At 39.5% G+C, this 60,948-nt stretch overlaps 4 protein-coding genes across 4 annotated transcripts; 1 reads left to right on the top strand and 3 right to left on the bottom strand.

Annotated features, from left to right (window-relative positions):
- Positions 1 to 201: 201 nt before the first annotated feature.
- Positions 202 to 15,773, bottom strand: si:ch211-1i11.3 (mitogen-activated protein kinase kinase kinase 5). The gene is made up of 28 exons (XM_056381712.1): positions 15,287 to 15,773; positions 15,040 to 15,179; positions 14,001 to 14,188; positions 13,640 to 13,808; positions 13,144 to 13,250; positions 12,764 to 12,934; positions 12,399 to 12,511; positions 11,315 to 11,474; positions 10,944 to 11,094; positions 10,601 to 10,705; positions 10,210 to 10,259; positions 9,495 to 9,590; positions 8,904 to 8,988; positions 8,464 to 8,597; positions 7,753 to 7,880; positions 6,088 to 6,224; positions 5,866 to 5,971; positions 5,603 to 5,760; positions 4,702 to 4,900; positions 4,248 to 4,410; positions 3,535 to 3,700; positions 2,928 to 3,113; positions 2,724 to 2,829; positions 2,253 to 2,499; positions 1,834 to 1,946; positions 1,152 to 1,249; positions 954 to 1,030; positions 202 to 785 (listed from the first exon to the last, which is right to left on the bottom strand). The coding sequence occupies exons 1-28, from the start codon at positions 15,621 to 15,623 to the stop codon at positions 689 to 691; spliced, it is 3,987 nt and encodes a 1,328-aa protein (XP_056237687.1). The 5' UTR covers positions 15,624 to 15,773; the 3' UTR covers positions 202 to 688.
- A 224-nt stretch (positions 15,774 to 15,997) lies between these two features.
- Positions 15,998 to 19,034, bottom strand: snip1 (Smad nuclear interacting protein). The gene is made up of 4 exons (XM_056380971.1): positions 18,718 to 19,034; positions 18,376 to 18,505; positions 17,120 to 17,661; positions 15,998 to 16,931 (listed from the first exon to the last, which is right to left on the bottom strand). The coding sequence occupies exons 1-4, from the start codon at positions 18,876 to 18,878 to the stop codon at positions 16,673 to 16,675; spliced, it is 1,092 nt and encodes a 363-aa protein (XP_056236946.1). The 5' UTR covers positions 18,879 to 19,034; the 3' UTR covers positions 15,998 to 16,672.
- A 276-nt stretch (positions 19,035 to 19,310) lies between these two features.
- On the top strand, positions 19,311 to 21,941 carry dnali1 (dynein, axonemal, light intermediate chain 1). Its single transcript, XM_056380972.1, has 6 exons — positions 19,311 to 19,594; positions 20,486 to 20,622; positions 20,703 to 20,872; positions 21,068 to 21,246; positions 21,527 to 21,691; positions 21,802 to 21,941. The coding sequence occupies exons 1-6, from the start codon at positions 19,514 to 19,516 to the stop codon at positions 21,835 to 21,837; spliced, it is 768 nt and encodes a 255-aa protein (XP_056236947.1). The 5' UTR covers positions 19,311 to 19,513; the 3' UTR covers positions 21,838 to 21,941.
- On the bottom strand, positions 21,929 to 31,357 carry gnl2 (guanine nucleotide binding protein-like 2 (nucleolar)). Its single transcript, XM_056380969.1, has 16 exons — positions 31,155 to 31,357; positions 30,372 to 30,456; positions 30,158 to 30,252; positions 29,565 to 29,704; positions 27,768 to 27,952; positions 27,610 to 27,676; positions 27,344 to 27,502; positions 27,115 to 27,228; positions 25,754 to 25,882; positions 24,594 to 24,698; positions 24,012 to 24,170; positions 23,788 to 23,895; positions 23,187 to 23,674; positions 22,813 to 22,895; positions 22,611 to 22,690; positions 21,929 to 22,433 (listed from the first exon to the last, which is right to left on the bottom strand). The coding sequence occupies exons 1-16, from the start codon at positions 31,216 to 31,218 to the stop codon at positions 22,290 to 22,292; spliced, it is 2,205 nt and encodes a 734-aa protein (XP_056236944.1). The 5' UTR covers positions 31,219 to 31,357; the 3' UTR covers positions 21,929 to 22,289.
- Positions 31,358 to 60,948: the final 29,591 nt, after the last annotated feature.

Genomic DNA, 60,948 nt, shown 5'->3' with positions numbered 1-60,948 from the left:
CGCATACAGCACACAGAGACACCAACACACACTGAGTCCTATTGCTGTTCCTAAGGAGATGTCAACATTGTGAAAACAAGATGAGGAAACACATGTGGAATTTAAAAACTGTTCACCACTTCATAGCTTCTTCCATTCTACGTCACTCCCTCAAACCCTTCCCCTGCCTGTTACATGCAGATAACAAGACATTTGGAGAGATTCAGTGTTCTTGTTTATTATTTGAATGCATTTTAATAGGTTATATAGTACAAATCAGTCTCCTAAGAATGCAGAGACATTCAGTTTAAATATAGTATACCCCAAATAACTTAGGTCCTGCTAAGTTTTCTGTAAAACAGTGTCATCAGAAGACAGCATTAAAATAACAGTAACAACTTTGTTTGCAGATAAATCAATACTTTTAGTCCCATTTGCAAAAGCCCTGAGAAAATGTAAAAAAAAAAACGCTGGCAAGGTCTAGCTTCGAAGTGAAGATTTTTGCATACAATAACTGGAAGAAGGATACTGGTTCAGTATCTTTACAAAAAAAAACACATTCACAGCTCAACAAGGTTCAAAATCTATTCTGCTTTACATCAATTCCCTGCAAGTCAGCTATGTTCACCAGCACTGCCTCTCTTCCTCCAGATAGCGCAGGACCAGCCTGTCGATAAATCTGTTCTCTGATGTACAACATCAGCAGCCACTACAGAGAAGTGTCCTCACTGTCCTCATTTTGCGTGCTGAGCTGGGACTTCCTGCGAACTGTGATGGCCGCCCAGATTCGACACAGCATGCCGCCTCTGAAACGACAATATTAGACAGATTAAAGGAGATTTACAGTAAATACGGTCTCAAAATCTCAAAAACCAACTTAAACTAATGAGGCAGACTGCATCTTTTCTCTACCACCACCTCAGAGGTCATGCCTTTCTACATCCTGTGAGGGTGATGCTTGGAGGAAGCCTCACCTTATTCCACAATATATCAAATCATCCCTGGAGGCCATGTAGAGGAGACAGTCCAAGGTGAACTCATGAGAGAGCAACTGCAAAACAGGATCGCACATGTGTGGATTAACAGTGGGTGGATGGTTAATACCGACCAGCCTCAGGAATTAAAAAAACAAACAAACGTAAAAAAACAATGCTGGGTTTCATTGAATTTACCTTTTCAATGGTGTCTTGATCTACATGGATAGACTTGAGCCAGCGCACCAAAGCCATCACCTCCGGATTAGAGCTTTTCTGTGAGGCCAACTCACCATCTATGATGTAAAGAGATTAAAACCATTCAGGCTGTCTGTTCTGAGATTTAATGCAAATTACGATGTTAATGTTACACACAACTGGAAGACTTATTGTGTTTCCGCAGGCAGACTGTATAATCATTATCTCAAGTAATGAGTCAAGTTTGAGCACATTGGAGAAGGTCTACGCCTCCGTCAGAAACCAGTCAGGCTGAAATCCAGAGCCTGAAGCTGAGGTGTGGTAGGGATTGACTGGTACAAGTGTTAAGAAACAGTAATGAGAATCACTGAGTGCATTGATAAATCTGACAGGGCTTGGTCCCGTGACGTACTGCTGCTCATGTTGCAGCTTGTGTGGCTAATTATTGGACTATAGGCTGAGAAACAACTTGCATGAAATAACAATATTAGTTATCAACGTGTGTTTAATACCCTTATTTCAATTCGGTATATTTTCTTACCCAAATATTACAATTAGTCATGCTACAGTAACCCAGACAGTAACTCTCTACCCATGTGAATATTGTACAGAGATAAACTTTAACAATCTATCTAAAACTAAAGTATGTGAACTGAACTGTGGTTAAAAAAGCAAACATTACCCTCAGTGACGGCTGCTTTTCTCAGTCTATCGATCTGTTCCTGTTTCCTCTGGACAGTGGTCTTCAGCAGCTCCTGGTACTCTCTCTCCTTCTCACTCAGCTGACTCAGCAGTCTGAAACACAAACAGCCATCATCACTCAGCAGAAAGCAGTGCAACTAAAAATCCTTATTAATTACTGTGCACTGCCCGATGGAGATGCCACTGTTATGCTTAGTCACACTTTTTTCTTTTTTTTTTTCCAGCATGAATGTTGTATTTAAATTCCAAATGTCAGATTATGTCGCCTTGAAATGAAATTTTATTTTAGTAGAACTAATAAGTATCTGTAGTTTGTTCAATGCATATTAAAACCATCAAAAATGTAGCTCAACAAAAATAAACATGATGGGGGGAAAAAAAAAGACAGCTGAACGCTACCGTCTGGTCTCTAGTCGTAGATCTCTCAGATTCTCGCTGAGGGGACAGCTGGTATTGAAAACAAGGTCTGTAGGAGAGTGGGGGTCAGCTGCCGGCATGATATCACGTATGGGTGCTGTCTGCTGCAGGTCTGCTAGCGCCCCCAGCTGGTCCGGCACAGGAACTATTGGAGTGTCTGGGTCAGGAGAGAGCTCCTCAGGAATGCTGTCCTCAATCTCAAATGAGGACTGCAGCTGGATTTTCAGCTCTGAGAGGCAGAGAGGGGGGTGGAAGGGGTGACGAGAGGAGTGGGGGTGAATGGAGGAAACAATGACACTGAATAAATAACCAACAGAAATCCCTAGAAAGTAAACAACTAAATATATAAATTAAAAAATGTACACACTGGATACACACGGGGAGAAAAATATAAAGTACAATTACAACAAATCTCAAATTAATGGACTTAAATAGAGAAAGATGACGCTCTACCTGGTAGGAGCACGGTGATGGCATCCTGTACTGCTTGTCTCAGCAGGTTGTCCAGAGCAAACATCCAATGAGGTTTCACTTGTTGTTGCTTCAACACCTTCTTCACCTGCAGTCACAGCAGTTAGTTGAACATGATTGTGAGAGTAAGCTGACGGCTGGATGATCATCAGGAACATCTGTGAGTTGTCTCAGAAACAAACTTACTGCATCTTGGAAGCTGAAGAGCACCGCCTGCAGGCTGTTCAGAGGTACTGAGGCGGCAAGCAGCGATGCTCTGAGGTCCAGCAGGCCAACGGTCAGCTGCTTCCTGTCCGGGGAGCGGATGTTGTCTCGCAAGCAACCAATGAGCTTGGTGATGTGGTCTGCGGTGAGCGATGATCCTTTGCCATACTTTTAACGGGGAAAAATAAATAAATAAATAAATTAAAAATAAAAAGACTGGAAAATGGCTGACGTATTTGTTCTGGGGAAAAATGTTGCCATGCATAAGACATAAAACGCTTTTAAGTGGAAAACAAATTCCAATCTCCAAGTGTAAAATAAGACGGCAACTGCAGACAGTCATGCCAAGATCATGATTTTCAATGTCCAACATGTCTGGGCAATCTGAGTGATATCAAACTAAGATGGGATCCAGACATCCAGAGCTCAGTCTTTGCTTAGACTTAACTGACACTGATAAACAGCATTTGTGAAATATAATAACTGGCTAATAATAATCAGTTTGACTCGAGGACTTTTTGAGAAAATATAACGAGTAAAGTGTAACACAATATTTTGACCTGCGTTGTTGTGACTTTTCTTCACTCACCTGAGGCACGGACTCCTGTATATTACAGATGACAAAACCGATATAGTCAGTGAGAACTCGGTGCAGTGTGTCTCTCCTCTCACTATCCTTTCTCAGCATAAAAAGACCAATATTCTCCTCTGTTGAGGCTGGACTGCTCATGTCTGATGCAGAGTCCTCTGGTATTCTGGACAGCAGGGGGCAATAAAGAGATAAATCACACTAGATCAAACGATTCTTTTTGAAAAAGCATGTGGTTTATATGCTGAAATTAATATCAAACGAAAATGACAAAGGGAGATATGGTTATCAATAATTAAAGTGTGATTCACAGGTGTATGTTTTTACCAGTGTCTTTTAATTTAACTGATTTGCACCAAACTTGGTGTAGGGGTGGATCATAGGCCAGGGAAGAACACATTAAATTCTGGGGCAGATAATTTCCTATTAATTTGAATTTTTTCTCAGAAGTCTGGTGTATGTTGTTTGACATTGGCCTTGGTGGAGGTCTGCGCTCTTCGAGTGCTTGTCTAGTTTCATAAGCAATACTTGGTTAACTGCAGGGTTTGACACACTGGCATTATGCCCTTTTTATACCTACATAGCATGCAGGCTCAGCGGAATATCTGACTGCAACCTCATTGTGGTTTGCCAATGATGTAAGATCCCGTAACTATGTTCCATTACAGAATTTATAAGGCTTTTATCTTCAGTTGAGCAATAATCTAACTCACAGCAGGAAGCTGCTCGTGGTGGGTGGGCTCTCTTCACTTGGTCTGAGGGTGGAGTGGTGCCTTCTGAAGTCCAGGGAACAGGACAGGTCAATTGAATCCGAGTATGAATCAGTGTCCTCCACAAGGATGGATATAGGTACCGACAGGCTGCGTTGATAGTCAGCTGCAAAATCCAGCAAGATTGTGGTTAGATACTGTATGCCACCGTTCAAAATCTCTGACATTTACCAGATTTCATAACAACACTTACCGCACAGGTGTCATTACAGGTGCAGTAACAACAGTGTATTAGAAGAAAAAGACAGCAGAGGAAGAAAGAATACAAGAGAAACAGAAATGTGACTCAAAGAAATGTGATAATGATGCAAAGGAGAAAGATAAGATGGTTTAGATAAACTTGCTGATGAAAACAGGTAACATATGAGATAGAAGAGCACTATGTAAATTTGACTACCAGAAAGGGCGTCTGTAGATTCTGATTCCTGCAGAGCCTTGGCCCTTTTCCTGGGGGACGACCTGAGGAAGGCGTCCATGAGCAGCTCTGCAGCTGTGGCTCTGTCGTCTGGGTTTGGCTCGAAGCAGTTCATGATGAAACCCTTTGCCTCGTCTGACATGCACTCTGGGACTTTGGGGTGGATCTTAAACATGCCCACCTTAACGGGATTGTTTAAATGTTACTGACATAGTTTGGACAAGATTGCATCTTTTAGCATTAAAAGGAAAATGTTCATGTTCATTAAAATGACTTTCAGATTGTCTTACTTTTAGATTGTGCATTTTAAAAGAGAAAAGGTGGTAGTTGCTCATATTTATTAAACATACCTGCACATGCTACATGCTAGTGGCTCTGTGAGGCTGCACAGCAGTACTTTGTGCTAAATGCTAATATCACCATGCTAACAAGCTCACAGAACAACTCTAACATGTTGATGTTGGTCATCTTAGCATGCCAACATTTGCAAATATAGTGCTAAACACAAGATACAGCTTAATCTGATGAGAATGTTGTTCGTTTTGCAGATATTTGGTTAAAAAAAAAAAAAAGGAAAAGGGATGACGGAGTCAAGACAATTGAATGGTTGAACCAAACTGATTGGCAATCAATCCAATACTTGTCGAGACATTTCACTTATAACCACAAATGTCAACCTCATAGTGGAACGCAAGGAAAAATTGGGGTATCACCAAGTCACTAGGATTCATCATCTGGGGATCAGGAATGTCTGCAACATTTTGCAGTCCATCCAGTATTTAAATATTTCAGTCCAAACCCATAAAGAGTAACTTTTATGATTTTATCTCAAAGCCCCACAAATATCCACTGTCTATATAAAATACAACTTTCTCTTCCTTACCTTGAACATGGCTGCCTGAGGACTTCCCAGCTCATGGAAGGGTGTTTTGCCTGTTGCCATTTCTATAATAGTGCACCCCAGGGACCAGATATCAGCTGCCTTCCCATAACCCCGAGGTCCTTGGTCTATAATCTCTGGGGCCATATACTGAAGAGTTCCTGTTGGAAAATCATCATAAATTGTTGAAAATGCAGCTACACTAATAGTCAACTTTGCATATGGGCATCACAATATACTCATATACACCATACACAGCATCTTACCAGTAAATGTCTCCGTACAAGGGTTGATCCCTGCTAATCGTTTGGAGGTTCCAAAGTCAGAGATCTTCAGTACGCCACTATATGTGTTGATCAATACATTGTCACCCTGCAGTAAAACATATATACCCCAATTAAGATGTTTCACAAATACTGCTATCTAATCCCACAAAGCTATTTTACAAATTTTTCTTCAAAATAAAAGTCCCAGGGTGATCTGCTCACCTTAATGTCTCTGTGGACTATCTGATTGTCATGAAGGTATTTGAGCCCCTCTAGGATCTGTTTGGTGTAGAAGATGATGGTGGCTTCATTGTCTTTCAGAGGACCCCATTTGGAGCGCAGGAGAGATGACAAACTGCCTATAAGCAAGAATGTAAAATTTAATAAGACAAGTTACTTTAAGCAACAGAATCTTGCGGTAGAAATATTTTTTTCTCATGTTCATGAAGGCAGAGGATAACTTCTACTTTTAGTGTCACACAGAAAATGCTGGTTATTTCTCAACAGTTTCTTAAGAAAGCTATGGACTGTTAGCTTCACTGCACTGGCTCCCTGCAAAATCCAGAATAGAATTTAAAAACCTTCTCCTCACCTACAAAGCCCATAGTACTCCCCCACTAGAACACTGTGCTCCCAGAATGCAGGCTTAATGTTGTTCCTAGAGTCCCCACCAGTAGAATGGGAGCTGTCAGGCTCCTCCACTGTGGAAACTTCTTGCAGTTTGGGTCAGACAACCTCTCCATGTTTAAGGCTCAGGCTTGCCTAAACTATCCCCTAGTTATGCTGCTATATGCCTTGACTGCCTTACTTCCTATGATGCAACATGCTCTTCCTCCTTCCTCTTTCCTCCTCTCTCATATCCCATACTAACTCAGCTTCTTCTCTCTCCTGTAGTTTTGTGCTTTCGCTTCTCCCTCCTCCTGTTACTTTCTGTAGTTTCTGTCTCCAGAGCTTCAGAGTCTGGATCTGTGTTTGCAAACTATCTACTGTCCCCATGATCCTGCTCAACACTCACTGCTACAATTCTCTTTCCCCTTAGTCTCTCTCTCTCTCTCTCTCTCTCTCTCTCTCTCTCTCTCTCTCTCTCTCTCTCTCTCTCTCACTCTCTTTCTCAACCCAAACGGTCAAGGAAGAAGGCCGCCCACAATGAGTCAAGTTCTTCCAGTTAAATGGGCGTTTTTTCTCACCACTTTCGCCAAGTGTTTGCTCATGGGGGACTCTTGTGTCTCTGTTAATAACATTATAACAGTCTAGACAGTCTAGTACTGTCTACACCTGCACTATATTAAAAGTGCTGTGAGATAACTTCTGTCATGATTCGGTGGTATATAGATGAAACTAACTCGACTTGACTTGTTCACATTATGCAAATAATGTCAGTATTTATTCTCCAACGAGCAGGATGTCTTTGGAACCACCCACTTCCCTAAAACTGGCTTCCAGTATATGTTATGCAATCACACATGCACTTACAAATCAAAACACATAAGACAGGCCCAAACTTCCTTGAGACTTAATATAGGCATCACCTGTAAAAACAAAAGCCACGCAATAACTAACAGGGGCAGCGCTTCCTTGTCTTTTGTAACTTCCAATGGAGCAATGCAATGTGGCTGTAGTCTGTTTCTATTCTGGTGAAAATGTTGAGAATATTACTTATCTAATCTTAAGACTCAATATTTTAAGTGGAAACAGAGTCATGTATTAGTCAAGCTCCGTAAAAGTTAAACGTCATTAGCATTCGCAGAAGCAGATGAATGGATAAGAATAAAACTAAACAGAAAGAAACAATTACATTACAATAAAAACTCTTTCCTCAAACTTTCTTATTCATTATAGCCAATAACTAACTTAAAGCATTAGAAATTTAAATCTTGGGATGTCTACCTCCTGGTACTTCCTCCATTAAGATCTTAATGAAACCATCCTCACTGACAGAGCCCAGGTACTGGACAATATTCCTGTGTTTTAGCCTCTTGTGCAGAGCTATCTCCTCATGAAGGGGCTGGGAGTACCTGGAAGACACACAAAAAATACAAGTTTGAGGTTTTCTTAAAAATAAACTCAGCTCTCCTACTGTGAAGAACTTGAAAAACCTATATGCATTATATCACATAACATCTGCTATTGCACAACACTGAAAGCTGCTTTTTTTTTTCTCTTCTTTCTCACTTCAGTTAACAGGATCTTTACTATTTTTTTGTCTAGCCAGATAATTACAACATCAGAATAGTGACATATGATAAACACTCTGCTGCATTCTGGACTCAGAGAGGTTTGGCAAATGCTTATAAAGTGATTTAAATATCACATTTCCTTCCACTGAATCCATCATTATTTCCATACGACACTGCAGTCTGGGCCAAAACTCTTTGTGCAGATTATGGAATATTAAAGAAAGAATAAAAAAAGTCTAAACACTCATCCATCTCCCCCAAGATTCCTCAAGAGCCGGAGCAAGCCAGTGAGTGTGCAGTCTGCCAAATCCTTTCCCATTAAGGGCATTACGGAAAAAAACATTCATGTGAGAGACACTGCAGCCTCATCTCTCCCAGCGAGAGATGAGTCTGAATGAAAAATGGTGTGTGTTTCCCATACGTGCTGTCCTTCTCCGGGATCTCTTTGATGGCGATGCGTACTTGGTTGCTCAGGTCCCTCCCGGCGTAGACCACACCGTACGTGCCTTTACCCAGAACCACCTTGTCGCCATTCTCATTGGTCTCATAGATGTACTGCGCATTGAGAGGAAGATGGCAAGAATGAGAATTCAGAAGTGTTAGCAGAATTGTGAGGAATTTCACATGCAAACACACAAGTAACGAAAGAGAGAAATGTTAAGTGTGCGAGAAACGATGATTCATTCAGGCACTTCTGACATGAAAATACTGTACGAGCTTGTCATTATGTTAAGGGAATGGTTCTGTTCTTGAGAATTAGACTTTAGCCAGTAATTGTAATCATTTTTCTACTTGTTGTGGCAAGTGAGACCTAAATATGAAGCACACTCTGTGTCAGAAGTATGAAGGCCTTTGACCAACCTCTAGTATTCCTTCAGTCAGATGGTCCAGGTCCTGAGCAGAGTCTTCAGCCTGCTGCAGCAGAGAGTTCACCAGCTCGCAGAAACTAGAACAACATGAAAAGACATCAATGTAGATGAGAATATACTCTTAGTGAAGCATGTGGTTACAGTTTCTTTCAGTTAATATAAAGCACCCAATGACATAATAGGCGCCTGTAGACTTCTGAATTTACCCATAACAGGCCAGTGTGTGGAAGAAAAATTCTCTTAAAAGTTCACCTAAAGGCACCTTGTGGAGTTTTGTAGTATATATATAGTTTTTTTATAGTACAGTTTTTTGTGATTTGGGTCAAGTGATGTGAGAGGGGGAAAAAAACCTGCCCTATGGGGGCGATAAAGGAAATATGACTCATACAGTGTAATTACATCACACTTGCTTTCACCAGGGCACCAACCATACAGTCTGCAAAGCTAGCTTGCCTGTTGTCCTGTCGACCTCTGCAACGATCTGTTTTATCTTTTACCTAGCCAGTCATTTGCACTGCCTCACACACGCAAAAATACACACACTCTGCCTTGCCGTATCTTTGCAAATTTAGTAGCCGCTCACCCTTTACAGTGAAGCTCAGAGGGGAAGCAGATCTGGAAGTCATCTGAGTTGTAGTGGACGTACAGGAAACAGCTCCGCTCGTCAATCTTTGAAGCACTTTAGATGGAAAGAAGCAAGATTTTAACTATTCAAACAGTCATAATACCTAATTTAAATGTTGAGAATGTACATGGCTGTGTCAAAAACTGTATGTAAATTATAAAGATCCTGACACCGATTAAATCCCTGTCAACCCCTTTTCTGCTCGAGTGAAGCAATGGCTAATGTTTGAATTTCAGTATCAGCTTTAGGTAAACAAATGGGGGCGGGGGATTGATTAATTCAGTAAATGCTGATGAAGAACAAGGCCCTGCTCTAACAAAAACAGTTTCTCTCTTCTCCCAATGATACGACAATCTAATAAAGTTGTTTGTTTGCCTTTTTTTCAAAATTCCCAGCAGCTGACTGTTTTCGGTGAAAATTACCCAAGTGGCAAATCAGCAGACAAGACGAGGCTAAAGTACACAGTGACACTGATGAGTAACCAGTATGGAATTAACAAAAAGCCCGCAAACAACAGCCTGAAATCATACTGACAGAGCAAAAATTTGACCGACAGCCAAAGTCTCCCAGACAACCCGCATGTTTTGGGTCCTCTAGCTTTGCTGCTTGGACAAGCCCAGAAAAGAGAGGTAGATATTTTAAACATATTAGCACATGCTGTACTCCACTTTACCTCACTCCACGGATTGCAGAGGCTGGGAAAGTCCACTGGTGTAAGCCTTTCTGCAAAAGCAAAGATGACATTAAAGCAAAGGATGAAGACAGTTTAACTGTAAATACACAGAGCGCTGCACATGCACAGGTTTCAACAGGTTTCATATACACATGCAAGAGAAAGAAAGTAAACAGCCCTGAGGTATGAGGTCATTTTTTCACATCCAGCGAACACACCTACATACTACCTAGATTAAACATTCACTAGACCATAAATGAGTGGAAGAAAAATGACTTCTTCCTCCTGTTATGCAATCTATTCTGCATTCTGTGTGAATGGCAGGTACTCAGAAACATCATCAGATAAGAGGGTGGCTCTGGCGGTTGGTGGGGACAGAGGGTCTACGTACCTTTAAGGGTGTGACGTGTTTCAACTGGACAGTGCGACTTTCGTCCTCTTCACTCACACACACAATAGCTGGTTGAAGGACTTTACTGGGCTCCAGAATAAGCACCTGAAAAGCAGCAATGCAAAAATTCTATTTCCAAAATTTTATAATACAGACATGACTTTCATTTATTTCTAATTATTTCTAATCATCTGTCTAGTTTTCTCCATTATTTCCTGACCATATTGTAACAGCATTACAGTAATGTGTGTTAACCTTAAGATCATAGTGGGTCCACTGAACAGACACCAACTTTCAAAGAGGATTCAAGTTCAACTGTTTCGTTGTAATTCTGTTATCTTACTGGGCAGCGGTCTGTGGAGTCGGTGGGTTTACAGGACTGCAATAGCAGCTCCATCCATAACTCCATGGTTTCCTGTTTAGGAGATGCCACCTCGGACAACTTGGCAAACTGTCGGTACAGGATGTATGTCTCCATAATAGATGCAACATACCTGAAAGAAAGACGCTGAAGTCATGAATCCACAGAAAATGAATTTGGAAAAAAGGCAGGATCCCTCTAAATGCTTTCTAATGCACAGAGATTTTTTTTCTTTTTTAATCAAAGCAATGAAATTAGAATAACATGCTCCAATAACTGAGTACCGATGATGATTAAGCACCTTGATCTGCATGATTATTACTATTAATCAAGAACTGGTGGTGAAGCCTCACCAGATAGGAGCCTTGAGCCTGTAGAGTTTCTCCGAGGCCTCGATGACTTTCCGGTGCTCGTTAGCTAAAATGTTTGCGCCGAGGTAGAAGCCGACATCCCAGTAATCCCTCATCTTCTCCAAGCTACCCTTCCTACCGAGAAGGCTGCTTAAGGTCACACCTAAATAGCAACATATCAACACAGCACAAAACAATTCATGGACCAAATTAATTTTAAAAATGTATTTATACATTTTCAAATGAAAACCTGCATTAACATATGATGAACCTGTGCACAGCTATCAGCTCATTCGAGTTGCAGGGTGTTAATACATAGTATGAACAATGCAGCAATATGAAGCTATTATTATGTGTATACATACTGTGTGTCAGCCATTAGAAATGTAACACTACATTGATTCTAATTGAAGAACCAATGCTAAAGACTATTACATATCTGCATCAATCGAAGGAACATATCATGATGTGTATTGTTAAATGCATATGGAGAAATACACTGCGTGTGACTTGCGTGTTGGAAGAAGTATTCAGATCCTTTACCCAAGTAAAAGTGCCACACAATAACACAAACAAACTAACCGATCGAGGCAGCGGTACGCCAGAAACTCCTGAGGTAAAATGACTGTTTTTGTCAATGGAGTCTTGTGGCTTTGAACAGAGCGGTAAATTGGCTGTTTCCAGTTAAACAAAAAGGATTGTACTCTTTTAACACAAAAGTATATGTCTGTAGGCGTCCTATCCAAAATGTTGTCAGACACTTACAATAACAATGTGAACCTGTGGGTGGCAAAAACATGCATTTTTAGAGGACGGACTTTGACGCGGACAGATGCACCATGTGATTACACTGCAGTAGATGCTTTAACGGTTCCAGGTATATGGTTCTTGCTCAATGGTAAACCAAGGGAAAATAAGGACTGGGTTAAAAAAAAAAAACTGAGTTATCCTTTAAGTATAATAAACTTTATGACTATATCTATATAACAAATCTGCAGACTATAAAGCTGTATTGCCTCCAGATCATCAAAGCAATGTTATTTGTCATCAAGTCTCTCTAATAAACGAAGCAGGAAACATAAAGCACCTATTTTGCGCAGCTCAATAGAAGTGTCGAATTCATGTCCGGCTGCCATCAGGAGGACCACGTTGTTGATACCCGAGTGAAGCGTTGGCTCTGTCTCAAAAGCTTTTCCATACCTAAGAAATAATAAAACGATGACACTTATAGTATATACCACAGCACTGTCAGACGGGACAAAATTAACAACAGAATAATGATGCAACGTATAATCAACAATCACATAGTAGGCAGCTATTAAACAGGTATGTAGTGACATCGTACTGTAATACAAAAGAGTCAAAATCTTCCTTTCTCATTAGGGGGGGAATACTTTGCATGAGCAGTACTAAACACACACGCACACGCACACACACACACACTGGTCGTACCAGTAGCAGGCCTGATCTCTGCTGCCCTGATCAGTGAACCCAGAGCTCATGAACATGTCTTTGTAGATGCGTCCACACAGGCAGTACACATCAGATGCCACCATGCCCCCCGACTCCACGATAGGCAAAATGGCCTTCAAAGCCTTAGCACGATCTCCAGGGTGATTCCTCCTGGCATGGTAAAAATGCGATAATATCAGCAATATTGCAGCTTTAGCAACTACCTTTTATATCCTTGTATACACACAAGATGAATAAAGGCTACAGGATGATAATGGCACAAAAACACTAAGCTGAAACCAGATAGGAGGAGATTTCAATCGTTTAATTATGTTTACTTATAAAACAAAATGCGGATTCAAAAGGAGCCATGTGGGTACCTGTTCAGAGCAAATATATAGTGGAACTGAATATTCTGATGTCTTGCTACCACACACATGGGCAAGTGGTTCAGAGTCTCCACCAGTTTGATTATGGAGTCATAGTCCTGAGAAAAGAGGGTGTAGAATTACAAAGTGCTCACATTTCATGACATGTTAGTTTACTTTACAGTATTACAACATTTAGTACTAGTGTTGTTTAGTTGATCTAACATATAATCAACAATTGATCTGAGTAATTTACCAAATAAGAATGCATTTGTAGGTTCCAGCTTCTCAAATGTTTTTGCTTTTTTTTTTCTCTACCTCAGATCATTATAAACTTTCTGTTTAAATAAAAACCTACAATTTCACAACATTAGAAAAAATAATTGAAAGATTAATTAATAAAGACAGAATCGATGTTTGCAGCCCTGGGCCTATTGCACACTCCTTGCAGGTTATATTTACTCCTAGCCACACAGATGCATGCACACATAGATATCCACATACACACCTGAATGTCCCTGTAGGACAACAGCAGGTTCATAACTATATCAGGGGTGAGCAGCTCCACGCTGTCGAGGCGTTTCTGGATGTGGCTCAGCTCTTCACTCAGGGCTTGTCCGCTGAACCGCTCCCGTGCCATACGAATCTCGTGCCTGATCGACTCCCGGAAGTACTCGCTGTCAGCATAAAGAGCAGAGGGGTTCATGACATCCCACACTTTCACGATCTTCAGCAAATCAGCCAAGTGAACTCAAACATAATACTGTGAGTTACAGCATAGGCAAATGCACGTGTAATCTGAGATGATAATGTTATTTTTGTGCAAAAAGCACATGGTGGTGAACAGAGCCCTGCAGTTTGTGCCTGACCTGGACTGAATGTGTACATTGTTCAGCAGATTCACCAGCCTCTCCACCAGCGGGGTGAGCAGGGGCTCCAGCTGGAAACTAGGCTGCATCAACTCTTTGATCCCAGTCATTATTGAGGCATCGCAGGCAAACACTTTACCTTGCGGTGACACGACATAAGGGATGAACGTGTAACTTCCACACTGCTCCTGAAGGAAGACAACGCATGCATCATAACAAATTCACACTCAGTAGGGCTGAAGCATCTGATATTTTTTTGCTTTTAATACTTCATGTTTCATTTCAGTTAAATTCTTGGATAAATATATGTGATTTGCTCTTGATTTCAATTATTTCCTTCATCATTGACATACCTTCTTCATGAAATCTCTCTTAAATAGGACCTTTGATCAACTTTTTAATAAAGGATTTAAATCATTTAAAGCAAAAATGTCAAACAGTTGTGAAGATTTGCTTTCCTCTGTTTTACATTATTGTAAATTTGAAAATATATTTAGATTTTGCTCTGATGGTCAGACAAAACAAAGATCTGAAATGTCACCTTTGGGTCTGAGAAAAAGCGATGGGTATTATTCAGTATTTTCTGATATTTTGTGGACTTAACAATTAACTGATTAGTGGAAAAAAAAGATCATATTAATCAATAATGAAAACTGTTATTTGCGGCTATGCCCACATTGACATGCCAGGAGCGCCCTGGGCCAGAAATAAACTGTGTGCCAATATTACCTCCCACTTCCATTAAGTACAGCGCACACAATAGAATACATTTGAAGCCCAGAGGACAACCACAACCCCCTATGTACATGCATTGTAGAGGGCCCAAAATGCAGGGGCCTGCTGCAAAATAGGCCCCTCAGGTAAATTAATAATGCAGGACAAGCCTTGGGTAATTTTCCTTACAGTTCACATTGTACTTGAGAAGTGTGCATTCTGAAACAAATGTGAAAATATTCAAAATCTCTCATGAACTGTTATCCATTCATAATTCAGACCCTGTTTACATATAACAATAAACAACGGGTTGTTGCTGTGTTACCTTCACCGCCTGTAGATCACTGTCTTGCTTGTAACAGTACAGGATAATGTTATTGGTCATACTGAAACTTTCTCTCACACCAAGGTGATAGAAGAGGGAAGGCTGGCAGAAAGTGTCACTCATCTCAACCACTGCTACATCTGTTGGGTACATTGTAAAGAAAAACTGGGTCAGTTTGACTAACTGACAATGTCTCGCGTGTAATGTGTCATCCAAATTACCCTTCAGTCAGCATGCCTGAACTTGCCTGCATTGTAGAAATGATCCAGGATGTCAGTGGTCCCCAGTGATATTCTCTCAAATGAAATGGTTTTGAACACGGCGTGTACGTCCGCGCAGGCTTCCTTCAGACACTTCAGTGACAAGTTCTCCTCCGTCTGCGGCACCGACGCGTCCTCGTTCACAATATATGCCACGGATACTGCCCTGGTCCGGCTCCGAGGAGAAACGATCTGTTTACCCGAGCTGCTGGCGCTCAGCTCCATGGCCAGAGTGTCCTGCCACAAACTCCCAGCAGACACCCACACTGGATCTTTCCTCCTCAGCTCGTGCAGGCTCATTCGCCTGCGCTCTGTAGTGTACATTTTCTGCTTTGATCCGCAGCTGAAACTCAGCGCATGTCCTCGGTCAGGACAACTTCCATTAAAAATGCAACAGCTCGGTTACTTGTTCTGGTAATTCCCCAGGTGCGTCGCTCGCACCACGCATTCACTGACATTCCCGGCACTCCTCTCCACTCGATACGCCCTCGTCTCCTGCCCCGCCCGCTGACACTCAACTATAAACTGTACGCCACACAGCCCCGAACTCTCGCGTGACCTCTGCTGCAGGATCACATTTCTGAGGAACACTGACGATGTGGATGTACAAATGCACTTAACAAATAGCCTGATAATCTGCGAATCAGACAAAATACACACATCTCACGTGGTGTCCACATTAAAACAAGACACAAACAGAAATTTTCTTCTTTATTTACAGTACAAAAATGGAAATTTACTATGAATGCTGTGGGCCTGTGACCAGACAAAAATAAAAAGGGGAGTCTTTACTTACACACAACAGCATCAACTATTTCCCTGCACTACAAAGCAAAAAAGGCAATATCATTAAAAGTTGTATGTATGTATGTTTACTCTGACAATAAGCAATGCTTATTAAACATGAATCTAAAGTTCACATTCCACATTATCATGTACATTAACATATGCAGCCTGGACTTAGACAAGAAATTAAGTTTTCAGGTATACTTTGTACTCAGTGCTGTGATCCAAAAATATAAAATGAACTATTGTATTTAGCAAGATATCTTTATCTGGCACTGAGCACTTCTTTTTTATTTATTGTGAGCACTGTCAGTTGAGAGATCAGTCATGCATCACACAGACATTGCACAAACAACCTGAGAATAGGAAGTCTTCCTTGAGACAGTTGTGGCAGGTTTAAGCAATAGTTCAGTAATTACAAAATACACAAACCAGCCCTGCTCCATTATTCTAATAAAGTTCCACATTTACCAGTTAACCAGTATTTAATTGTTCCATTCACTGCAGAAACCGCTATTTATTGAAAACTGGTGATGATGGTATGTAACCTGAATGAACTTTAGGCAATACAGTTCATGGGAACAATTTTACTCATCAAGGCCCTCATCATCATCTTCCTCTTCCTGCTTGGCGTCCACCTCACTTGTGTCTGAGAACTCGTGCAGGAGGACGTACTCGCGGCTGCTGAAGCCAAACTTTAGTACGTCTTTTTCTTTGAGCTCATAATAGCGCTGGGCATCGATGCGCTGGTTGTTCAGGTAGGTGCCATTGCCAGAACCCAGATCAATGATGTAAGGCCTCACCCTGCGGCCAGTGGTGCCATCTGCACGCCTAAACTCCACCAGTCTGGAAAAATGCAGAGATAATGGTAGACATGTTTATTTACACAGCAAGAAACTAAGTATAATGCAACACAATGTTCAAAGATTACTATAGGTTGAATCTACTTTGTCTAAATTATGCTGATTGAAGTTATCAATATTTCTAGACCATACCAAAGTAAAAACACCTCAGCTGATGATTGTTATTCTTACCTATATTGGAATACCGCATGTTGCTTGGAGCAGGATGGATGGTCAATGGGGATATCAGCAATTTTTCTCTGCCTCCCCAACAAATAGGCACTCTGTCTGTGAATGTACATGACTGGAAGAGGTTCATCATTCTTGAAAGGGTACAGTCGCCATCTGCGCTTGGGAATGCGAGCCTCAGGTGGCTCGTTGTACTTGATCACAACCCCTCGGAATGTGTTGGTATCTTCTGTGAGCGCCCCTGACAGTTCAAAGTTGGGTTTCTCTTTCTCAACGGGAGCAGCATTTGGGTCACTGCTGCCTCCTTCAGACTCTCCAAAAGCATCTTCTTGGTTTTCTTCGCGCCGCTGGTGGTTTTCCCTGCGCCGCTCATTGTGCTGCTGACGCTCAGCTTGTTGGGAAGCAAATGCGCCTCGTTCTCTGTGTCTGTCTCCGCCACGGTCTCTCTCCCGTGGTCTGTCTGATTCCCACCTGCTCCGTCTCTCCTCTGGCTGGTCATTTCTTCTCCTCCGCTCATCACCACCAGCCCGATGCTCATCTCGCTCCTGTGAGATATGGCAGTTAAAAGAAATAAAGTTTATTAGCCCAAGATACATTTGCATAGTTAGTTTTATGCAACCATTACAGATTGTATTGTATTGTATTACATTCAACTGGACTGATAAGACTGAAAAGTGGCAGTTTTTATGCCATTGATGTATCTAGCATATGACACTGCTGACTATGCCGCTGCTGTTCAACGTGGCAAGAACAACAGCTATAATGTTCTGTGGGATTATCATTTAAATTGATAATCATCAGATTATGATACTTGTAGATACGTGTGTCTTCTGTGTAAGAAAATATCTTGGTGGCAGGAAATATTGAGTCTGCAGACAACGAGCATAGTGTGTGGGTTTCAGATCAAGTTTGACTGACAAAACAATTAAATTGTTTTGTGTGTATTTGTTGATTGGCACTTAATGGTACTAACAATTTTATTGCACAACATTCCACTTGTTTGAGCATTAGATACCAACAACCACTATAATACCTGTGCCCAAGTGGGTTTATGCCAGTGAGCAGTGGTATCTGTCAGTGAAACACAAGTAGCATACTTAAATAAAATACCACATGTCAGTGCAGCAACAGTGACAGCAGCAAAGAGAGGTAACAATTACGAATAATGTGAAATGCCTATGAACTGGTCTACACTTTTTAGGTGACACACCAAAAAAGTCTCATCAAGACCTGTTGTACATGACTGAAAACCTAATCACCCGCTTTATTTTGACATCAGCACCGCGATGGGGACTGCGACTTCTCCTGTTTCTGGGGGATCTGCTGCCTCGTCTGGCGGGAGATGTCTCTTTTCTGCCCGGTGAGCGGTCCTTTGTCCTGGCAGGGGACCTACATAAAACAAATTAAGACCCCTTACATAACGCCCATCTTCAAAACAAAAACTGATTCCGTTAAAATGCCAATAGTCCTAGCTGTAGCCTTGTATGTCAAAAGGCTAACGGACGAAACAACTATGGTCGCTAATATTGACTCACTTGTGAACATCCGACAAGTTAAATAGCACAAAACACGTGGCAATAGCGACCGTATCGTGTATATACCTGCTTGTTCTTCTCCTATGTGGACTTGAGTTGCCGCTGGATCTCGACCTGGAGCGGCGTGATGTCTGTGGCCTAACAGGGCTAAGCTTCTCCTGCTTTATCTTAACTTTAGACTCCCGCTCGGGAGATTCCCTTCTCCTGTGTCGCTTTTCTTTGGCCATTCCAAAATAATTACGCAAAGTCAACGATTAATGTGACTAAACACACATCGCCGACCTCACAAAAGTATGTAACAACAGAGCAAAAGTCAAACTGTAGCGATAACAAACTTCGACTATTGTAATCAGTCACGCACTTCCGCTTCGTGCGGTACGCCGAGAATTTATGTCGGATGGTCGCTGTACACTTTTCATATTGGTTCCGTCATGATTCTGTCTCATCTTTAAAAATATCCACGTTGTTTAACGAGAAGAAGAGATGGGAAGGATAATAAAAAATTATAGAACGAATATGTGCATTAAAACACACAAAGCACTTTGTGAGATGCACGTAAAATTACGTAAAAATTAAAATTACAGCAAGTACAAACCCAACAGTGCTACAACTGTCTCCTTATGTCGTTCCAATTAAATATATACGATTAATATGTATATTTGACAAAGGATATGATTAACCGAATCGCGGATTCCACTCGGGCAAACTAAAGTGGAGCGCCGGGGAACTGTTGCCATGAGAACGCAAACAGCGCTAACTTTTTGTCAACAACAGCACCAATATTTCTCCAACTGAAGCCCATACCTGGAAGCTTCTGATTTTAGTCAACAGCTTTATCATTATTATTTAATGGTAAAACACAATGCTTCCACCGACCGAATCTCTCCTGAAATACAACACTCCAGTTTTGGTCAGCAAAAGCACAGACAGGAAATCACCAAAGGTGAGTTTGCCAGCAACGCCAGCCAAGTTTAGTGAACGTTACCTGGGTACCGTCGGATGGAGGATTGAAGTAGTTCCAGGCAGAGGCGTAGAAAAACAGATAATGGGTACAAATGAGGAAAGAATATATTATTTACAAGCTAGATGTATGCTGATGTGTGCCATGTATGCCAGGAAAGAACAGCTTGACATGTGTATCTTTATTTTTTTATTTTTTTTATTTTTTTTTATCGCTGTCGTGTGTGTGTGTTTTTCAAATATATACAGTCCTGCGCAAAAGGTTTAGGCACTGGTGAAAAAATGCTGTGTGCAATCACAGTTTTTCAAGATACTTAGCAGGCAGGTAACTTGCCAGAGTTCTTCTGTTGATTTAGACTGTCTCAGTATCTTCTGTCTCATCATGTAATCCCAGACTGACTTTAGAGATCAAGGGTCTGTGAGGGCCAGATCATCTAGTTCTTCATGACTCTTTTTGGGGTCTTGCTGCACAATGGTCACAACTGGTAGACATGAGTCCCAGGCAGGTTTTACTTCAATTTAAGGGGTGGCAAGCCAGAAAGGTTGTATTCATTTGTATTATTAACACCTGCCTGAAAATTTTTAATGTTAGACCTGAATCAATGATATTCATTAAATGAAATATATTCATTTAGAAAACCTTCCCCTTGGTGTTTTACAGCACCAAATATCAAAGTGTAAAATGTAAACTCTTGAAATGCTTATACAAAAACAATGGCAGCTCTAAAAAGAAAAAAAAACTAACACTTTGACTGCAAATGGTTCAAGCATTGAAATTGCAGCTAATTAAAGGTATCAGCTATTTTAGAAGTATAAAATTAGGATAGGTTACATAAAGTACACACCATGTCTCACATTAAACACTTCACTACAGGGGCGCCCTTTGAGAGTGAGCCCTCAGCAGCCTGTTGACTCAGGCCCTGTTCCACCACCTCCTAAACCCAAATCCGCCTCCACTGAGGCCACCAAGCAGGAAAATGAGGAGGTCCTGAATGCCATCCTTCCACCCAGGTATAGTTTCCCACATCAACAGTATATTGCTCAGCAGGTTTAACCCACTTTGTCATCTATCTCAATTTCTGCTGTTGCAGAGAATGGACGGAGGGGAACCAACTGTGGGTGCAGCAAGTGTCCAGTGCACCTTGTACAAGAACAGATGTTGTTCATCTTGAGGAACTCTTAGACATGAAGCTGCAGCAAAGACAGGCCAGAGAAACAGGAATCTGTCCTGTCCGCAGGGAGCTCTATTCCCAGTGCTTTGGTAAAGAGGAGTCTGAGATGCTGGTGATCACTGAGGTCACTGTAGCTACAATAATGGAAGAGACATAAATAGCTAAATAGCATGGATTATAGCTAGTGTTGAGATGCCAATGTCTAGATTTTTTTCTTTGTTAGGCACATTTTCACCCACGACAACAGAAACTCAACTCTTATCCTCTTTCTCTATTACTTGAAGATGAGCTGATCCGACAGGTGACCATTAACTGTGCTGAGAGGGGTCTGTTGCTGTTGCGGGTTAGAGACGAGATTCAAATGACTATTGCTGCCTACCAGACACTGTATGAAAGCAGCGTGGCGTTTGGCATGAGGAAGGCGCTGCAGGCTGAGCTGGGAAAGGCTGACATGGAAGAAAGAGTAAGGGCATTGAGTTTTTTATGTTATTTGTTATGGATTACAAATACAGAGGAACGATAACCTGAAAAGCCAACACTGACATTTATAGTTAATTGAGAGATTTAATTTGCCAGTCCTTTAAAACTATGGGAGTACAAGTGTACAGTTGTTTTTCAGTTGGGTGTCCAGCAGAGAGCACCATTTCTCTATTAGAGTAAAGTAAGGATGGTGGCAGTACACTTTGCACAATTGATCCTTCCTTGTGTCTAACTAATTTACAAGTGTTTTATTACATATCTAGATTTCTGATCTGGAGACTGAGAAACAAGCCCTGAAGGACCAACTGAACGAACAGAAAGCTAAATGCGATGCAATTGAAAAGAGAGAAAATGAAAGGCGACAGCTGGAGGAAAAGAAGCACGCAGAGGAGGTACAGGCCCTTAAGAAAAGCTATCAGCAACTCAAGGTGAGGTTTCATAGTTATATGCGTAAGAAAAATGTCCTCTTAAGATCAAGCATCAATAGTAACTGTGTCTGTCCCAAGATTTGTATGAGCGTATTTGTCTTTCTTTTCAGACCCAACTGGAAGGAATCATTGCACCAAAGAAATAAGTGGAACAAGCAAAAACTGAGTTGCCATTTCCAAGTACAAAATGTTACTTTGTCCTTCGTTTGTCAATGAAATCAATTCATGTAAACTTCACTGTGTGTAATTAGCAAATATTTAATTTTTCTTTAACAGTGTGACATGACAAGTACAATTCAAACAATTAATGTACATTTCTCTTGAACGTCAAGAGAGCATTACATTAGTAAATGTTGAATGAAATGTCACAAAAAAAGAAAGGGGCTGAAGGGAAAAGAAAGTTGAAAAGGCAAGATAGTCACTTTCCTGAGGGACAGTTAAGGTCACGATAAGGCATCAAGTGGCCACTTAACAAGGACCATTTAACACTCAGTTAGCATTCCACCTTTTATCAACTCTGCATTTTCAATAAAAACATGGCTTTTTTGGCCAATTTAAACAAAGATTTATTACATGTGTTGTGTTTTATAACGAGAGTCTACTGCTTTGATCTTTTGGCCTTTTGGCCCTCTGTGGCTGATGCTGGGGCCTTTCTGTTCTTGTTCTTGTTTTTCACATTGTGTGTTTCGTAATAGCGCACGCCAACTTTCTTCGTCCTGTTAGCACGATCCATTGCTCTTCTCTGTAGAGACAAACAAAGAGAAACAGAGGGGGAGAAAACAATGAATTTTTCTGCTGCAAAACACCAGGGCTTTGATCTTCATTTATGTTACATCAGTAAAAAGGATTAGACATTCATATAATGTATCTACTACTAAGACTGGCCTGTTTGACATCAGAGAGAACAAACATTGCATACCTGTTTAGAGGTCAATCTGTGCGGCTTGGTGGAGTCATCGTCCTCCTCGGCTTTCCTCTTCTTGCTCCTCTGGTTTGCAGCTGAATTCAAACAAAGATTAACAAAGTTGATGCTTGTGTCTCTTACCAAATCTGATACATCTTCTAAAATAATTTCTGCATTCAGCACCAAATAAAGTCATGATGAACATGTTGATGACTACCTTTCTTTTGTGCTTGCTCAGCTGCTGCCGCTTGTTTAGTCTTGATGTCTGTGAACGCTTTGTCAGACAGTGCCTTAGGTATCCTGTCCAAAGAGAAGAATAAAGTAAATCAATACCCAACAAGGCAAAAAGGTCACTCTTGTTAGGAGCTGCTGAAATGAACAGTAATTAAAATAATCTCACTGTAGCTATACAACTGTCATTTGACTGCAAAAGTTATAGAAACAGGACACTTATCAGAAAGTCAAACTGATCACTGCTAGTTCTCAGGAGATACAAGGCTGGTTAGCATGGACCTTCATTTTACTTCACTGGATAAAAGACATGAGGGCAAAGAAAATAAGTAAGTGAGGTTTGGTTGAGGGCAGACTGACCGGATCGCAGAAAAGCGTTTGGATTTGGCCCGGTCCAGGAACTGCTTGTATTTAGTGATCTTCTCATCCAGCTCACGGATTACCTCGCGTGAACTCTTGTTGCTGTTTTCTGCTTTGCCAGTCTGAACCGTAGTGGGTTCGGAGTCCTCAGTTCCTCCATCAGCTGGCCCAACACTGGTCCTGTCTTCCTCTCCATCCTCTTCTTCCTCACTATCTTTCTCGTCATCAGAGCCGGAGAAGTCAGACATGTCCAGGTCAGGCATCTCCACGGGAACCAAGTCTTCCTCGCTGAACTCAGGTGCCACATTAATCTTGCCAAAGTTCTGTCGCACATTAGCCAGAATCTTCTGGACTTGCTCTTTCTGTCTCTGCTGCTGCTGCTGCTGCTGGTGTTCCTCATGTTCCTCTGACATGGCGCCCGGATTGTCTGGCTGTTCCTCCTGCACATTCTCAGTTACCTTTGAGGGTCCTTCAACTGGCAATAGCTCCTTGTATTAAAAAATAACAATAAAAAACTGGTTGACGCATAGGGCACAGGTTGGTGTAGAAAAAAAAGTAATTTACTGAACAAACACAGGTGGAAAATACAGTAAATTATCACCTCTTGATCCCCCTCAGGTCCAGGGGGTTTCACAAAGAAGGGGATACGTCCTCTCTGCCAATCGTTCAACACCATTTTGGAGACCGTAGAGAGATCTGGCTCACCACCCTGCACAATACCGGGAATAAGATTTAAAACTAGTGGTCCACATACACTTTGCTATTTAACTGAAAGCCGTCAAAGCCGTATTGCTGGTTAAGGTCCTGGTTAAGGACCATTCAGACCTTTAAAAGTTTCCCAGACCGAAATGCCAGCTTCTCAAGAAAGTCTTCAGCAGTGTCCCAACTAGGGATACGGTAGGTCTTCTGAATGTATTCTGGTTTGGCCCGCTCCAGTACTGCCCCAATGTGCTCCTCTGGGTTCCTGATCTTCTCCACTTGAACCTATGTTAGGAAAGGGAAGAAAAAAGCGTGCAATTGAAGATATGAACCTGCAACCTTTCAGTTACGGAGACTGCATGGCCTACATGTTAAATCTATGATCCGGAAAAAGGATCTTGAGGATCAGAATTGGAGCTGATCAAGGCATTGTTTTAACAGCTGGGCATTAGCACTATGAAGACCAATCCACTTTAAAGTCTTTGTTCATTACTCTCCAGTTACTCAGGAGCTGTCAAAAATGCCACATTAGCAGTTGGTGGATTAATTGGAAGTAACTGGAACAGTGTTTCTGCAAAGAACCACTGCTGGTAATTTTTCCAGATGCTACTGTTTTTCATTGCTATGAGGAGCAAAAGTTGTATTGGTATGGAGGCAGATACCACAAAACCTCAACAGATAACGGGAAAAAGTGATACAGAGACTTACCACTCCTTTCAAGACAATATCAGATTCACTGTCTTCTGAAGGGTACACAACACCGGGGCAGTCAATGAGGAAGATGCGCCTCATTAAAGTGATGTACTGCCACACCTAAAATGGAAAAAGACAAATGTTAAGTGAATGTTTCACACAACGTGAAATCTATTTCAACTTGTTGCTATTTACTGACATGAAAAGATGAGCCAAATACGATGAGCCAGCCAGCAAAATGTACAACAAATTTAACTTTGGGAGAAGAAAATACTATATTCACAATCTCAGTTTCTTTTCTCTCTCCTTATGAAAAAACTTAAATGACTGGTTCATCAGGTAGAAGGATTTTAAAGTAACTATTCACATAAACACAAATGCACATCCAGTCTACAAAAAATAGAGGAATGAGAGTAACAGCAGTGCTGCGGATCATGAGCTTGTTTGGCTGTCAGTAAACAGCGTCAAATGTGTGGTGAGAATCAAAGACAAGGTGGGAAATAAAAAGTGTGCTGGCCACAGGCCCATCAGATTCACTGGTTAGGTGTGCATATAAATCTCCTTTCTGTTGTGGTCCAAGTTCACAACTTTCGCAAGCATGGAAAAGTAAAATATATTTTCCCCCTTCTTTCCCCTTGACCCTTCTTTTGACATTTGGGTTTTCAGACCCTTGTTCGTTTCCAAACAGGATAAGCAGCCCAAGAGAGAGGAAATTAAGGATAAAAATGGTTGTTGTTCTTTCTCTTGGCCTTGTCTCCACTTAGATTTTCAGCTATATAGTTAAGAACACGGAGCAGACTACTTCTGTTGTTGCAGCTATCAACAATTACTGAGTTTAGAAAGGTAACATGTATCTTTTGACCTCCCGACCCCTCCCACTGAATCAAACCTCCTTTTGGCTTCATATATGATTCAAACACCAGAGAGCTTATGTACTATTGCTCTGATCATTTATTTCAGTATTCTACTGTTTTGGCATTGGAGCTACATCAGACAAATGTCCATTATGTTGTGATGGACTGCACAGTTTTTCATCTGAATGTACTGCCAGACGTCTTCAGTGTTAATATAAACCACAATGTATGCAAACCTGTAGAGCTGACATTAATAATCATTGTAGTGTGCTATACAGGACTGCCTCCTGCAGCGTGGCTGAGATGATGCATCGATGTTACCTTTGTTTCTCCAGCGAGTGGTGCCACATTGCAGACCTTCTTAGACCGCAGTGTGTTGATGACTGAGCTCTTTCCCACATTAGGGTAGCCAATGAAACCCACGCTTATCTGTTTCTTGTCTGTGTGGAGCTGTGGGAGACGAAAAATAAAGTCAGAGTGTTGTGTTTCGTAAACAACGGTCTCAGTCTGTCTTCGGTTCATGGAGGTAATTTTAGATGGGGCTCTGTTGCCATTAGCAATAAAATAAGTGGACTTGTCATTGCTCCAGAACTATGTTCGTTCAAAACACATACCAAAGAATATCTTAAAAAAGGATTTTTTTATGTAAACAAGAGAATCACGAAGGTCTAAAACCTTTTAAAAACAAGAGGTAAATTCTGAAGACTGTTTTGGAAAAGGTTTTCTGCCTTGTTATCTCCTGACTTTTTGGAGAATATGGTCCAACAGAGAGAAACTTTTACAGGGAAAGGAACACACAAGTTTTTCTGTGTCTTTCCCATAAAAGCCTCTTTAAATCACAATATTAAATCTAACGAGAACATTCCATTTGAACATCAAACCCTTTCGATTTCTTGACCTTTTAGGTCTTCCCACGCTTTCATAAACACGCTTCATTCCATAGCCACTACGCCACATTGCATGACCAGGTAGGTGCAGACAAAACCTTTTATATCAGTGAATGTAAAATTAGGTCTGGTTAGAAATGTATGTTATCATGTAGTAAATGTTTTGGAAATGTGTTTAAGGAACTATTCTTAAATTAAAAAATACTACAGGAATGTCTTTTGAGTAATCCAGTGAATAAAATATGTAAAAAAAAAAAAAAAAAAAAAAAAAAAAAAAAATCAAGCTACTTTATCCTCACATTGATGTATATATTTAATGACGTCAGTGATTCTAATGTTACCACATAGCAAGTGATAGCAAAGTTCTACCAACTGTCCTCTTCATAATTTCACACAGTCATATTTCTCAACTCTTCTGTTTATACATAAAAGAAAAAAGTTAGTGATATAAAAGTGATATAACCATGTCTTTTAATGAGGAGATGCGATGGCTCTTATCTTGCAAATTTTACAAAGTATATTAAACAAATGAATTGTGATAATAGTGAAATAGGAATAATGAATTATACTGTGTAAACCATTAGTTCATAGCTTCGATGACAATAAGAAGAAAGTACATCTTTTACAAGTGTAAACAGATACACTCAAAAACCACAGAGATGCCATAAACCAAAAACTATTGAAATGGCAGATGTGATGGTTCCACACATTGGTTTGTTATTGGATCAGGAAATGATTTAGGCTTGTGACAGATTAAACATATTTTGCCATTATGAATTGCGGACTTGTGCTTACCTTTCCAAACTGCCTGAGCAGCTGGATGAGGGAGCCTTTACCAAATGAATTGGTGAGGCTGGCATGGAAAGCCAGAGTGGGGTACTCTTGGGACAAAACAGCGACCCACCGTTTCTGGTCCAAAGTTGAGGGAAGGAAAAAAATACAATCATGTGATTTAGTACCATGAAAGACAGACCTCTCAGTCAAACAGGGGAAACAAAAGACAAATATGTTGTAAATATCTTACCGTGACCCAGGTGGGGATGAGATCACACTTGTTTAGCACAAAGATCAGATGTTTCCAGGGTTTCTCCTTCTTCAGATATGTCTCTATGCTTTTGGAGCGTGTTCCCATGGGATCACGGGCATCCAGCACTTGGATGATGACATCAGATGAGTCAATCACCTATTACAATAAAACAGTTAGAGATGAAGAATGTCCCATCAACTCTTTGGTGTACTAACTCTACATTAACATAATGCATGGTACTGAGGGAGGGAGGGAAACAATACCTTGTAAAGTTCTCCCCAGATCCTCTTGGACTGACCCTTCTTGAAGATTTCCTCACGTGCTTCCTCCCTGTTGCAAATTGAAAATTTAAAAAACAATATATTCCTACCTTACCTTTTAATGTCATATGTATTGATATAGTATCTACTGAGAGTCTTACCGGACTCCTGTATCCTCAGTCACCAGGTCTTTGTCCTTGTCTGCACTGTAGCTCAGGGCTGAGGCCTCAGCCTGCTCTACAAGGTCTTTCACATCCCCCACCATGAGACTGGGCCTTTTCCTCTGAGACTTAGGTCCAAATGTGGTCTCAAAACCCTCCGTGTCTAGAATGTGCACCTTGGAGTTCTGCAGTTGTAGAAAAAGAGAAAATGATCAGATCAAACCTGTGTTACAGCTCTGACCAGAGATATTTTATTCTGCTTGAGACAAATGTAATGTGTAATTTTTAAGTTATTTGTCATCATTTAATACAAAGTATGTGACAATACTGAGTTTGAATCTATTACAGGCGTTTTTTTATTTACTACACCTTCATTGTGCATATTTAGCAAGAATCATATATAGGGAATACAACCTTATGTAATATAGTGTTCATTAGTGTTTTTTATATTATTTGTTGATAGATGGTTGTGTGGATCTGTTCCATGAAGGTTTGGACAAACTTTCTTAAAAAGTAGACCAATACGGGACAGTACAGTACAGTAATGTTGTATTGAAACAGATGAGGCAAGAGGAGGAAAAGTTTTTGTCAGTGTTCGATGAGGTCAAAGTGATGCGGTTCCCTGAGCAGTGTCAGACAGAATCACACAAAAAATGCATACAGTCAGCAGAACACCCAAGTATGCAACAACCAAGCCAATGAAACAGCCAAGTCTGCGTTCATGCTGTGTTCCAATTATCTTAAAACACAAGCCATACGCTGTTGCAACACTGCCATGAGGGGTGGGGGACAATCAGTTCACAGCTTTGTCACAACCAATGCTGTTAAAGGCTTCAGGTTGCCTTGACTATCTGCCAACATCTTCTACAGGGCCTCCTGGGTCTTTGAAAGAAAAAAAAAAAAACATTTCCTCTACTGAACCACAAACTGGTTTAATCCACCTTCCTTTTTGGAACAAGATCATTCCACTGGTCAATCAACGGTCAGATGTCTGAATTGAGGATTCACAAGTGTTTAACTAAAACCATCAAATGTCAGGACTTGGTTGTGAGACTGTTAGCAAATAAAAATGTATTCACTAAGACAGGAGAAACAATACTGTACATATGCATGAATCCACTGACCTGACAGACTGATCACATATACTCATGATTTCAATGAACTGAGCATAACAAGAAATGAAAGAAAACAAATATACCACAACACGTACTTTTCTCTCATATTGTCAATAATTAATTAGCCATAAAAGTAACAGAAAACATTATTATCTTGTTACACTTCAAGCTATATGCCTAAGTTCAATGAGGGACTACAGTATATTTAAAACTGAAAGAGGACTGAAAGAGACCCAATGATATGTTGGAAGAGAACAAAAAGAAGTGGATGTTATTTGGAATCATGTTGGTTTTTCGGATGGAAAAGTTACAGCCTGGCAGAAGGCAACTTTTTGATGCCAAACACAGTGAAAATACACTCAAGGTCACAGTAGGGCAGTGAGAATTGAATAAAGATTAAAGGGATGACTGGTGTTCATCTCACCTCATAAAATATCTTGAAACAAGCTACTGAGGAAACAGAGGTATGATTCTCAGCGCTCGATATAAGCCAGGTAAAAATGTCAATACTTTTATAAGCCTGTGCGATAAAAATTTATAGGTGTAAATTTGGATTAACAATGTTCATCCCCTGTAGAGGGCCTTCCTAGAGCCATGAGAACCATCATAGAGACTGCACAGGACAAAAAATTATTCTTCCCTTCAAGAACAGTAAAAAGTGGTTTATACCCTTTATACTCACATGGGCTTTGACTCTATCATGCAAAAGGGACATGGGGAGTTTGCTTTGTCTCATCACCACACGATATGGATCCTTCTGTACTGCTCCCATCTCTTCCTGGAACTTCTGGAGAGACGACTGTTTGATCACTCGGGTATTTGCTGAAATACAGTCGATGGAGATGCATGTGATGTTGTGAATTCAGATATCCCATCTTTGATCATATTTATAAACCTTTGTTTTATTGATTTCACATTTTTTCCTCTGACTCACTGATGAGTTAAATCAAGGGTACTCAAACTTGTTAATTAAATTAGAATTTAAATTTATCTAACAGCAGCAACTGGCACTCACGTGTAGTACATTGCTCTCCAGATAGATTATAAAACTGCCATAATGATCAGATTTTGTTAAGGGCAGCAAGGTAAATATAAACAGGCAACAAGTGTTCAGTGTTGCCTTGTTTAAACAAACATGAAAACATATAAGCGTAATGCATTCTGAGGTGTAGTAGCCACAGACACAGACAGAGAAAACATAATATGCTGACAACTACCAAAGAAAACACTGTGAGAAGATAAACAACATATACAACAGTAAGGAGGTGCACCTACTAAACCATTTGATGTTCGGTTCAACTCTGGCTACAGTCCCTGGAGCCACTGTGGACTGGTACTGCAAAGGTTTGATGACTTTTCCACGGTTATTACTGGAAACACAGGTTCAGAGTCAGTTTGAAGATAACACTTACCGTCATATTTAACTTCCACTTAGACAATCTGCCAATCAGCAGTTCACGAAAATAATCATCAATTTATCATCAATTACCATCTCTGCTTTTGTCTGTACATATTCAGACGCTTGATAGTTGATCGGTCCCTCATGTTGTTCCCACCAGCACCTTTGACTCGATCTGAGAAATACACACACGGTTACTTTAATGTTTTTGTCTGTTAAAATAAATTCTACCTGTAGATAGGTTATATGTTTATTCTTTAGTTGAAATTATTTTAGAGAAGTATTGATTGGATTTTATGGTCATTTTTGAGTCTGTAATGTGTGGTGCTGTTTAGTTGTATTGCTTTACACTGAGAAGTGTTTCCACCATTTTGTCTCTGAAACAGTTTCTATAAATACATGACGTTATAACCTATATGAAGGTTTCATCTATTGTAGGACATTTACATTTGACTATACCAGTTACAGCTATGTGAAACTGACAACTGAGTTTATGTTCACTTTTCAAGGAGCATCGAAGCTGCTTTAGGGGACACCTTACGATCAGTTTGTAATAGCAGTTGTCTCCAGACTTTGGGAACAATTAGTCTCAACACTTTCTCTCAAAGTAGAATGCTTCAGTGTCAAATTTAAAAGGCCTAACGCTAACGCTACAGCGTGTGTTGTAGCAGTAGCTAAAGTTAACCTTTTATTTAAGACACCCCGGGTTGTGTGATTCATTTTGACACATGTCATGTATAATATTAATGACTAGTTTAACTTAACGAAGGAAAATGAGCCACACATGTATATTCCAGAGCACAGTATCGCCCGGTTAGCAAAAATTAGCATTAGCTGTAAACAAACGGTGTGGCTAATGGGGGGTTAGCTCACCAGGGTTGCTGCTGGACGATGAGGGGTTTATCGAGCTTTTCCCCTTAAAGCGAGGCTTCACCATTTTGACCGCTTAGTCGGCAAAGCCTTGTACAGAGAAAAAAAAACGGTAGACACAACTTAGAGTGTCTGAAAGTGTTGTTATCGCTGTTATTCCCTTCAGTTGGAAACTGTACACTGTACACGTGTTGGTACGGGGAAGCAGGAAGGACGTCATCGAGGAAACAACAACGACAAGAACCAATCAGAAAGCTCCTGTGACTACAACCGTGCACAGGACGTCGGTATGTTGCAATAATTGTATGTGTTTGAAATTGCTTTGGGCTCTTAACATTGATTAATTTAAAATGAAAGCATGTAAAACTCTGAGAGGTGAACTTAACATTTATCCTGAAATAATTAAAAACATTGCCTTCCGAGGTAGATTAATTAAAAAAAGAAAAAAACAGCAAATCAAGCATCTGTTACTTTGAAAAACTAGTTGCAAAAAAATTCAACAGAATCTAGACCTCAATAACAGTCTTACTCTTAACTTTATGTAAATGTTGAATTGCTATGCTCTTTTTATCCCAGAAGGGGGTGCAACACAGTTTCCATTAGGAAGCTGTCATATGCCAACATGTCCTGCTGAATATCCATGGTCTGCTATGCTTACTTCAGTCCATCATTACCTGAGGAGGCTGCTGTTTGCAATTTGAAGTGAATAATGAGGGTCACAGGAGACACGAGACTTGAAAGGAAAATAAGTTTTGCTTGATAAAAGAGGTGTGGTAGTAGAATAAATGTGTTTAGGCTAAAATAGGGTTTAAAAAAAAGCATCCACGAACAGGGCTGTGGCAGGGAGTTTTGATATACTGATGTTATGAGCGTCCCTGGTTTACCAAAAAAGTTTCAAGAAAGTTTTTTAATTGTTGAATTATATGTTTTGCCCAATATGAGGTTCTAGCTGCTGATTCGAAGCCTGTGCCACACTACAAGGTATACAATTGGTGGGGAATTACTGAATACTTTTATTTTTTGTTGTCCCAAAAGTACCAAGAACATGGCCTCAGTGTCCTCAGTGGTGGCTATGGCATTGCTTATGAAATGCAAAAATAATTAGATCAAATATACAAATTCACATTGAACAAGTATAATTATACTATTAATGTTGTTTCTCTATATTCATTTAAGTAATTTTTAAGGATTCACCCTGACTGAGAGGAAAAAAACAAAACAAAAAAAAAACAATACTCCCAGGACAATATTATACTTCTCTTACCCAGGCCAATGATTCTCATTAACGCAGAACTAACGCAAGCCTTCAGTCGGCCTATTTCACACCAGAATGTATGAAAGCCCAAATTTGTCTGGTTGTGATGATGCTGCCTTCACAGTGTGTATGATATGTTACACAAGTGTGGCCTGGTGCCAAGGTAGGCAAGTTTGTAGAGACTCCGGTCTGGAGAGGCGCCATCCAGTATTCAGTTTATACAGCAGGGAGACCAAGGAATGTTCTCTGTTCATTTTCATACACATGAAATTGGAACTGACTGCATCAGCAATCCAATGCAATAAATGATTTTTTAAATCAGAAAGTAGCATTTTTTGTTTCCTTTTTAGGCTGAAACCCATGCAGAAGAAAATCCAAGCAGAAGAAACAAAAAGAATCTGTTTAGGTTCAATCCAAACACTTCTTCCTTTTTAAAATCCACATTTACAATATAGAAATCCTCCATACAAAGCATATTTATGCAGACAGGAGAGAAACAAACATTGTTAAATCCCTATAATTTTAAGCCAACTTTATTTAAACTCAAATGGTTTAAAGTTATAGTTACAGACAGAGGTTGTTTCTCTTGCAGTTTCCTACAATTTTTACCTTTAAATGTGACCATTTTCAGTCTTATGCCTAAACACAACCTTCTCGTTTGGCCCAATTACAGCACTTAAGTGATAAGATCCATTGAGGAGTGCTGACTTAAAATACACACCCATTTCTGCATGTTGTAGTTGCCTTTTTGCATCTGATAGACCTTAGTGAATGTCTTTAGGAATAACTAAATTATCATCATTGTATGTAGTGTCTTCAAGTCCAACACAGCTTAATGAGAGTCCGTTTGAAACCCTTATTCTTCGGACTGGTTGAAACACTTTGTAGCAAAAGACTGAAATGAATATGATTTTTTTTGTTAGTCTGGGGAAATTTAGTTTCCTTCCATAAAAAGCCACCACTAGTTAACCTCCTCAATTAGAAGAGGCACTAAACACAGTTTACAGTATGTAGTCTCAGTCATTCTGTCATCAGAATGAATGCAGGGTATATTTTGTCTGTCTTCACATCCGTATTCAGCGGTTGTGCATTTTACAGCTGCTGAACCAACAGGTTGGCTGAACTTCACGTGACCTTGATTTGCATGAAAGTGTGTATTTAGGCACAATGCTGACACAACTGAGAAAACTAAATGATTGTGCAAGCATCAATCAGAATGCAACGGGACAAGGATTGACCATCCATCTACCATCTGTGACAGACTGACCACAATTTATGATTGATGCCCCTCAGCAGCAGGAAGAAAACCAGACTTATGCAAGGCTTATAAACAATTTTAAACCAATAAATCTTATGATAGGGCACATATGGTGCATAAACAAGAGGGAAAAACGAACTAATGTGTTCACCTGGAAGTAGAAAATCCAGTAATTTTAGTAACATTATATTGCACGCCTGAACAATATTCTGTACCAAGCAGGCATCAGCAGTTGCTCTGTTCTTGTTTCATATAAACATAAAAACACATAAATAGCAACCATAAATTAAACAACTACAATAAATAGCAGATTTGGGGAGCAGTTTTATATTACAACACACAATTCTGTTGTACACTATATTTTATAGACCCATATAACTGGAAAAAAAAGTTAGAACAGAGGAGCTCCATGTTCTCTGGCCTCCCATAAGGGTGCTGGAGTGAGAACACTTGACAGATGATGTGAGAATTTCCCCTGTTTGCGCTCTACTCTTTGGTCTCCTGGCTTTGGTGCATGGCAGGTATAGCTTGTTTATTTTCTGTCTAACTATTTGGAGTGCCACCTCCTGAGGTGACAGCACCCTTCACTTAGGCAGATATCCATTCAACCCATCAGTCTCAATGGTTTGTGACTGACTGCTCAGGAGTTATAAGGAGTGGGGCATCAGCACTAGAACACCTGTGTTTAATAAGGTTACAGCACAACTTTGCACAGACTGATACCTTAGTCCCTCCATGTGTTTTACAGATTTCATATATTCCGCTAAAGTGGTTCATTCCAAAATGAAATAAATGATGAGATGTCTACTGTTTGAAAAATAAAAAAATTCAAAAGGAAAAATATTTACACATTCTTTTAAAGTGATTAATGGTATAAAAAGCATCAAAAAGAGATATGTTTTAACTTCGACAAAGGCGCTAGACCTGGAAAACACCTGCTTGAACAGCATGTCATTAAAAAAACATTTTAGATTTACTGAATGATTTTCCTGACAAACACAACTTTGATCCGGTTCAGATGAAATAAAACAATTATTGCAGAAGGTTCAGTAAGAATTAGGAGAAGAGAGTAAAATACAAAAAAAAACAATAAACTGTTTTTAAAACGGGATTTGTTTAATGGAAAACAGTGAAAATCTAACAAGCTTACACCAGTAACAAATTTACAGTGGGTCGTAAAACCACAACACCCAAAAGTACAGAGTTTCATCATAAAAACAATACCATTAAGCTATTACTTCCTCACTGTTGCTCAGCGAGGCTATAATATGCTGTGGCAGGAATTATAAACATTTGCTTTAAAAACTTTTGCACCCCCACATCTCCCGTTCATTTGGTGAGAAATACCAGATGCAGAGGATTTCAGTGGGCAAAGGTACTCAAGGTTTTTGAAATCTACAATACACAGTAAGATGGGAATAAGTTAAATGGGGTTAGTGTGACAGATGCTGCTTCACAACTCAGTAGTAGTGCATTGAAGCTGCTCATAACCGTTCATGTGAATGTGTGCATTTGTGGATAATATTTCAGCCTGGCTCACTCGCTGAGTGTCTGCTTTGAGTCAAAATTGGAAGACGGGCTAGATGACGGAGCGCAGCCTCCGGTGGGCCTGACTAAACAAAAAGAGAAAAATTATCGAAGGCCTGAAAGTCGCTCCTCCTTATGGCCTCACTGGAGAGAGGGTTAGCACTAGAAAGCCTACATTTGTGCTGAGAGTGCTTCCTAGCTTAACTGGAGGGGTACTGATATGCTAAAGGCTGTTGTCAAGGCTAGTCACTGTTGTGTCATGACTCATTTGATCAAGTTCTTCTGTATTTAGACAGAATAAACTGCATTAAGGGTGTGATAATGCAGAGACACATTGCAGCCTAAGTTTAGGTGGAAAAAGACAGTGTCTCTAGCTTATCTGAGAGGCTGTACTTTGGCACAGCAATGATTTAAGCTACATGCTAACATGCTGATGCTGAGCAGGTTTGCCGCTGATGAAAATGTCATTAGTTATATAGTCATAAACCAAGGTATTGGACGAACTGAATTTTTGACTAGCTGTACGCTAGATGTAATCATTGCAATTTATTCTGAGATGGACATAAATGTCCATACCAAATTTCATGGCAATCCATCCAACAGTCATCAAAACATCTTGCTAAAACCCAAAAATGTCACCATAGTCAGGATTCATTCTGTGGTGACCATGAAAGTTTGTACAAAATGTTATGGCAATCCATCTCATAGTTGTTTAGATATTTCGGCCTGAAGCAAGACCAACACTGCCAACCGCAGAGATTAGGGGCTTTTAGCGACTAAAAATCAAATCATGGCAAACGCTATCTAGTAGATGCTATAAATTATTAAGTTGACATAAAGGTTTGATGTCAAGGCTTACCAGTATTACTTCCCAGACGTTAAATGCATACGTTTTTAAATTTAGGTAGTGAAGACATTTAGAAATATTAAGATCTTGATTACAAATTGTGGACTCTTATATCCATTACACCACTTTCTCCCATCTCAAAGTGCTGAAGAGAGCAAAGCACTTCAGGCAGGAGCTCCTGTCTTCAGATAGCATGCACACCTCATTTGTATATAGAGATACAATTGACAGTTTCAAGAGGGGATTAGACAGATTTCACATTACATAGAGGCAAGAGAAGGAATAATGTGAAGTGAGAACCATGAATCATGAAACAAATGAAAAACCAATGTTGGAAAAACCCAGCTGGAGATGAAGTGATGGAATATGATGTTTTTCACTAATGCGTAATATCCACTGTGTTTATTTTCACCAAACCTAAATCTTCCACTTATTTAGTTCACGGCTTGTCGCGACCACAAGTTTCACACCACATAAATCATAGCATAATCTGTTGGCAAGGACCTTTGGGAGGCGTTCTCAGAGCCCTCTAATGAATGGTGTTTATGAGTGCTAATCTGTGGCATGTAAACCACCATTTTTGGTTGAGATAAGCCACAATAAGGTGAAAATTTTTTTCTCAGTGTGTTTAGTGCAGGCTGTACACTCACTGAACTTGGCTCACAGGTGAGTTTCCACTTGTATAATCAGTGACCTTAAATCTGAAGTGTAATATAAATGTGAAGCCAAGATATTTACTATTTACTGATGTCACGGAGAACCTCGACATAAAAATAAGTCAGAATACATTTACAAATTTTAACATGGACATTTCTTACTCGGTGGAAATTCATGCATAATCACTTCTCAGTCATTGACACGCAACTCTGAACCACTTCTGATGTTAGTAAAGAGAAAAAAATGCCTTGGTTATCACACTGCCAGGCCTCCAGGTGAAGTTAATAACTGAACGTGGTTTATGGAAATATCTGGGTTTACAAGAAGTTGTTTGGTTACCTGAAACAATTTTTTTTTTAACTTTTGGTTAGTATTTTTCCTGATAAGATTGATATCTCTTAAGAAACATGTGGGAACTATTACAGGAAAATAGTCCTAAAAGCTCTAAATAACCACGATTTGAAGGGATTTTAATGGAACTATGTTAAGGGCTTCTATAATGGTAAACCACAGTGCATGACTGACCTAACAGAGACAGGCTTGTGTCGAACAGTTTCCATGGCAACAGAGCATCAACGAAGAGCTCTCCCACACTTGCACTAAAGAAGAGAGAAAAGAAAAGTTGAAGCCTGTCTTTCTTCCTGGTGCCTAAAACAATCTTGTCTTTTTGTTGTGGCCTGAAATGTCAAATAAAATGTACCAAGAAAGGCAGGAATGCAAGTTATCCCATGTGTTTAACGGAACAATAAAATAATTACGTTCTGATAAGAAAAATGTGTGTGTCAAGAGTTTCTCAGAAACATAATACTAATATTAAGTGAAATGCAAGATCGCTCCCCCACCCCCAATCTTGAGGTACCAAACCCATTCGGTTTCTGCCTGAGCACTTGCTCAAAGAAGCTGGCAGCAGGTCTGTCTCTAGCTCATCCAAGACAAACACACTCCTCTCGCTCCAAAGTCCAAAGATGAGCTGCCATGGAGTTCAGGCCTTTTTTTTTTCTTTTTTTTCTTTTTTTGCACCATGCCGGTGCATCTGGTCCGCAGCACCAGCTTGACCTTGCCAGTGCACGGTGTTTGTGCAAATATGGTTTGGACCGTCAGAACACTTTGAGTGTCAGTAACTGGACTGTGGTACAGCCATGATGTAAACTTAAAGGGTCAGCTAAAAATAAGCCATGCATGGCAAGTTTTAGGTGGGCCGCGAGCCATGATGCTTCTTGCCAACAATTTTCTCCACTTGAATCGAAACAGTGTTCACCGGAGGTGGGCACCACCACCCCTCTCTCCTCTCTCTGCTTGTTTTTCTGTGGCTCACCAAGACAGCTTGTCTCTAATGTTTATCTGCTGCCCTTTCAGTTAGATAGGGACAACAGAGAAGCCTATTTGGACAGAGGTCTGTGTCACCTCAAGACTATGGTTGCCACTACTGAGGTCATGCCATGAAAGGGAAATGGAGAACTACTGTTTCCCCTGAGTGCTCTGAAACACAAGTGATTACACTGACTGATCTGTCCAAGGGTCCCTGGTTGGTGTGGATCAAAGGAAGCCTGGAGACCACCTGGAACTTCCCTTGGCAGTAGACTTGGCCTGTAGAGGCATGAGGGGCTCTGGGAAAAGGAGCAGAAGTGCTGTGCCTCTAGTTCCCATCCTGATCTTCGTGAGAACACAGGCTCTTTGAGAGAGGAACCTCCTTTGCTTCCAATGTGATTTTTCTAAGCATTCAGTGTCACATTCAAATATATGAAGATGAGTGATTGGGGAGAAGAGGCTACAGTTCAAAGACAAATTTTGAGAGCTCAGCATGGAAAGCTTGGCTCCACTGATCCATAGCCTTACTCTGGCACAAGCTAAGTAGACTGGGGTTGAATGGGGTGGATTGCCATAGTTAAACAATTGACCTCTTTGGCCTGATCATCCTGTTAGGTCTTCCTGGACCCCCATGAAAGCTGGATTAATTAGTTAGGACCTGGCACAGAAAGTGCGCAAGAACCCACATATCCTGCCCAAGCTTCAAAGCTCACAAATGTCTAATATAATAATTATAATAATATTAGAAATTGTTTTTTCACACTTTACAGTCATATTTCTTTCTTTTTCTTTTTTTTGTTGTATTTTCAACATTAGGCAATGCTACTTTCAGTACATAGTCATTACACAGATATCAAGATTATTACAAAGTTAGATATTTATAATCGCATTTCTGCAGTCCTCAGTAAAAGCTATTTCACCTAAGTGCATTAAATGCTGTGAAAGTGAGGAAATATGGAAAAATACTGCAAATCACAGAGGGATGTAACTAGAGTAAGTAAAATGTTGGACCATTTAGCTCCTAAATTCCTATCTATGGGCCAGTAGTGTGGTTTGGCGGACACATTACCCCTCTTTCTACCCTATGACAAACATACCCAAATGTGTACTCAGTGCAAGAGAAAAGACAGGATACATTTGGTGCTGAATCGTTGGGTGGGACTGTGTAACTGGCCGAGGTCAACTCTTTACATAGAAGTAGATTGTAAAAAAAAAAAAAAAAAAGATCGAGAGGAAATGGATACAAATGTGTTCCCTGTGGTCTGAAAATGTATCCACACACAAATTGATATTGCATGCATGCAGGCGATATTTTGTACATATGGCAGCAGTATACATAGATTTAACATGACCATGAAAAATCAATTTTGTGTGCTTTGTGAAGGCCGTACAAAACTGTTAAACAACATATCGATTGCATCTTATTGTTTGACGCTTTCTTGGTCTGTGGCTATGCGTACGGGACAACTGTGCTCTGAATTTTCTGAGCAAAGACAATAAAAGAGTTGAAGAAAGTTCATTAATCTAAAAGTGTTACAACCTTGCATCCAGGAAAAAGTCAGTCTACACAAACTCTCTATAAAAGTGAGATTGCTCAGACCTAATGGTTTTGTTTGTTTCTGTTTCCATTGCGTTCATCCATGACACTGTGGTAGATAGCGAACTAGGTTTGTGTTACTGAACACCACTGGAAGTAAATGCTTAATATCCTCACAAGCTACCAATGGAAACAGACATGGGGATGTTTGTTTCCACCAGCTAAGGTCTTTAATGATCTGTGTCCCACATTGTTGCTAGATGTGATTGTTTCCCAACCATGTGTCCTTGGCAAGCAATACAATGTCACTATGGTTCAAATGTTACCTTTAAAGGCGAGAGCAGCTTAGAATGAGTTTCCACCCTACCTCTCCATTATCTAACCTGCAGGAACCGAACAAGACGAGAAAAAGCTACGAGATTTTAATGGTGCATAAAAAACAAAATCATCCACTCAACCTACACCATCTTCTTTCTATGATGCCACCGAAGTGACCCTTTCTATAGTGGCTTTTCTTTTAGCTGATCAAATAACAAAAAATCACTGCAGAGGGATTTATTCACTCTCCAGCACTGTGCGAATGTACTCAGTACTCTTTGATGGTCTGCTGGGGCCACAGATCTGTTGAGCACGTACCACTTTATGGGAGGCTGAATAACAAATAGAGGACCAAATATGGGCTAAGTCTAAAAGATAGAGAGACACTGAGGACTATCATTGAGCAATGTCCTCTGCGCATACAGTGAAGTTGGTCCAGAGGAAAAGACGAATGAGTTTGCCTTTCGGTGCTATCAACAAGTCATGGTGTTGCATGTTGGCTGAGGAAATGATGACAAGGCTTTTTAAGCAGAGAGATGGGCTAAGTCAGTGTTCTGCTTTCTGAATCAACTGAGAATGACTACTGTCAAAGGAATCTTTGTTGTGAATTAAATTTATACTTTGCCATTGTGGAATTTGTCAGTATGACTCCTAAATGACGTTAGAGCTGCAAGTTTATTTTTTGGGACCAGTTTTCAGGGGCCACAACTGCTCTGTTCTTCACAAAATAAGTCAGGAATGGCATGCAATCTAAAAACATCATAAACAATTTCTAGACACGCTTGGCTGGAGCTGAGTATTGTCCACAAATATGCAAAAAATGATAAAGCCAAGGCTTCCGAACCAGAGGCCAGAAAGAACTTTTTGGCACCCAGACAGGTTAACAAATGAGTCCTTAAGAGAAGCTCCTTAGGGGTAGATTAATTCTCGCTTTATATATGCCGAGAAAACTTCACTTGAATTAATTGACTACTTTGGTCACCGTGCTGAACTCCTTACAATAGTGGTCTAAAATTGTTCTGAAAATGATAAGCAGTTAGTCTGCCGGCCCCCTGCCATGAGCTATATGAGATCTGAAATATTGGCTTCGACAGGGGAGTTAGGATAAAGAGCCAACCTGCGTCTGTCTCCAGGAGGAACTAAACCTGAGTCTGAAGGAATGTTCCAGACCATAGAGAGTTTCTGTGGTGCAGATCGGAACCCAGACGCGCAGACCATTGTGAAGGGATTATTAGTTCCCATGTAGTCCTTATGCCCTCCAGCCCCCCTTTTTCCTTCTCCACACTCGTCTTTGTGCTTGACTCTACTCCCTGGGTCCCCTGAGCTGAGAAAATTAGGTTCTGCTCTTTAAAGATTCACGTCCATTAACTACATGACTCAACATCTGTAAAGTTGGTTTGATGTGTCAGTCGGATGTAAAAAAAAAAAAAAAAAAAAAAAAAAACCTGTTTCCATGACGTTGGCCTACAGATGCTTATTAGTGCCATATTTCTCAAGAACACTTTTGACCTCGGTTATTTTACTGCCTTGCCCTTCCTCTCTAATGGATTCAGTTTGACCTGACCTGACGAGAAAGGAACAATTTGCCATTGGCTGCGGTTTTGGCGCTGAGGCATCCCCAGCCAACCACAACACTCTCTCCATGGTGGGCCTGAGGACCTGTAAATTAGACGAGCTCCCCCAAATCCCCTATTTTTTGATTAATTGACTGAAGCAATCTAATGGTGTTTTCTATCTGGGCAGGCAAAAACGGCCGATTTGGCATCAATCTGACTGTCTTGCTGTGCAGAGTCCCATAAATTTTGCGCTGAGTTTTGGTGTTACTGAGGTCGATCTGCCTTTCCCCTCACTCTGTCTGTCTGGAGGATGAGGAGAGATGAAGACACTCAGCTTGCTCCTGTGTTGTTTTGCACTCGGGTAATGTTGCATTGAACCTCTCCCAAATCCTGGGCCTGGTAGCCTATTTATGGGCTCTTTCATGCCTCACCTACTTTCAAAAACAGTCCATCATTTGTGCGCCATTAAGTTTGGTGTAGATGGATGTGAGATTCCTTAGATCACTCTTTCCAGTCTCCCAATCTTGGATACAATTTTGACACGTTTGTGACTGCATTTCTTCTTTGTGGTCATACAATATATTAGCAGGCAAACATTAAGATTAACAAAAACTGTTGTGAAGACATTTATAGGCCGTATCTGCTCAATATAGCTGTCCATCTACAGCATGTACAGCACATATTGGGGAATACAAGGACAAAGATGATGGTGTTAAAGGAAGGAGGATATAGTCACATAAATATCATATACTCCTCCGCATCATCCTTTCCAAGTATCTGTGACTTGTCTTCTTCATGCATTCGCTTACTCTAAATCTACCTTGTCTTGTTTCAACATGTTAATAAATTTGCACCCACTAACTAATCATGCTGTGCAGTGACACCCAAGCCCCTAAATTAGCTTTACGTACACAGTTCATGAAACACATTCCTCCTGCTCAACATTTGGCCATTTCTGACGTAAAGAAACACCTACACTGGCAGACTATCGCTGTTACACTATCATCATTATGGTTAAAGTTCCTATGGGGATTTTAATGACCATGTTGTTAGTTTGTTTAAGCCCATTCTTACAAATTACACTTAACAAACACTTACCTCTAATAAGCCAAAAGCGCTTTTAAAATGTTATTTGATTTGATTTTTTTTTTTTTTTTTTCCTACCTTCCATCCAGAGCGGCTCTAATTTTAAGTCAGTGCACTCAGTACAAAACAAGTATCAACATATATATAGAGACACTTAACATTGGTCTTGCTAATGTTGCATGGTAATGCATTTGCAAGAAGCCTGATTCTGTTTTGAAACCTCCTCTTGCTTTGGTGTGTTCAGTGAATCCTTTATTACAGCTGAGTCTGCGAGGCTGCTGAAAAGCAAACATGAAAATTAAGAAAAGGATCATGTGAAGTTGCATCTAAAATTTTGCTTATAATCTATTTGACTGTTTGTTTTAAGCAGATTTTACATTGTCACATAAGAATGAATCATATTTGACCAGATCTGAAACTGCCTAAATATTTACTGGGATGAATTACAAATATCAGTTGATTTTCATACTGCACTGAAATAACCTCAAACTAGTAGCCGGGGTAACCAGTCTCAATATTTAGTATATACAGTAAATGCAGTTAGCAGTTAATGGGATAAAAGAAAAATGATGTGTATAACATGATAATATGCCAGATTATTATTAGGAGAAACTGGTTTTGGTTGTCACTCCAAGCAAAACCGGGAGCAGAAACATATTTTTTTGCGAGCGAGGACATTTCCCTGTGTTTGTGACTCTGTGGCCATGAGCTCCTCTACAATGTTTTGGCGTGATCGTCCCACTATTCATCTGTTCCAGGGCCATTTGAAACAAAAATGTTTTTGAACCTTGCAGCAAATGAGCCCCGAGGTTTTTCTGTGATTGATCAAGATATGGCATGTCTACATTCATCGTGACAGTGACTGGCCCAGCGGCAGATTTTGTGGGCAGTCGATTGCGGTGGGGATCAATTTCCCTCCTCCATTTTTGTGAATTTTTTTTTAAAACCCACAGAATTTGAGGGAAAAGTTGGACATGAATCCCATACCCTTGCTTGTGTGTGTGTGTGTGTGTCCTTTGTGTGTTTAATATATCTTTCTGAACAGACATGGAGAGACAATGAAAGAGGTTGAAGGAAAGCGTTTTTTTATATGAAATTGATGAGCTTTGTGCGTGTGCGTGTGCGTGTGTGTGTGTGTGTGTGTGTGTGTGTGTGTGTCCCCACATATGTGTATATAGGACGGAGTGTCTTTGCCCCTGCTTACTCACTCACCTCCCACGTGAACTACATCTGGAAGGGATCAGCTGGAAGGGCTGGAGACCGTGAAAAATTAAGAAGCACTTAAAACACAGAAAAATATTTAAATTGAGCGAGCAGATAGGATGTGTGAACTACACCTCCTTGCACTGCAGGAATGTGGAACTGGAGAATCTGTGGAACATGGCATCCCTTGTTTCCTCCCTCTCCGCTGTTTATATTCCTTTATGGTTTTGTTCTAATATGGAGACTTGATGTTACATCTTTTTTAAAAGTCCCATAAAATAATGTTAAAAGTTCCCTTTACATATTCATTTGTGTCCCCAGGTTTGATCTCCTGCTTTTATTATGAAATGTTAAAGATTATTATTTTTATATCAAAACCTCACTCATTTCTTTTCCTGTAAAGGGTCAAGTTTAATGCCTCCTATTATTTAAAGCCTTAAAAAACAAACAGCATATTTAGACATTTTACAAAGAAAAACATTAAATAATATTAGAAATATGACATTAGGTGTATGCTTGATTCTTAGAGAATCGGAATCTTTTTATTTATGCTGAATTTTATCATTTCATTTTATATTATAGAAAATATGAATATGGCAAGTTGAGCAACATCAAAATCAAACACATAATTTAGGGTTCCTATTTGGAGGTAAAGAGGCAGAAAAAGAGAAAATCTATTCCACCTCATTCCTTAACTCCCCAGCCCAGCATACACATTTCAAATGATTTTTTTCCCACATTGGAAATTTAACAATCACAAGGTGTCCATCCCAAGTGATTCAATAAGAAAACTCAAGTTTAACAGCTGTCCAAAACTCTCTTTTTTCCAGAGAGGAGGAGACTTTAGCGACCAAAGTAAAAAGTGGAAATTTACTGACCCATGCTGACCACCCGACAGATAACATCAGACCACATGTATGCTAAAGGAAGCACAGGGTCAAAGGTCTGCATATGTGACATGTAAGAATGCTTTTGCAGTCTATCAAACCCACATTACAGGATATTAAATGTTGTCTTTAGCAGCAAAATAGTGGTTCCATTTGAGACAGCTGGGATAAATTTTGGAGAAACCAAGCTCAGTGTCCTGTTTGTTGTTGTTCTTTTGTGTGCAAGTCTGGGATTTCATTCATGTCCCAGTCTCTTTGTGTTCCCATTTACTCTGTTTCTCCACTGATTAGATCTGTTAAGTCATATTTGCAAAACAAAAAGTCCTCTATAGACAATTCTTATGTCTCCAAAATATATCTGGGCTTGTTGCTTTTTTAAGAACTGCTTTTAGTCCTTATTTGATAAAATCATTGCATTCTTTAAACACTTTTTATAATCTGTACAGCATGTTGCAAAGTTCAATCCCTGAGCAATATTCTGATGTTAACACCACTTGCTAAAATCATAATGTAGTCATTTTAGTCCCATTTACAATGGCTTCAATTCCCCCCAGATTACTGCTACACACGTCTCATCATGATGCCCTCACTGTATCTCTGTATGTACTATATTTCAGACAATAAGGCAATTGTCCAAAGAAGCAAGAACCGAGGTGAATACTGGCATTGACCAGTCTGTGCTCGTTCGCGTTCTACAGAAGTTGTGCAACTGAATGTGCAACCACAGCGATGGCATCCTTCCTGCATATTTCCCTCAAACTTTCATCTCAAACACACAAGATTTGATTTAGAGGAATTCCCAGTCTGTGCCATATCTTTTGGTTCCTCAACAAATCTTCACTGGCAACGTCGCTCTCTCTTCCTAAGTAATCAGTTATTCGATCCTCCATAGGGTCTGTCTCTTACTGCAGCACTTGAGCTCAGTTATTGGGCTGTGAGCAATTTGTAGACAGTTTAACTGACTTTCAAGCCCTCTGGGTGAAACCAAATCTTGTCAGAGATTTTTTTTTTCCTCTTTTCTTTTCCTTCCCTGTACTTACAAACTCACATACAAATCCAATCAAAGTCATTCTATGAGGGTCAATTAGGAGTCGTAAGGACAAATGTAGCGTGTTTATTAAAGCGGCATTGGGGGTGCATATGTCTGCAGTAGACATGTGATCAGTTCAGATTTCTGTGCAGTAGGGGGTCATATGGGGTTTTAAATCATGGTGTTTACTGCACAGTGACACACTAAATCACTAACACATTCAGACTCCCAACATGCAACTCCTCTTATGTTTTATTTGTTCAGTTGGGAAACAAGTCCAATTAATGACTTCTGCTACCAATGATGTTTTTTTTTTGTTGTTGTTGTTTTTTGGGTTTTTTTGTTTTTTTGGGGGGGAGAGACATGTGCATGTTCAAAGAATGAATCTGCAGCATATGGATAATTTATTTTTTCTCAAAACAAACAGACACAGTAACACTTTGAAATGTAAAGCTGGTAATAGAATAGAATAGAATAGAATAGAATAGAATCACATTGCCTCGAATGTGACACACTCGTAGCACCTGACCCATCTCCTTTAATAAGACTATCTTCTTATATCATGATTTTTTTTTAAAAGGAAGGAAAAGAAATATGCAGTAACTCTTTTCCTGAATGTATGAGAAGCTGCTGTCAAGTGTCTGGTCTGATGCTGCTGGCCCTTCAAATATTATCTTTCACGCCATAAAATACAGAATATACATTGCGAACAAAAATGTGTATTTGACATGTCTGCTCAGGGCACGACGCTACATCTCAGCTCTGTAGGGGGGAGAAAACCATTTCAAATAAAAGACAGAAAAGAACTCCTTTCTCCTTTACTGCCTGAGGAGACAACACCACCACCCTTGACATTCTGTTCTTGTTTAACAGTTGGTGAGAAAATCCTGTAAACGGGCTATTACAAGCATGTTTTCTGTAGCGATGTCATTGGAGATCTTCAGAAATGTCTTTCACTGTTATGAACCAATAATACAAGTGTTTCTATAGAGATGGGTAAAAGCTTAAAAAAGAAGATAATACACAAAGTCCTCACTAATAGAGATATTTATGAACAGCCAAGCAAGCTACTCCGTAATACCTCTGCAGGTTACAGGTACAGGCTATCACAAAAGCAAAGCCTGTTGTGACTCCACATGTTTTTCCTGTAAATGTGTTGAAAGGTGTATTTATTGAACTAAGGCTAAAAGAGTTGTTTCAGATGGTTTCGATTCATCAGCCAGATTGGACAGCTGTTCCTGGCTCAACCAAGAAAAAGGACTTAACTTACAAAAATGTGTTTATTTTGGAGTGTGTTTTCAATGGCCTCTCCAATCCTAACAAGTTGTCAAGTGTATGCAACATGCAGGTAAATTGCATAGTGCTGCCTTCAGAGCCGCTCAAAGACGTGATGGCTATTTCAAGAGGCAGAATAAGAAACATGCTTTCACTTGGATCGCAAACTGAGACAAAAAGTACTTTGAGAAGATATTTTATTGCAATTTAGAGGTCCGAAAAAAGGAATCGTCTCACCACAGAAAGACAACACAAGCTCGGAAACTGTTTTCCATTCTGAAGCCGACAGTGTGCTCATGTTAATACATTATGTTAAGACAAAGGAGAACAACGTAGGGTGGTTAAAAATCATTTCAAGGTGTTTAAAGAGTGGTGTGCTGGTTTTACAGGCATTTGTACTATTTGGTATAAATAATTGTAACTATTTGATGTTGAGAAACACTTTGATAAAATTAAACTCAACAAAGCAAAACTGTGAAATGCTACTGAAATAACATCATGTCTTAAACCTACTCAAAAAAAGAAAGAAAAAAAAAATCCCAAACTGAAAGATGTTGGAATGTCACGTGCTGTTCCTTTAGCATGTTTGAGCGAGGAACTCAGCATGTTATCAGTGGTGATCAATGTTCACGGAAATCAAAGGATTAGAGAGGAAGGATAAAATTACCCCACAGAGAAGCGATTTAACCCAGATTTAGGTTCTCACCCCGTATCTGAGAAAAGCATTAGTGTGAGTCACAGCTCCCCTCAACAAAGTGCAGGGCTCTCTGCTTCACAACTGGGGCCGTTTCCACATCACTGTTATTCATTCCTTATCACTACATTATCAACAAAGCGTGAATCGGGGAAGTGTTTCCTATGATTAACAGCTGAGTTTAGAAATGAAGAAATATTGTGCTGCTTCCTTCCCACCTTTTAGGGGATCTAGAGACTTGACATACAAAGTAATGATAAAAGTTAAGTTATTTTTCATGCAAATGCTTCCTCTGTGATTTCTAAACGCTTCTGCAAATATGTGAATAATAAGTGATTTGTGGCCATAACTCACACGCACGTCTACAATGGAAGGACTGCAGGTATTTGGTCCTAAACCAATGTAGTTTTGACCAGATGATGGTCAAAGTCAGGAGTCAGAGGCTCACCAAAGTGGTTCATCCAGTGGGAGAGATGAACATCTGTAACAAATTTCATGGTCATCCACCCGATAGTTGTTGAGATACTTACTTAGACCTAGAAATGTCAACCTCATTGTCTGAGTGTCTGTAAATACAAAATTTGGTGCCAATCTGGTGGAGCTGGATGAAAAAATCAGGGGATCACCAAAGTCAGTGTGATTTAACTTCTAGGGATCAAGAACACCTGTACAAAGTTTCATGGCAATCGATTCAATGATTGTTGCGATATGTCAGTCCAGACAAAAGCGGTGGACGGACCAGTTTTTAGAAATAAAGATAACAGATCATGTATTAAACCAAAATGTTTTTCTTGGGAATTGTTTAATACCAGATGATGATGGAACACATTTGGTTCTGGCAAAAACTACCCATTCCCTAATCATCTCATGTCAGCTTCAATAAACAACTTAAAAGTTAACATTACCCATTTTTTTAATGTTATGGTTATCTCTGTGACTCATTTTGTGCTGTTTTTAATGTGTGGCCTTTTGAGATTGCATTAGGCAGACTTTGTCCCAGGACTCTGAGTCCAAAGAAACATCTGAAAATCAAGAAATACAATTATTTTACAATTAGCTATTAATATCTAGATGCTGTTGTAAATTGTGGAAGTCAGAATTGGCAGGATCAATCGCAATAACTGGTACTGAAAGGGGAACTCGAAGACGTGCATTACGATGAAATATTTCTGATTCAAAGATAACTATAGGCTTCCACTCCAGTGGGGAACACCAACAGTGTTCCCTGCCAAAGCTTAAATGAGCTCAAGGCCGCTGACACAAGTGATTTTCTATAATGATGCTGCTCTCTCTCCAGTTCCTTATTTTGAAATGGGATTAAAACAAAATGTGGGAGGATTCCCAATATGTCTATACAAACAGGTCGTTCTAGGAAAGGAGGTCACATGAGGATGGATGAGCCGAGTTGGGAGATGGTAGCCGTAATTCTCTTGAGTAAAGTCAGAACGAGTTCTTCCACCACCTGTACTGTCTTATACAATCTAGATGTATTTAAGAGTACATCACATGCTTTCTCAGCACATGCAGGTGCTGTTGGACCTTTTTGATCGCAACAGAGATACTGACAATATGTGACAAGTTGAAGCTTTTAAATAGCTGCAGATGCATTTGTTCCATCTGGATGCTCTTTTATGAAAGAGTTATTGAGTGTCAACGGTTTTTACAATTTGATGATGGCTGGAAATGTGCAAGACATGTACCACAGCTGACTTCGAACAAATGCATGCTGCTGTGATTTATCTTGTGGGCAATAAACTGCAGTAATGGCCGCTAAATAGCACAGCTAATTTTCACATGCAACAAAAGTGTCATATAAAATCTGAACATGTCCAGACTGTGACTAGTTAACATCCAGCAAATGCATTAAAATGGTAAAAATGGCCGTGCCCTCTTTGCTGCAAATACCTCACAGATTTCTGGTGGAATGTGATGATTAGTCTTTGCATATGGCTGACTGCTTGATTTCTTTCTTTTATTGAATCAAGTATAATCACTGTAATGTAGCCTGATTCAAAACGTTGCCACCTTTCTGATTCAGATGACTTTATAAAGGAAGCACTGCTACATCTTAATTCTCTTGATGTAATTGTTGGAAAAGACTCTGTACAAAACAACTGATTTTATAAGAGTTTCTTTCAAGCTCCGTGTCTCTGCTGATCAAGTTAGCCGTTCTGTTGCCTGTACAATGCGTAGGGGTCTCCCCACATTTCCCACAGCCATCCTCAATGTTCCCAAATCATAGTTCAACCCTAATGAGAGCAGGTTTCCAGGCATGGATCACAGAACCTTGGTGCGCATCAGACCTGTGGCTTCTGGTTGTCGTTCCAGCTAACGCAGGGGTGGTGGTTACATAACTGACGGCAATTTTGTAAAGTCACGCAAGGCAATCCAGTGTCTTTGTGCTGACATCATCAGGCCATGCCATTAGAGATTTTAAAACTTTTTACTTTGGTTGTTTTCTCGTCGGTTGCTAGTCATGCGATAGTGTAAAACAGTTCTACACAAATCTCACAGCTGCTCATGTCTTTCAGCTGACTAACTCTATCAGCCAATTATCCAGCTCCAAACACTGAAGCTAAGATTATTTATTTGGATGATTGTTTCTGGTTAAATGTCAGAACTACTGGCCAAAAGTGTTCTTTGAAGAGTGGCACGGCAGTATCACACAGTACAGTACAGCTTGACCAAGACTTTATGAACTTGCTACATTGTTCACCTTCACATCACAACACACACAAAAAAAACAAAACAAAAACATTTTTATCATTTTACATTAAAAATCAAATATGTTATGCATCTGCTTGTTCCAAAGTGTAATTGAAATGTGTTGCTTATTTTGGTTGAAAAATATTCAAACACAAACTGTCATGTGTTTTATGGTTATATCAAATGGAAATATTCTAGTTGCTAATTGTATGCATATTGTCCTATAATCAAGGGGCACACATGTGGTACTTGAGAGAGGATGGGAATCTTGACTAGAATATGACATTAATTTCATTCGGTTTGACCAGAGCTTGTCTGCAATGACATGCATCTGTGATGATGGATCTATCTCTGGAACTGGTAGAACTGAAGAGGGAAAGCCTCTGAAGCACAACTTATCCATTTATTTCAAATCTATTTTAAGAGGAGAAAAATAGAGCAATGGATGCACCAGTGTTTCCACATTTAATAGATTGTTTTTTACTGTAATGTATTACTTAGTTAATCCGCTTCTTTGAATGTGAGTGTGATCATAGATGTCTAAATTCAATCTTTTAATGGGCACATGCTTTGGGACAATTTTTTGAATTGTGGCAATAAGAGATGAAGTTCAGAAAGAAATCATGCAACTGTAATATATTAACATTACAGTATATATATATATATATATATATATATATATATATATATATATATATATATATATATATATACATAGGCAAAACTACTATTTTTGAAAGAAAACTTGAAAAAGTCACTTAATTTCTTCCCAACATTATTAAGGAATCTGAATGAAAAGTGTACATAAAAATGGTACTGGAAAGTCATACTTTTTTACGCCTAAAATTGTAGAAAAATACAGTTATGTTATAGTGGCTGTTGCCAGTGTTACATACCTTGCATAAAGTCTTCTGTCTAGTAAGTTTAGACACTCTAAGGGCCCCCTCTCAGTTTCAAGTGTTAATGAACTCATTAGCCTCTGGATGAGAAAAACACACCAGCCTTATAGAGACGTTTGGGGAAGACTGAAATGATGCCAGGCTCCTTTACACCATGGACGACGTTACTTGTGATTAACACCCTGGACAGTTCCAGAACATATCTGGGAGGGGATCACGCTCGAGTGAAACATAAACAATATCAGTCAGAGACAAGAAGCATGACTGGGGCTGTGTAATCCATGCATCATGGAGGGAAAGGGGATGAGGGAGCCCAACAGAGAGAAAGAGCAGTAGCAGAAAAGTGGAGTAAAAATTCAATAAAGCCTGAGCAAGGCTGATACACAACTGTATTATCTACAGTGCCTCTTTGAGAGTCTCTGTTTTTAATGCACGACTCAAAAAAATGCAGGTTGAATCAAACATAATGATTATTTACATTTTAATAAATGAAACTGTGATGCTGCTTTCTGCACAGCATCTGGATTCCTATTTGACAGACAGAAAAATAATATACTTTCTCATTAAAAATCCCTCTCAGCTGCAGGGCTCGTATTCTCAGGAGCCATCACTCAGACTAGACTTTATCCATGTGTGTGTGAAATCAGCCAATATAATTTAGTTTTATCTGGATAAAATATTGGGAATATCTAACCGGAGGATAAATTTTGTCAGAACACACCATTTGTGGTACATCAAGAAACAATAGTGTTTGGCATGACCTGTGTCCAACAATTCTCTACAATTGACAGACTACTGGATATGCCAGTGGCCTGTCTGGGAAAAAAAACATTATTTGTAACATTTTCTGTGATACAATTTTTTGTTCTGTGAGTTATGAAAGTAGTTATTGAAACAAAATATGTTGTTATTGTGATTATCGTGATTTGTGGTAAAATGAAAGTGAAAACTGCAAATTTGTCTTTTTTTGGAATTGTCATGTATGATCATCTAAATGTTTGTTATATTCTTGTGTATATTTTTTTCTTAGTTCAGTATTTTAAAATTTTTACTATTTTTAGTGGATCATTAACATTATTTAGGCAATAGCATTAATTAAGGTTTATCAAGGTATCAGTAGCCTGATAATGAACATTGGGTGGTATCATATATATATATTTTTTTACTATAATTAAAAATTCACTGTGCTGCTAATGTCACCAATTCAAAAAAATATTAAAACTTTAAATATAAAATGACACAACTTTTGTCAATAAAATCTGCTGGCACAGCAGATTGTCACAGCAGTGGAGAGCCACATATTACTTTTGCCAGTTCATATCTATTTTGCATATTTTATGTTCTTCAACCATACACTCGCAAAACAAAAATGTCATAATAATTGAATTAAATGTTCTAGTGGCACAGGAAAATACAATCAGAATCTACATTGACTAGAAAAACTTGCGAGCTCGTCTGATCATTAACGGCATAAACTGCTTCAAATCCAAAAACATTAAATGAATTATCCAATACAGACAATTACCATTTCCACCCTTTAATTCCTTGTTGATCTTTATATCGAGCTGTGGCACATTGTTTTAACAGCACCGATAAGGAGAAAACCAATTTCTGGTTCTGTCTGCAACCAAATCGAAACAACATCTATCTAAAGATTATTGGATCGAATCAGTCTTCTTTCTGACAGCCATAACAGATGTTAGCATTCCCACTTTGATACTCTGTAAAATCAATCAAAACTAAACATGGAGGGAGATTGCACCAGACACTGCACAGATATTAAAACTCCATCCAATATGGCTATTACAGGCTCACGTTTCATCTTACATATTTGTTTTATGGTTATATAGAACTGCAGTGTAAAATCTGTCTAAATGTTGGCATCTATTTTCAGTTGAAACACTCCTCTGTCACTTGCAGGCCACATATCATATTTATTTTGTGGACCAGACAGAACTGATGCCACTGTTTTAAGAATCTGGCATTGACATGGGTCATTTATTTTATCCGCAGTCTGGGATTAAGTCATTTGCTAATACCATACAGTGAGTTTGACAAAAACGCCAAGAGTTTATATCATTTCCCTCTTGATCATGTCAGATCGATGCAAACTCGATATCATACATTTACCTTTATAGCGTCAGAGAAATACAGGGAAGGTATAAAATAAAATAAACATATTCATTAAAGAGTGCCTCGGAGGAGCAGTCTCAAGATGGTTACTGGAGGGTATGAAAATGAAAACAAGATTTAGTGATATGAGACTGTCTGGAATCTCGGCAACAGCCAGCAGCCAACTTGTCTGTTCACATGTTTCTTTTTATGATCAATGGAGTAAATGTTAACCAGCGATTAGCTGTGCCTTCATCAATTTTGCATAAAATCCCTAAGAGCTATTGTTTTATGTTCCACTGGCTAATATAGATCATCTTCCTGCGCACCTGCCAGAGCACAACTGCAGGTTTATGGCATTGACCTCCGTGACCATGCTCACCTTAAAATACCTTTGCCTTGGCTTTGGATGTGTCAGTCAAATGAAGGTACACCCAACAGTGGTACCTTACACTGCTTTTTATTATATTTCCCTATCATAAATACAACTAGAGGACTGGTTAATCGATCTGAGAAAAGGTACACGTGACAGAACTTTCGTTGTCCGGTGTAAATTTATAAGAGCTTTTCCACTGAAAACTGCTGCCTTCTGCGTCTGGAGACGACCCTGATGAGAGTGGTGAGAGTGAGTAAAGCTGTGAGCTGTAAAAACCAAAACAATGAGCTCAAAGTCCCCATAAAGCTCCACCAAGGTGAGGGGAACTGCAAAGAAAATCCCTAATTCTTCGGTCCTGTCTCATTTAGTGACACAAGCGGTTACTGCAAGTGTGCTTTGTTTAAAGGGACACTTGTATTGACCACTAGGGGCAGCAAACACACCTTAAAGAGTAACTTGAAGCACCTTCAGTATCTTGTTCTTGCTGACCTTCAATGTTTAAACTTCTTACCTTGCTGCAGCGATACAGAACTCTCTCCAGGGTGTGGTCAGTACACCGTGACATCACTGATAGGTGTGTTTACGGATGCAAAAGAGCACACTTCTGACCACACCCAACCCCATCCATCAGTGCTGCTGTGCTGCGAGAGGCAACAGAGACGGATAGGATAATGAACCACAGCTTTTTATCCTGGTGTTAAGTTACTCTTTAAACAGAAAGTCCGCCGATGATATTATACAGAAGATCAAATGTTGTCTCCTGGATTACATGATCACATGCTTTTATCTTATACGCTTCACGTCAAGTACATTCATTGATTGTTTTCTGTGAATCATCTGTGCACAGGTACGCAGTGTGAATCCTACCCAGGATGAGAAAACTCCTCTGGTAACAATGAAAAATAGAGAGGTGCTTACACAATGCAAATACATTGGCTGTTTCTGAAAGAAAGGCTGGATATTCTGAAAATGTTCTGTAACTTAAAGCCTATAAATTTCCCAGCAACTACAGTATATGAACAAGGACACTTTAAAGATAGCTATGATGTCTGAGTTTCACATCTGGAGCTTTCAAACATCTGCTGTAGTCAAGCTTTTTGCCTCATACATTTGCAGGCCTCTTTCACTCTCTGGCTCAGTGATGCTATGCCTCAAATCTTCATGACATGAGACTGTCTTTCACCTGGTCTGAGCTAACACTGGCTAATACCATGAAAATAAAACTTATCTTTAGCGTAATTCAAATCATACGGCCCAAGATCAAATTGCAGATGAGTATTTAGAATCCTTTGTAGTGAGTAAATTAAATTTGTTTGGTTTGGGGTTTTTTTTCCCCCTTTCAGTTGAAATCTTAGAACATGTAGCTCACCTGGTTCAAATTGTCTGAGAATAACAAAAAATGTTTATATGTCATCCCAGAAGACATTCCAAAGGGGGAATTTAAAATAAATGAATAAAATTCTATTCTTAAATAAGGGGATACTTCCTAGACTTCCGAGTTTTTTTTTTCCTGAATAAAGAAAAATATCTTTTACATTTTGACTGCTAACAATGAGCCATTTAGTGTTAAAATGGTCACAAGAGATGTGACAGAATCTGCTCTTCTCTTATATAAAATTGCACCCTGTGGTTCTGACATCTCCTCACTGAAGATTGATTTAGGTATGTACAGTATGCTATCTTGTAAAGAGCAAGGGGTGATTGGCATCGCACATCCCTTCAGAAGAACCACATGCCTCGCGTGTATAAAAATAAGGTGATATTCCGGTTGTTCATTTGAGGACCAATATGGCAAACACATGTTGGCAGCAGCTAACTCTCTGGCACGTTGTTTCAAATGTGATCAATCTTTATTTTCAAGTAGTGGGAAGAGTTTCAAAGAAAAAGCTTCCCATAACATTTGAGCTACACATACATCTTTTATTCAGTTGACAGGATGGCTTTTATTTAAGTGTTCTCAATCATAATGTTGATGCTGAGTAAATTGGTGTGATAAATTGCTGTGCACATGATGTTTATGACTGCTCAGATGGCTGTAAATGTATTGCAGGTCCAAAAATGGAAGAGTTCCCTTCTTTAGTAAACACGCCTTTGATAGGGTTTCTGAAGTAACGCAGTCACAGTAAAGACCTCGGTTCAAATGCAGGATTATTTTTGTAACTTAAGCCCTAACCATACACAAAATACTACATTTTACAAATACGAGGCACAATTATTTATACATATTTAAAATATGACTGAAGTAGTCATCAGCTTAATGATACAGGAACATTAACATTAAACATTTGCTCTCCAAACAAATGATGCAGTCAAGCACTGAGTCAATCATACCATCACTACCCTATAACCACTAACACCAAGTCTGAGAATGCTCAAATTTAAAGCTTCTTTCTTTCTTTCTTTCTTTCTTTCTTTCTTTCTTTCATATACCTGTGAGCCATGAATTCTTGAGGGATGTTTCTTCATCCTTACCCAAGATACTTGTTTCATATGTGCCGTATGTGAATATTGATATTGCGTTGATGGGTTGGAAGCTTTCTGCTCTTTTTTCTGCCGTGTAAAAGTGTAAAAGAACAGTGAAAATAAATCACACAAGCAAGTGGATGTTTTCTCCGGTATGAATTATGGAGTAATACAAGAGGATAAGAGCAGCAACAGGTGAACTCTCTGCACTGGCTATTTCTGAGTTCTTCAGAAAGGGCAAACATCAGGAGGCACATGCACATCCACTGATTCTTTGCAGGTGCTGGTTAACAACGATCTGCACAACAAAACGAATGCTGACATCTTGTTCCAAATTCTTCTTTTATTCTATTAAATGTTTCGACCACAAATAGTCCTCCTCAGGTGGTGAGGAGAATACAGATGAGCCAGGATGAGCTGACATCTGTAAACCGGATAGTGATAAAGTTATATTTTATATCATAGATTTATGCTTTTGACCCCAAAATCATGAATCTGTAATTATATCACAGCATAGACTTAACATCTACATGTATGCTACTTGAATGCATGCATTGTACACGTATCATTCTGTAGACGTGCACTTCTTCAGCTGAACTCAACATCCCGGAAGATGAATGTCCAATCTTTACAGTCCTGTTAGCGCTCTCCAGCTGGGTTCATAGATCTGGGGTTACAACATGTAACCATCCATCTGTCAACACTGTGGCAGAAATAGTGTGTGTTCGCCCAGGGTGGATTATTGTGTCTGTCATTCACCAGGACAGGGTAGACAAGAAGACTGGTGATACAATAAACAACAGGCAACCGTTCAGGATATCTCCTGTTGTTTACTCATTGAGTTACACTAGGGTTGCAGTACAGCAATTATCCCTCTTATTTTGAAATTCCATAATCAAAGTTTTCTGTCTTCTGCTGTTTGTCAAACACAGTAAGTTCTGTACCCTGCGATTTTTTAGTATTTCTGACAGTCCAATAAAGTGGCGATGTTAGCCTGGAGACACAGACTAAGCTCCAAACACTTGTTTTTCTTTTGTCAAGCTGTATACTTCTGTTTTGAATCCCATTATTGTCCTCTCAGTCTCTTTATAGCCCTTTAGTGATAAAACTGATCTCAGGCTATTTACAACCACTTCAGGGATAAAATCACTATGTGATCAATTGGGTTAATCGAATTAGTCAGTTATGACTTGAAGCTCTTACACTTTAGTGCTTTTTTGTATTGCAAAGAATAGCCAGCTGTGACGAACATCTGCTCAGTGACCGACTCACTGGTAATTAAATCAGTTCACTGAGCACCAAGTTAGACATTCACCATCACATTAACCTCAGGCTGTAGTCTGAGGCTCACTGTTTGCGGATAATAATTTTAGATTTTATTATGAGATTGAAGATTTAGATTGAAGTGGAGTGATGAAGCTTAATGGTGAGGGGGGGGGGGGGGGGGGGGGCTGCGTGTCTGGGCCCATCCTTTTCACTCCATCTACAACAAATATCATTTGCCAACAGCCACACCGGTAAAAAATTCCAGCCGAAATTGTGGCTACTTGGGTTTATGCTTTAAAAATAGAAAACACTACTCCCATGTGAGATTTTAATTTTATCCAGACATTTTGATGAATTATGGCAGTCGGTGACAGTGGTTACTGGTTGTTCTATGTAATAATGCACCACATTTGATTTAGATTTTAAGCTGCCAAAAGGATGAAATGGTGATGAAAGGCTCTGCTTTGATAATGCACTGGAAAGTACATACAGTACTTCCCGCATATTTTAGGGTTCGCTGCCAATCAGTTTTTTTTTCTTGTTTTTCCTGCCAGTATGGGTGCATATTTGCTCAAATTATGCTGACATACTTTAATTCCATCATGATCAAAACCTTGTTCAAATAGTTTCTTCCAAATAGAAAAAAAAAATCTTATCCTAACCATCTTGTGATAGGCCATTTAAGCACTGTGTAATGGTATGGTGTATGGTAACTGATATACAGTTTGTGTGAACTCTGGACACAATAGCCCGGGGTCATGAGGATTTCTGCGCAGATGACTGGAGAGATAACTGAGTTTGGAGCGAAGCCGCAGCTGCGGTTTTGTCAGGAATTAGAAGAGAACTGAATGCCGTAAAGAGCCGTTGGATGGGAAGTTTTGTTATATGTTGCAGAACAGTATGGCACACACACAAAATGTGTAAAAACCTTGTTCAACTAAACCATACACTTATGATAAATCCTGCAAGAATTTCCAAGTCTGAAATCATTTGTATGGAGTATGAATGAAGTGACTTTCTACTACAAAACAAAACAAAAAACTTGGGTTTTCCTTATACAACATTCAAGTAGGGCCAGTATGGTTATAATAATTTGTATTGTCTTCTCAGTTAATTTTACCCCCAAATATATCTATACCCCTTAAAATAGCTTTATATAGTTGTAACTGGAGTCCGTAACAGGATCCGACATGAAGCTATTTGTCTCTCGCAGAAAACAGTAAAAATGGAGCTAAAGTGATGTTCACTGAAAGTGAAAATGACTACGATGAAAGACCTCACTGACATCCAGAGTGATTCAGTGGGGAACACGTTTTCTGATTGAGAGAATATCCTCTCAAGATTATCAGTGTGTCAGAAGCAAATTAACATGTCTTATGTATGAAATATGGCACCATTATCTTTCCCACTTTTGTATTTGAGAAAGACAGGATGAAGAAGGATCTTGTCTGATCCCACTGGAGATTTGTTTTTCCCATATGTAGGCAGAGAAGGGAAATTCAGACCTGTCATGTACATGCTCAAGACTGTATTTTGTGTAGTTGAAAAATCATACGATGCATAGCTTAAATGATGACTGATTGCACTGTATTATATGGTTTTAAAATCAGTTCTTTTTGATTTATATTTTTTTTTGTGGGACAGTGGTATTATTTTCATTTTTTGGATGATGGATACGAAGAACTCTGTATATCTTTTTCTGACATTCTCACTGTTCTGCACAGTCACAATGTTGGAGTCATAAACCTATCATTAGTCATCATTAATCCCCAGGTCTCTCTTTAAACTGGCTGCTCTGCAGTCTATCCTGGAGGCATTACACTGCCCATAACTACCCTTGGCTTTTAGGTTTTGACAGAAATTATGACCTTAATAAAGTCGACTTTGCAATATTTGCATGCATAAGCATCTGATACAAAAAGACTGTCTGGCTCTGTTTTAGAGCTCCCCTGGGCTGGCTCTTGGCAGGCAGTCGATGTCCTCATGACTTAACGGCGTGTCAAAGTGACTCAAAAATGCTTTAAGAAGAAGTGCAGCAGGCCAGTTCAGAAGAGCTGCTTGTCATTTACCATCTTAATGTAAAATAACAGCACAACACATTATGTAGCGTGAGATTGCTCCTCTTGCTCCAAGTGGAGTTTCTGCATTCATTACATTAAAAATTTGTCAACACCTCTGTGAGTTGCACAGGTAAATATCTATAGGTCAGAATCTGCCAGTTAGCTGGTAGAATAATTTAGCCAGGTACATCTTGCAGTTTTACCTCCAAAATAAAGAGCAAATAAACGATGCGTCAAACTCAAACTGACTGAAACTGCCTGCATGCTCCACTTAGTCAGTTTACATTTAAGACACAGTATCATCTCTGTTTGTCTTTCATGGCAGACGTCAAACTACATCGCAAGCCGTCATAAAGATGAAGTGATGATGTGTTGTTTTCAGGCTTCTGGCTCTGTTTATTTCTTGGCGAATGGACAAAAAAACAAACATGCTGCACTGTAACTTAATTCTCATGATAAATCCTTCAGCGGGATAAGTGTAGCTGAATGGGGCTGGTGTTTATCCAGTAGTCCTTCTCATCGTAACACTGTTGATAAATGTCACAGTCTCAAAACAAGGAATGCTGGTCTGTATGATCTCCAAGAATTGTTGTTTATGGCCCCCTGTTGGATAACAAGGAAATAGTGGCTGCTCTGATATTTCATACTTACTGTATGTGCAGACGTATATTAATTATGTGTTAACATGAACATTGTATTTTTTCTTTTCTGTCTTTCTTTTTTTTTTTTTTTAAAGTCAGTGTCATTTTTTTTTGGAGAAATGGAACTAAATTATCATCAATACCATCAATGTATATATCTCATGATATCCATATGATCTTCTTTACATGTGTGAATCAAAGTTACGCAGTTATGGTGACAGAAAACTACAGTTATATAAAGCCTAAAGTTTAAATACAACATATCCAATGATATATATTAAGGAAATTGGTTCCAAAATTACTGTTAAAAGACCAGAGGAGGTTGCAAAACCAATTGTCTGTGCCTGAAATACCAGTAATCAAAATATGTGAGTTTGTACACATCCCATAATTCTCTGTCTGTTTTCACCTGTGCTTTATAACATTATTGGGATTTATGCATTCTCATATTTAAATGTCTATCATGCTATGCTCTTTCTAGGAATTACTTAAACAGTTTTAGATTTGCCTTATTAAATTAATTAAATACAGCTCTGTATTTTCAGACGCTGTTTAGCTTTTTTATTAAAAGAGAAGTGTGGAACTTCTGCCTGCCCACACACAGTCACGGACAGGTGCTACAGGTCATTAGGAGGCAGCTGTGTTTGTCTTAAAGTCTGGCATGAAACATTGACATTTTAAAGTGTCTATTTGGAGTGGTTTTACTTTATGTTCTGTTTGTGTTATAGTAAAGTTTTCTCTCCAGGATGAAGGCCCAATGGACAAAGAACAATATTTATTAAATCCCATCAAATGAGGGATTAAATGTGAATTTGCAAACCATATTAGTTGTTTAA

The sequence above is a fragment of the Seriola aureovittata genome, chromosome 7 (genome assembly GCF_021018895.1).
Source record: "Seriola aureovittata isolate HTS-2021-v1 ecotype China chromosome 7, ASM2101889v1, whole genome shotgun sequence".
Classification (NCBI taxonomy): domain Eukaryota; kingdom Metazoa; phylum Chordata; class Actinopteri; order Carangiformes; family Carangidae; genus Seriola; species Seriola aureovittata.
The sequence above is the reverse complement of the archived record's forward strand: the minus strand, read 5'-3'. Positions and strand labels throughout refer to the sequence as shown.

What these genes read in the sequence shown, in the direction of transcription:
- si:ch211-1i11.3 (XM_056381712.1), bottom strand. Translation starts at nt 15,623, where the DNA reads ATGTACACTACAGAGCGCAGGCGAATGAGCCTGCACGAGCTGAGGAGG. An exon ending in TATATATTTGCTCTGAACAG is followed by an intron (nt 12,935 to 13,143) that starts GTACCCACATGG and finishes TTACCATGCCAG; the next exon opens with GAGGAATCACCCTGGAGATC. An exon ending in TATTGAGCTGCGCAAAATAG is followed by an intron (nt 11,475 to 12,398) that starts GTGCTTTATGTT and finishes GTTGCTATTTAG; the next exon opens with GTGTGACCTTAAGCAGCCTT.
- gnl2 (XM_056380969.1), bottom strand. Translation starts at nt 31,218, where the DNA reads ATGGTGAAGCCTCGCTTTAAGGGGAAAAGCTCGATAAACCCCTCATCG. An exon ending in GGTCTGGGAAACTTTTAAAG is followed by an intron (nt 23,896 to 24,011) that starts GTCTGAATGGTC and finishes GGTATTGTGCAG; the next exon opens with GGTGGTGAGCCAGATCTCTC. An exon ending in GACCTGAGGGGGATCAAGAG is followed by an intron (nt 23,675 to 23,787) that starts GTGATAATTTAC and finishes TTTTAATACAAG; the next exon opens with GAGCTATTGCCAGTTGAAGG.
- snip1 (XM_056380971.1), bottom strand. Translation starts at nt 18,878, where the DNA reads ATGGCCAAAGAAAAGCGACACAGGAGAAGGGAATCTCCCGAGCGGGAG. An exon ending in CTGATGTCAAAATAAAGCGG is followed by an intron (nt 17,662 to 18,375) that starts GTGATTAGGTTT and finishes CATATCTCACAG; the next exon opens with GAGCGAGATGAGCATCGGGC. An exon ending in CATGCGGTATTCCAATATAG is followed by an intron (nt 16,932 to 17,119) that starts GTAAGAATAACA and finishes GCATTTTTCCAG; the next exon opens with ACTGGTGGAGTTTAGGCGTG.
- dnali1 (XM_056380972.1), top strand. Translation starts at nt 19,514, where the DNA reads ATGCTTCCACCGACCGAATCTCTCCTGAAATACAACACTCCAGTTTTG. An exon ending in CAGACAGGAAATCACCAAAG is followed by an intron (nt 19,595 to 20,485) that starts GTGAGTTTGCCA and finishes ACTTCACTACAG; the next exon opens with GGGCGCCCTTTGAGAGTGAG. An exon ending in AATGCCATCCTTCCACCCAG is followed by an intron (nt 20,623 to 20,702) that starts GTATAGTTTCCC and finishes CTGCTGTTGCAG; the next exon opens with AGAATGGACGGAGGGGAACC.